Genomic DNA, 59,357 nt, shown 5'->3' on the forward strand with positions numbered 1-59,357 from the left:
TACTTCTCAGGCATGCCGGGTAATCTGTGACGTTTCGCTCTCTCAAAAGTTGGGCCATTTTATCATCATGCGCGAATGAGCAACTCCGGTTCTGAACCAGAAAAGCTCTAGCACGGAGCTAGAAGGGGAAAAGCCTTGGTGTGAAAGGGGTAATATACCCCTTTCACACCAAGGCTTTTCCCCTTCTAGCTCTAGGGGTATATTACCCCTTTCACACCAAGGCTTTTCCCCTTCTAGCTCCGTGCTAGAGCTTTTCTGGTTCAGAACCGGTTCTTCGGTTTAGCGCCGGCTCTTTTCACACCGCTCAGAGCCCGACTGGTGCTGCCGCTGCTGCGTCATGACGTCACAGTTTACGTCGCTGAGTTTCTCCCCAACGGAGCTCACCCCACAACAACAACGGGCCGGGGACTGCGTCGGGTCGATGATCGTGTTGCTTTTAATCATACGAAGCCAGATTAAATTAAATAACGACTTCTCCAACCTTATACTTTTCTCCAGAGTGCCGTGGTTCATTGTTTATTAATGTGTTTCAGCGGCATTTACCGACCGCTGCAGTGCTGGCTGCTCTTCAACGGGAGTGTATTCTCCCGTTAGCTCCGGGTTAGCTCACACGGCTCTAAAGTATTCACTGTCTGACTGTCACACAAGCAGCTGATACATATCCCCAGTTCCCCTTAAGTGAATGTGTGTCAGTCTGAATTGACGCTGTTTGGTGTCAGTCTGAATTGACGCTGTTTGGCATCACAACGCTGTTATGAAAGTTTCTCTGGTATAACATGGGTGATGTTAGCATAGCAACCGAAGCTAAACTGACTACTTGCTAAGCCGTTTTCTACAGGCACTTTTTACCGGCGTATTTTTCATCATGATTCTACTTGTGATAGTCGGACATGACAACCTGTGCAGCCCATGTATTGATTCCATCCGATAGCTGCTATAATAACAAACAAAACGTCTGCCTGCTCTCCACAATGATCAATGACATCGAACGGATGGTCAAAGTAAGGTACAAATAAACAGAATCACACGAAGCCTGGTTAGTGTTGCCCAGGGGCGTCGCCTGGACCTGAAAACATTCGGGGCTTAGCCCACAGTGGCGGCGGCACTACAGTGGCATTTTTTACTGCAACACTCCCCACACGCACACACACAGTACACCCGCGACTGTTACAATGAAGGCTCGATAATCAGCTCACGGCATATAGGCAGGGGTAAAGTGGTATTTTTCACCTCATCTAGGGGGGTCCGGGGGGATGCTCCCCCTGGAAGATTTTTTTTTAAATATTGAAGTTAAAAGCATCAATCTGGTACACTTTGAGAGCAAAATGAAGAGATCTATGGATACCTCTCTCAACACCAAGCAGAACTGTAAACAGATTTACTTTTTCTTTATGGATATTTTACTAATCACTCCCCTTTTAAACTCTATTCTTGTTTTACTGCCATATAGTATTTCATAACTGTTTTTCCTTTATTCTCTTATTTTCTTTATAACTATAATGATCATATGAAGGTGTGCCGCGGAAATAATCTTTTGAATAATTTGTGACCAAACCGTTTGAGACCCACTGAGATAACTTAGACTAAAGTTAAGTATCTAAACACTCAGAGAGTCCTTTAGCTCACCTGAGTCTCTCAGTCTGAGAGGAGAGGACTCTCCTCCAGCTTGTTGTGGAACAAACAGCTCCTTATGTCCGTTAGTGCAGCTAGCTAACCAGATGCTAACAACACGTCCCTGCTGGCACCGGTCCCTCCCTCCCCCTCTCTCCCTCTCTCTCTCTCTATATCACAAATGCGCTATTGCCACACACACACAGAGCCGTGCTTGAATGACACAAGCACACGTTTATTTCCATGCAACTCTCTGATTGGTCTGGTGTCATGCCTGTTGCATTCACTGAACACGGGAAATTACAGTGCTGCCGTCCTCTCTTGTGTCATGATGAGGTTCACATAAAGCACGGTGAAAGTATTATATTATTGAGGGAGAATTGTCCAATTCAGTTTCCATATTTTTCTACTACTGTTTAAAACCAGAAAGGAGTTGGTCAGCATTAAAGGAAAAGTTAATACGAGCACTTACAATCAGTGGTGTAGTGGGGATTTTTTTACTGGGTGGACGCTATTTTAATTAGTTCATCCCAAACAAAGGAAAATATGTTTTTCTTTATTTTCAGAAATTGCATTGTATTGATTGCATTTGACTGGATTTGAAGAGTTATTATTCGATATATATTTTTTAAGTCTTGGATCTTAGAAATATTCCCCAGTCCAGTTTCTAACGTTTTCTGCACTGCAACATAACTTTAGCTGCCTGGGAACATGAAGGATTATTCGTCTTGGTATGAGGACATTATTCTGTTGCACTTTAGTTACTTGATTACAACATGTACTGTATCTGGTTTTGAATTTGTTTTAGATTAACCACCAATATAAGCAATAATAAAATTCAGAATCATTGATGCCGTCTGTATGTTGTGTTACTTTCAGACTTTGTTGTTCAAGAAATAATAATTATCCACAATAACAACCAATTCTCAGCTCTTATACACACACACACACACACACTTCCAGGTAATATGTTGTCAAAAAATAATGCAGTTATTAACCTTTTATTTGGTTATTTGCATTTGTTGTTGAACAAACTAAAATGTAAGGAAACAGATTTTATGAATCGATATGAAGCAGGTTAAAAGAGCTCTTTATGGTGCTCAAGTAGAAACATTGATATGCAGGTTTAACAGTGGGAGTATGTCTCGAAAATTGAGTTAAAGCTGATTTAATAATTATTATGTTGTATCGAATGAAACAAACATCAAATTGGTCATTTAAACCAAATAAATATCTGCTTGTTTTGGTGTAATTGTGCCCCCTGGTGGCCAAAATTGAGTTATGCTTAAGCTTTAAAAAAACGTTTTAAAATGAATTTACTTTTTGAATGATGAGAACAAATAGAAGCTTTAGTAGCAATCAGATTTTCAAAAATGTACTTTCTCCACAAAAAAATTCAGATCACAAAAATGTTGACCTTTAATCGTCATAATGTGTTGATAGGTATTTTTCTTTAAACAAATTGCAATTCTAAAAATAACTGTATTTTCCAGATAAAAGATATATGCGCTTGCTTTTCTTACGCCTACAACTATCCCCATTGTTATCATGAATGCTGAAGCCACACTGAATAAGCTGTTAAACCTACAGATACACAACTACTTTTAGGCTTATATTGTGTGAGTGAGTGAATTATGTCTGTCGCAGTGACCCTACAGCAGGGGGGGTCCAAACGTTTTTCCCCGAGGGCCACATACATAAAAATATACGAAGAGCTGGGCCACTCACTAGAGGTATATTGCCTCATAAGTTCAGTTGTAAGTTAGCAAACTCAATCAAATGATGGTAAATTATTCTTAATACTTGAAAAATGCTGTAAGAAAAAACAGCCTCTATCACAGCTCTCCAGAGGGTTTCCTTTATTGTGTTAGCAGCTCATTCCTTAAAACAGAAGCTTCAAATTGATTATAAGAGGAAATATGAAGGGTAGATTTCAAGGTTCTTATGGGAATTTGTTATTGGGCTTTTTTCTTATAAACATATTTGTTAGAATATGTTTTAAACTTGAATTGACTGAAAGTGGGCTTACATGAACACTACTGTGTAATATATGTTTACAGACATATTTAAGAAGTATAATACAAGACAAGCTCAAGTTTCATTTGTGGGCCGCATTCCATATGTTTTCAACTTTAATTGACTGAATTTATTTGAAAATTGGGCTTATTAACACATGAATACTGTGTAATATATTTTAACATTATATATTTGAGAAGTACAAATATAAGACAAGCAGAAGTTTATTATACTGAAGTCATTATACTTTTAGAATTTGCTGAGGGCCGATTCAAAATGTAGTTTGGACACCTGCCCTACAGTGCCCTCAGTGATCCTCAGTGACCTTCTAGAAGTTTTTTAATTATAAGATCATTAAGCCCTTTCAGTTCAATGTTTTAATGGCTCAATTACTTTTTAACTTCAGTCTTTATGATCTCACAAACTAAATAGTAATTTTCAGCAGGTAACCCTTTTCTTCAGACAAGCTCTAAAAAAAACCTCGCCCAAATGTTAGTCTTATCAACATCATATAAAACATCCTCATAAATGTTATCATCATGACTGCATTACGGTAACAGGTATCTGGGTTCATGCAGAACAAGATTAACCACAGGAATCCCACTTTAAAGGTTCTGCCAGCAATCCATATGTCAATAGGTGTGTCTACAGTATAAGGAATTTAACATAAAACAATAGAGTGGCAGAGTGAAACTAAATTGAAGCTTCAGACTTTTTGCTCTAGACGGACACTTTCGAAGAAGCACCACACTTTTTACAACTTTTGAAGTTCAGAATTACAGGTAAAATGGATGAATTCAAACATCCACTGTTCTTTGAAGCGAAATATTTGACAGACAAAGAGAAGCACAAAGTCAGAAGCCACTTTCAGAAAAGACGGGATTCTGGTGGAGGTGATTGTGGGATGATCGAAAAGGCTGGAGGAAACACGTATAAAATCTGTTTCATGGAAATAGAAGGTGAGTAATCCTATTTAGTTCGACTAGTAATGTGTCGTATAAACTTTGTAGTTGTAGTTTAAATGTAAGATGTTGTTGAGACCTTGGTATTTGTGTTTCTACAGACCTGGAAAGGGTGTTGCAGAGGAAGATTCATAATATCTCCCTTCCTTCTGGCGATTTATGTCTAAATGTGAGTCAAAGTTATTGCCCAGAGACCCCGGATCAGCCATCTACAAGTCAACCGAAGGTATGCAAACATTTGCTCCACCCTTTTTGGAAAAATATACGTCAGTCAAATGAGCTTGCCAAACCTGTTTGAGGGGCATTTCTTCTAAGTCCAATTATATCAATGAATATGTTATGTACAGCTGTTGTGAAAGCACCTTCAAGTAAAAACACATGTTTTACAGATACATTACTATGAGTTAATTAATTTGTTTAATGTTCTTTTTTGCTTCAGACACCCACTGAAGTCAACACAAAAGGCCATGAGAAGATATTCAAACTAGATATTTTCCTCATGTTTTTCCTGAGAGACAATCCTAAAGCATACAAATTATTACAGAAACAACTCTCATGTATCGGCTGCCAAGTAGAGTTAGATTTTGAGGAGGAGGAGGCAGTGGTAAGGGGGGATATTGAAAAGGGGCCTGGAGGAGCTTTTGGGGGTGCAGAGCAGTGGCAGGGCTCGAGCTTAAGGACCTCCCGTCGTCCCGGGGCCGAAATAAATCGGGTCGGGGAGGATACAAATTAATTTTGGGACGAATTTGGGACGAGAGTTAAAATAAAAATACCCTGCTAACTCTACTACGAACGGCGATGAAAATGAAACTGACTGCACGTTTTGTGTAGCACACAGTTATTAAACCTCCTTGTCAACATAAACACACACAAAGCATTTAGCAACCCGCGAAATACACACACACACAGTACGTATAGCTACAGCTGTCAGCCAGCCGTACAGCTGTGATGTAACTACAATTTTTTTACCCCGGAGCGGTGCGGAGAAACGAAACTTAACTTATGAAGCAGCTTTTGACGGCGCGCTATGCATGGGGCACCCGAGAGGGGGTTTCCAGACATGTCATTGCAGCTGAGATGAGAACTCTCCATCGCATGTAGTCCTTAGCAATATGCTGCGCCTCTCCCCATGTAGGGATGGGTACCGAGCCCCGGTATTAAACGGGCCCCGGGCCGGAATTATTAAAGACAGTGGTAGAGACATTTAAAACATATATGTCATATGTATTATTGCTACATGAACATTATGTTGCAGTTTTAGTTTCGCCAACTCCGTTTCTAATATGCAATAAGACTACAAAATGCGTCTATGATGTATTTTCGATCTTATTTTCGATCTTTCCAATCCAGACGAGAGAGCTCTCCTGTGTGCGAGGGGGCGGGGCAGTTTGTAAAGGTCTCCTGACTGTGTTACAGACTGTCATCCTGGTTAGTGGTTACTCTGGGTTCTGTCTTCAGGACAGTGTTGGATTTTGTTGTTAATCGGATGGGACTTGATTGGATTCAATATTAGAGCAACTTTCTCGCTTGTGTGTTTTTTTTAAATATATTTGGCCTTTGTTTATGTGTTTGACTGATTGACTCAAATAAAAAGGTTGATGAATTATCATCTAATGATTTGTATGATGTTTTATTTATGTTAAAGGTCACTTTGAATGATTTTAACTAATGATAATGTAGAAAAACAAATATTTTAAATTCGGGACGGTCCACATTAATTTCGGGACGGCTTAGATTGTATTTCGGGACGGTTCCGGGAGGATGGTGAAAAAAGTTAGTCGAGAGCCCTGGCAGTGGGAGTTACAGGTCGATCGAGTCTTGATCAATTTCACTGAGAGCTACCTCTGCTATCATGTGGTTGAGCTGAAAAAAGCCAAAATCCTACTGCAGGACCTCTCCTTTGTGACAGATGATATTAAAGTGTACAGAGAGGGCGGTTATCCAGTGGTTGTGGGAGAAACTGAGGCTGTGCATGAGAAAATAGCAATCCTCGAAAAGAGCCTGACAACCCGGAAGGAGTTACCAATTGTGGAGAAGCTGTTCAAGCTGGTAGAAGAAGAGTTTAGTCGAGAAATGTTTGCAAAATACCCAGAAGTTAAGATCAACATAGGCCGAGCCATGGTGACCTTAGAGGGGCCTGACAAAGAGGTAAAGTCAGGAGCCAACACACTTGAGGACCTGAAGGAAAAAGTAAAGGAAAAGCGAGTTAAACTATCCACAGCCCTGATGACCTTTATAGGATCCAGCGGTGCCGTATCCAAGTACCAGACCCGCTTCCAGCAGAGACTCAGAAATCCTGTTTCCCTGGAGGTTGGGTCTGAGCTGGTCATGTCCAGTTTGTCCTCCGATGCCCTCGATGAGGCCGAAGCCACGCTGCAGAGAGACTTTGATTTGGCCAATGTCAAGCTGCAGGGGGCTCTAGCTGCACCTCCAGATCTAGATGGATTAAAGGAAATCCTCTTCAAAGCCAAGAACGAAGCTAACTCTAGAGAGTTCAGAGTGGACGTCAGCTTCATCCCAGGAACCGGTGGAACCCCAAACATCAAAGTACGACTGGTGGGCTACAGAGAAAATGTCAATAAGCTCAAAGAGGTTATGCATGACTTCCAGATCAACCAAATCTGGACACAAGAAGTTCTAAACCTACCGAATCCTGACCTGCTTGACTGTTTTGATTTTGATTTGATTTTAGGAATGATTGGTATGAAGCAGAACAAAGTGACTTTGAAAGCCTCACCTTTCCCATGCCCTTGTGTGCTTGTGTCTGGTCCCTGTCGTCTGGTCAAAGAGGTCAAGCAGGGATCTAATCTCAGCTCTAGCTAGTCTGACCTCCGACACTTTGGTTCTGGACGGACCGGGGGCTCTGCAGTACTTCCAAGCAGAAGGTAAAGTGGGCAAGGAGTTGGTAGAGAGCTCATTTCAGGTTATCATTAAGGAACAGCAAGGTGTGCATTCGACAAATGTGCAAAGTAAACCACGAAGCATCAGCAGCCCTGTAACCAGCGGCTTGGCACCCCAACCCCTCCCCAAATTGCGCTGCAATACTGTTGGAATCAATGTGGCCATAAAGACGAGCCTGGAGATCAAGCTTGGCAGTCTGATAGATGCTCAGGTTTGAACATTTCCGCTTAACTTTAATTAGAATAATGAAAGCAGCAATACAACCACTCACATTGATATTAATCCACATTGTTTCCACAGGTGAATGTGTTGGTGGTCCCCATGATCAACAAGAACCTCACTTCTACTAAGATAGGTAACAGTCTGTTTCAAAAAGCCGGGAATGCAATCAAGTCCAAGTTTGACACGGTCGCAGCGAATGGTACCGTTGCCCCTGGTGATGTCCTGCAGGTGGACGCGCCTCCATCTCTGGGCTGCTCCAAGCTCTTCTTCATCGAGTGCTTGCCATGGGATGGAGTCAGAGGGCAGAGTGTGAAGGTAAAGTTAAATACTTGGTGGATTTAATATTGTTGTAGGTGCGGGCAAAGGCTGAGTTCAAACTCACGTGTTGCATTCAAATGCCATGAATTAGAGCAAAGAATCTGGCTAATTAATGGAAAATAAAACCTGTACTTCATAAATGTTGCTATTTAGAACCGACCATTTAAATATACAAGCACAGAAAGTGTTGTGCAATGCAGGGGTAACTTTTGACACAAACAAAGTTTCTGATTTTTGTTTTGCAGGCGCTTGGTAATGGCCTGAAGAGATGCTTGGACCTTTGCGTACAGCGGGGCTATAGCTCAGTTGCCTTTCCAGTCATTGGACCCTCAGATGTTTTAAAATACCCAATGAAAGAGGCCATTCAAGTGCTTATGGAGAACATTTGCCAGCTTGGTTTATCTGCGTCCTCTGGGTCTCTCACCACCATCCAGATCGTCATTAAACCAGGCTACCCTGACTCTGAGGAGGTGACTATGATCATTTGTTTTTAAGATGCATGATTTCTGAAATAAAGTGTTTCATGCTGCTGTTTTTATTTACAGTGCTACCAAGACGTCTACAGGCACCCTGGCTTAAATGTGAACCAGGGAGGAGAAGGTAATCTGTTTAACTAAGTATTTAGCAAGTACATTGTTCACCATTTCCATCCACATTCTCAATGGCCAAGATTAAAAATCAGACACACATTAAATATATATTGGGCGTTGTTTGTTTTAGCAATCTTTAGGTCCCTCACCAGTGACCTTGATGACATCACGATGACAGTGGGCAGCGGGGTTAAACTACAACTGGTGTTTGGTAACATCACTGATGAGACGACGGATGCTGTGGTGAACACGACCGACTTTGTTGATTTCCAGTACGGTGAGTGAGAACTAAGGATGCTTTAAAAAAGGCAGAAAAGTTACATCCCTTCACTGATTTTAAAATGTATGGTTATCCTACAGATGTGTGCAAAGACATCTTAACTGTAGCTGGAGCGGATGTAGAGGCAGAACTTAAAGCAGGTAAATAAAAAAAGGACCTGCTAGACATTTTTAAGCAACACACACCTACAACTTCTTTACTCAGCTTTCCTGTTCATTGTTGTTTGTAGCAAAAAGCATTCGCGGAGACGTTTTTGTGTCCAAATCGGGAAAGTTCTCCTGTAAAGCCCTTTTCCATGTCTGTGGACAAAAGGATGCAGTCGTCATCGAACAACTGGTGATTCGCATCGTTGAACATTGTGAATCTCTTGGGTTCGAGTCCGTGGCCATACCTGCTATCTGTGCTGGTGAGTATTCTGTAACACTTTTTTAGATATAAGGATATAAATGTGTCAGGTTTACTCATTAAATTAATGTGCAGGAGCTGGTGGGTTGGACCCTGGTGTTGTGGCAGGAGCCATGCTCCGAGGGGTCAAGGATGCCACGTCGTCCTTTGGTCTCAACTCTCTCACTGACATCCGCCTCGTCCTGCTAAAGATCAACGTCTTCCTGGCCTTTAAAGAAAAAGCAATGCAAATGTTTTCCACTGCTGTGATCAACAAAGGTGATTTACCAGCATAGAAATCTGCCTCTTTGTTCTTCGGGTATTGTCACTAAATGTTATCGTCTCACCTACCTTGCCTTGCAGTTTCTGTACCTCAGTTGCCTCATGTACAACAATTACAACCTCCATCTGTGGAGGCAGATCTAAGCATCGTCTGTAACAGCTCTACAAGCCAGCAGTCCGTCTTCAGGTTCCTCGGTCTCTCCAGAAAGGATGTTGACGGTGCCATGACAAAGCTGAAGGATCTGTATCAGGCTCAGTGTTCTTCTCAAACCTTCAGAAAGGAGGAACTGAAAGACCTCACCCAGGACGACGTGAAGGATCTGAAGCAGCTGGTGGAAACCGAAGGTCTGTATGTTGAGTTGAGCCAAGGCACCTTGAAAGTTAACAACAAGGTAATGCAGATGATCAACGCCTCTCTATACGGCAACCTCAGGAGAGAGTTGAGAGTCAGGGAGGAGGAGGATCTGTACGCCCGTGTGGCTTGGTGCATCTTGGGACATATAGGCAACTGGGAGAGGCTGCTCAAAACAGCCAATCACAGTCTGGAGAATAACGATGTAGGGGGAAGGATAGTGGACGCTCAGGGCAACAAGTGGACCGTGGATCTGCCGAGGATGGAGGCTACGAGATGTTTAGGTGGTCAAACAACAAAACTAAAACGACTTGAGCATCTGCCAGGTGAGAAGATGGTTCTAAGTTGTTACATAAAGATCCCTGCTTGATACATTCTGGTTCAGGTCAAAAGTAATGAAAAGTGGAAAAATTCCCCGGTCAAAAATGTTCTGTCAAAAGATTTTGTATATATTTTTCATTGTGAAGTTGAAGAGTTAGGGATTTATATCCTGTACCATGACATTTTCAATTAATTAGAATAAAATGTCAATACATTAACAATGAGAAGCCTATGATATCATAAACAAAGTAAAAAGAGGCTAGTAAAACTGTGTAAATATATCTCAATTAAAAACTAAAGTATGGTTTTTGCCTACATCAAGGGAAAGCAAAGAAAATTTACCTTTTCTCCAATTTGTCCTCAAACATCTCTCAGACTTCACCCTCCCTCTGTACTGGGACAACATGGCTGCCGGTGAAGCTTTGAAGACGGTTGAACTCCTTCCTTCCTATGCAGAGTACCGCACAGTGAAGGAGGCCTTCAAACGAACAGTCGGCAAGACCGTGCTGAAGGTAGGAAATTGCACCGTCCAGAAAACTATGAATTGAACCTGTACATTTTATTTATCTATAGTATATTGTACACACAGTGCATTTGCAAACATATTTACATCCTTTCAAACAAAATTTTACAGCTTATTATGTCTTTGTATTTGATTTTTCTTGATAGATTGAGCGCCTGCAGAATGTCCATCTGCGGCGCGCCTATGAAGCTCAGAAGAAGCAAATCTCTGACAAGTACAAACAGCAGGGTGGAGAATGTGAAAAGCTCCTGTACCACGGTACGACCCAGGACAACTGCCAATCCATCGTAAAAACTGGGTTCAACAGGCGCTTTTCTGGGCAGAACGGTAAACATATTTGTATTTAATCTGATCTAATCACTGCTCTTGCATCTGTTTTTAGAAAGCATAATTTCCTACTCTATGTAGCGTAGGAGCTGTTATTGAGTTTGGACTACAGCTGTTAGTTATTACGGTTGTAGCCAAAATTGAGGAAATAGTCTAGATTTAATTGTATGAACTCTAGGCACCAAAAGGACTTTCAGGTAGGAAAAATAGAAAAAATACTTACTGTCATTCAGCGACTGACATTCGAAGACTTTCCTCACCATACAAATTGAAATATCTGCCATTTTTTCAAAGGGTTATAAAGATTTATTGTAACTTCCCTCTGTAACACTTCTTATCTTGGGCTATGCTATCTGACTAGAAAGATTATTGGTTCCACTAGAGTGGATAGACAAGTAAGTAAATAGACCAGAGACCAGGTGGTTTGAATAGAACAGCCGGCAATTTACTGACGAAATAGACAAATAGACAAAACATTAAACAAAGACAATGAATATTTTCTGCAGTATAATCAGAGGTAAGTATTTCACCTTTCCCTTGTTTTCTGATTTCTGTGACTTAGTAAATGGTATCCATACAGGATGAATAAAATAAAATAGCCTATTTTAGTTTAGACCGGTCTACTAAGTATTATTTATAGGTTGTTCCTATTTTAATCTCTTCAATATCCTGAGTTAACTCTTTTTCTTTTCCCTTTTCACAGGTAAAATATATCTAATTCAATGAAAAAACACAATTGTACCATCAATGAAATCATATGACAAATGAAAACCTAGAGTACAATATATAGTGTCTCTTTCAATCCAGGTACAACTTAAGTCAGTTCTGATCAAATAAAAGAAACTCCAATACTCCTACCACTCTGGCAGCGAGTTCGCCTATGGCGCATTTCCACCATGGCGCGGAGCGCGGTTTAAGCGTGCCGTTTCGTGCCGGGCCCGTTTTCGGTTGCGTTTCCACTATGCCTAGTTCCGGCCCAGGGCTACTTTTTCACCTTTTTTCTGGCCCGACAAAATCGTGGTTCTATCGGGGCCAACAAACAGGGCTGAGTCGGGCTGAGTTTGCTAAACTAGAGAGAGAATCGCTGGCAAGGGGGCTACAACTACAACAAGATGAACATATTTGACCGTGATTTAAATTGTAATACACGTTTCAAAATGATGCCGAAGTAACAACATACTGATACCGGTAAAAACCATGAATTAATGCTTTGACAAGTCTGCAGACAGACGGCAGGCGAAAAACCTTTTAAAATGCGCGTTGTCTAAATGGAGATCGGCTAAGCTAACGCAATATATGCTCCGACCGTCCACACTCACAACAACGGCCTATACAGACATAAATAAACCAGCGACTGTATTCGCCATGACACAGACAGTCTGTGGTTTGTACTTGTTTAACTTTTGTCTAGTTTCTGAACAGATATGAGGAGCTGTGAGCTTGAGTGCTAACAGCTAATGTTGTTTTTCTGGGGTGCTCATTGAAGATGACGTCACGGCTCTGCCTATATTGCTTTACTATAGATACTACCCCAGTTCCTAAACTGTAATGGAAGCGCAGCATAAAGTGAGCCAGTCCTAACAAGGCATAACGAGGCCTAGCCATACCGAGCGAGGCCGTGTAGTGGAAATGCGCCACTATTGTCTCTTGAGAAACCAGCAAGTCCTCCTCTCACTGGCGCGAAGATCAAAGCAGTCCGTGGGTGTTTCTTAATGTTGAGGAATGCTGCTCCAGAGCCACTATTTCAAGCATACTACGTCATCGAGTGCCGCCGAAGGACTGTTCCAATGTCCAGCATACTTGGAATTCTACCGAGCCCAGCGTACTTCGTAGCGAGAAATTTCGAGGCTGCACACGTGTAGACTCCGCAGTCTTAAAATACCCACAATGCTTTGCGCACGGACCAATTTCACAAAATCTGTGGCGGAAAATGTAAGGCTGGCCGGCCTCTCATATGACGCACACCTGCTAGCCTGTTCCACTCTTCGTTTTCCGAATGCCAGGAAAGATTCTTGCCTAGCTTCTGAAGGAAGTGACTCGGAAGACATGTGCTACTAAGCAAGCGTACTCGACATTGAGAAACACCCCGTGGGTCTGGCTCGCCATCTTGTATCAGAGCGCGTGTGTGTTGTCCTCTCACAAGTGCAGCACAACTCCATCGATCAACTTCATTATCCAGTCCAAAAAACCTGACCTGTACTACAGGTCATGAAAGAATATAAATATAATATAAACTAACAATATAAATTATATAATTACATTTTCAAAACTACTGTAAACGTAGCTCTTTTGTCAATACAGCTTACAATGAGGCTCAAAATAGCAGCTTTACTCTCCTCGACATGTTTCATTTATCCTGTTCACAAAAAAATAACACATATTTCCCCTTGTAAAACACACATTAAAGCCACGTAGTTTCAGCCAAACAAAATAACAAATACATGACATTGCAACTTGCAAGCCATGTTCATAGCTTCCCTTACAGCTCAACAACATGAAGCTAACAATGAAGCTAACATTAAATCACTCTTACAAAACTTTTCTATTAAAAGGTTTGACTCACCAAAACACCGTTGGTTAATGTTCGATACCGTCTACTGGGTTTCCCGACCGTGTGGATGGTATTTTTATCTTTTTTTAAATCAACTTTGAATCACTTTTAATATTACTCATCTGCTTCTCGCTCCGTTTTCCTCTCCTTTCTCCTGCTACGGTGCGCTGCGCGTGCCCCGTGAGCAGAGATCCCTTAAGGAACAGTAGTAGCCTACCTTGTAATTTGTCGTACTACTTTTATTTATTATATTTTTAAAGGGATGATATCATTGACCAATTTTAAACGTGTATCTTTTAATTTAATAACTTTTTAATGACTTCATGCTTACTATGTTTTAATGTGGGTTTACACCTACTTCCTTTTATTCTCAGCAACTAACTACGGGGAAGGAACATACTTCGCTGTAAATGCCAACTACTCTGCTCAACCCACCTACTCCAAGCCAGCTGCTGACGGTTCCCAGCTCATGTTCGTGGCCCGCGTCCTGACCGGCATCTACACTCAGGGCCAACGAAACATGAGGGTCCCTCCTCCCGTCAGCGACCAGGAGGACCACGACCGCTACGACAGCGTGGTCGACAGAATGGACAACCCCCAAATGTACGTCGTGTTTCATGATAACCAAGCGTACCCCGACTACCTCATCACTTTCAAGTGGACGTGAGGAGATATGATTTATCATCCCATGTGGGAATATACAGGTAGAAGAAATTAAAGAAAGTTATAATTTGGGGTATGTTCACGTAAAGTTATATGGTGTAAGAGTTTTTTTTGTAGTCATATAAATTAATCAATATTAATTTGCACATGTGAATGTTCACAATGTTCGTACAAAGCCTTAAAAGTTTGGACTATGTCAGATACCTGATTTTTAAACATAATCTGGTCTTTATTCTATCACTATGTAAACCAATCATATTTTAATATTTTAAATGAAACAATTCAGTTTCCATATTTTTCTACTGCTGTCTCAAACCAGAATGGAGCTTGCTGCGCATGAAAGGAAAAGTTAATAAGAGGCGAGCACTTACAATATATAGTATAAAGTGTCAAAGCATTCTTTATTTTCAGCAATTGCAATGTATAGATTGCATTTAACTGGATTTGAAGATTTATGATTTGATAGTCTGGAAATGTATTGTTTAGGTCTTAGATCTTAGAAATATTCCCGAGTCCAGTTTCTAACGTTTTCTGCACTGCAACATAACTTTAGCTGCCTGGGAACATGAAGGAGTCTCCCTCTTGGTATGAGGACGTTATTCTGTTGCACTTTAGTTATTCGACTTCAAGATGAACTGGATCTGCTTTTTTGTATTTGTTTTAGATGTACTGCCAATATAAGCATTAATAAAATTCAGAATCAGAAATGCTGTCTGTATGTTGTCTTAATTTTAGACATTAGAAAGACATAGAAATAATAATTATCCACAATGACAACCAATTATCAGCTCTTATATACACACACACACACACACACACACTTCCAGGTAATATGTTGTCACAAAATGATGGAGTTATTAACCTTTTATTTGGTTATTTGTTCTTGAACAAGATAAAATGTAAGGAAACAGATTTTATGAATCGATATGAAGAAGGTTAAAAGAGCTCTTTATGGTGCTCAAGTAGAAACATTGATATGCAGGTATAACAGTGGGAGTATGTCTCAAATTGAGTTAAAGCTGATTTAATAATTATTATGTTGTATCGAATTAAACAAACATCAAATTGGTCATTTAAACCTAATAACTATCTGCTTGTTTTGGTGTAATTGTGCCACCTGGTGGCCAAAATGGAGTTATGCCTAAGCTTTAGAAAAACGTTTTAAAATGAATTTACTTTTTGAATGATGAGAGCAAATAGAAGCTTTAGTAGCAATCATAGATCTTTCAAAAATGTACTTTCTCCACAAAAAAAAGTCAGTTGAAAAGAGTTGCCCTTTAATTGTCAGAAATAGGTATTTTTCTTAAAACAAATTGCACTTCTAAAAATAACTGTATTTTCTAGATAAAAGATATATGCGCTTGCTTTTCTTACGCCTACAACTATCCCCATTGTTATCATGAATGCTGAAGCTACACTGAATAAGCTGTTAAACCTACAGATACACAACTACTCTTAGGCTTATATTGTGTGAGTGAGTGAATGATGTCTGTCGCAGTGACCCTACAGCAGGGGGCTCCAAACTTTTTTCCCCGAGGGCCACAGAGAAAAATATACGAAGAGCTGGGCCGCTCACTAGAGGTATATTGCCTCATAAGTTCAGTTACAAGTTGGCAAAATCAATCAAATGATGGTAAATTATTCTTGATACAGCCTCTATCACAGCTCTCCAGAGGGTTTCATTTATTGTGTTAGCAGCTCATTTCTTAAAACAGAAGCTTCAGATTGATTATAATAAGAGGAAATATGAAGGGTAGATTTCAAGGTTCTTATGGGAATTTGTTATTGGGCTTTTTTCTTATAAACTTATTTGTTAGAACATGTTTTAAACTTGAATTGACTGAAAGTGGGCTTATTAACACATGAACACTACTGTGTAACATATGTTTACATATATATTTAAGAAGTACAATACAATACAAGCTCAAGTTTCATTTGTGGGCCGTATTCCATATGTTTTCAACTTTAATTGACTGAATTCATTTGAAAATTGGGCTTATTAACGCATGAATACTGTGTAATATATTTTAACATTATATATTTGAGAAATACAATATAAGACAAGCAGAAGTTTATTATACTTAAGTCATTATACTTTTAGAATTGGCTGAGGGCCGATTCAAAATGTAGTTTGGACACCCCTGCCCTACAGTGACCCTCAGTGACCCTACTACGGTGACCCTATGGTGATCCTCAGGGCTTCACGCTGATAGACGCCTGGCCGAGGACCTGCCTGAGGGCGGGACAGTCCAGAGAGGCGATCAGTCTGCTGCTGCCGGCCCGCTGCGGGGTGAAATACTCCGTCCAGGAGAGGGAAGTATGTCCCTGGATCAGACTGAAACCAGCAGGATTAGGGTTAAATGTCAGAAGGGTAGGGCTGCATTTAATATCAAACCCAGAAAAAACACTCGTTTTAATCAAGATATTCTATGCTTCAATTAATTTACACATTTTATCCTATCTATAGCTGTGTTTTTAGCATTCCTGAGTAATCGTGTTTAAATTCAGTGGATTTCTTTCAAAATGGACATTTTTAAATATCTCTGATTATGAGGAGAATTTTCTCAGCAGAGATCTTTTTTTTTATATTTTATTGAGCATTAAAAGTACAAATATAATAATAAAAAATAATAATGAGAAAGGTACAGAAACATAATGCTCACTTTCAGTTTTCTATTTTCAACATCCCACCCCCCATCCCCACCCCGCCCTCAGGTAAGAAACAAAATGAAGCACAAAAAAAATAAAAATAATAATAATTCTAAATAAATAATAATAATAACAAGGGAAAACTGTAAGCAAAACAATTCTTACAATAAGAATAATATGAATAAAATTCCCATTTCTAAAGAAATCCACCAATATAACCAGATGAATAAAAGCTGTCGCATAATACGGTGCTTTAATGTCAACAATCTTAAGGCTCAAGGTTTGTATGGTTACTTGTTTCTGCTGTTCTGAACTCACCTGTAATATTTGGACTTGGGCAGCATGATCCCGGGTCCCTCCATGCGGATGTAGACGCCCTCCAGGCTGAAGGAGAAGGGGTTTGTGAACTCCACGGTCGCCGTCATCTCCTCACTCACCCTGCCGCCCTCCGACACCTGGAGACACAACATAAGAAAACATGACATAAAAGAAAGTTACGGTTCAAGGCTTTTATTCTCATTCGTGCATGGCTACAGTGTAGTAATGTCGATGAAAATCTTAGGTCACAGGCTCTTCCAACAGTGCAACACAATAAAACAGATAAAATAGTGCAAAAGAGTCTATATACAAGTGATAAATCATTTGTAAGTTGTAAACAGGTGAATGTTATGGATGTTCTAGTTCAGGTGTTTAACAGTCTTATGGCCTAAAGTCAATTTGTTGAATTTATTAGCCACTTGGAGTATACAATAATTTGTAAAAATGACTTTCTGGACTCAGGATTTGTATCAAAAAGCTAAAGCCAAGTAATAAGATTATTTAGTTATACGTATAGTCAGAAAGAAAGTAAGCATAGTTTCAGACCGTGACGGTGAGTTTGGGGTTGTGCAGGGTGACGACTTTCATGGCGGTGATGATCTGCCCGGTCTCCTGGACCTTCCCAGTGGCGATGAAGTTGATGTTTGCCTGTTCCACCAGATGCTTCATGTAGGCCTTCGACTCGACTGTCACCGACTCCTTCACACCTGGAGAACAACAAACACAACACTGCTATCTCTGCATTCACAACTTTTTCTATTAGAGACACAATATTTAGATTACAAACAATTTCTTGTTGTTGTTTTTATGTCTTTTAATGTTATCTGTATTCTGTGTGAGATACATTTTCTGTGAAATGTCTATGTGAAGCACTTTGGACTGCAGTTGTCGTATGAAAGGTGCTATACAAATAAAGATTATTATTATTATTAATATTTATATTCCAAAACTCAAGCAAATGATCAATGGTAACAAACAAATCTAAAAAATTATGCTGTTTAAATATTCTTTGTATTGCAGTTGTTGCCATCCGATAAGTAAAGGGAAGTACTTCTTAGTGCGAGTCTTTTTTTGTTGGTGAGAAATAAATGAAACCCTTATCTCACTTTTGTTTGGGCCAATGGTCACGGTGGGATTCCTGAACAGGAACTCGGAGCTGGTGACTCCGGTGTAGAAAACCACGCTGCCGCTGATGTAGATGTCCACGGTGCGGCGCTCGTCGCTGCGGTTCACGAACTCCAGGCTCATCTCGAAGTCGTCGCCCACGCTGACCTCCAGGGTGGGCAGGATCAGGTCCACGTCGGCCGCGGGAAGCTCGGACTTATCGCGTTTACAGCCGTACTCCTCAGCCTTCTCCAGGACGGTCCGCTCCTCGGTACTGCCTGGAGAGGAGGATTGAAAGTGTGTTCTTACAAAAAGGTTCTCCTCACTAATGTAGCTTTTTTTAAATGAGATTTCAGGACTCTTTTTGCGTGAAAGGAAGCTACATTTGGTCCCAAAGTTACACATTTTTTGTACATTTCTATATGGTTTTCTTCACAAACGTAGTATTTTTGGAGATATTGGGAGTTCTTTTGCGTGAGAGGAAACAACTTTTGGTCCCAAAGTAACAAAAAGCAAAATTTGACACAAACTACAACCGATTTCCACACGCTTAATCCTTCCCAAATCTGGCAGCCACATAGGGGTACATGGCTGTTCCTCTGGTGCCGTAACAAGGCCCACTGTGCAAACACACAGCCACCATCATCCCAAATTAACCTGGGACCCGTCATTTTTGCCCAGTGTGAAAAACAAATGGGCTTAACACTGACTCAGAGACTGCTTGAGAGAATAACATCACGGTTAACATGAAGCCTCACACTGTGCTTCAGTTTTCATTATGAGGATTCATGTTGGCGCCTCTTTCAGGGTTTTAGTTGTCGTGGAAGATTAATTTTAGACTCAAATCATTTTAGATGTAACATTTGTTTGTAAAAACGTTTCCTAATCAGGAGCTGAGGCTTTTAAAACCCTGCACTTTGTGTCGTATGAAGTCTCTGACCTTCAGGGAACTTGTACTGATCGGTGATTTCGCGGCGGGTCATGTCTCCTTGAGATTTGGTCACCACCATGCGGCCTATGTGGGTCCGGTTCACTCTGACAGGCTCCATGGTGCCATCTTTATTCCGGGAATAAAACACCACATCGCTGTTGACCTGTCGGCAAAAAATACAGAGATGTTTAAAAAAAACACTGGGTTGGATTCACGCAATTTTAGTAAAAATAAAATGCTTTTATTTACAGAATGACACTGAAATAAAGACCTTTTAAAGGCTCACCTCAGCAAACACAAAGGCAGCATCAAATGGGAAGCATATCTGCCCATGTTTGATGGCCTGGACTGAGGCAGGGCCACATCTGTACATGCCTTTACAGATAAGAGAGGATTATCAATTGACCTGTTCTTATAAAGCAAGATTTTAATTCATGTTATTATTATTACTTACCATCACTGGTCTCCTGTGGTGTAGCATCCACCACCTGCCAGCCTCCAAAGCCAGCTGGGAGGTCGGGTCTGGACATGAAGCACTCGTTCCAGCAGTGATAGTTCCTGATAAAAACAACATTTAAATATAATTACAGTCATCTTTTGTTAATGTAAACTTGTGTGCGACTAAAAGACGTTTTACAATAGAAAAAGTCTTGAAAAGTCTAAAATGTTCTTCTTAGGAAGCCTGAATGTTTGCAGCTAACTTCATCATTTAATATCTTGAGGCTTTGGTCTGAAAACGGCCCAATATGAGTCGTGAAGAGTTCATAATGAAAAAGGGTTCATCATCTGAGGAGCATTTAAGTGCTTAATTGATTTCATAGCAAACTGCTGATTACACTCTTATATTCAGGTGGAAACTTTAAAAAATAAAAAGGTCAGGAAGTCACCCAAGTTATTAGCATTCATCCTCTGTGGACCATGAAGATTCATAACAAATGTCATTGTAATCTCATCACTCGTTGAAGCTACTAGTTTTTAAATCTCAGTGTAAAGCTGAGTTACATAGAGGATGATACCAGATAGAGTCTTTGGTGCGATTGCGGTCGATTCTGCCGTTCTCGTCCAGGATGATGTCCATCTTCAGGTTTCCATCGTTGTCGTGAGCGGAGTAGAAGTTGGTGACGACCCTCGATGGGATGCCCAGACAGCGCAGGACTGGAAACAAACATTAAAAGGACAATAAAAAACTGAAATTAAGATTAAAACAGAAGCAAAGACAAGAGTTGAAAGGTGAGAACGTTTGTAATATGCTTCCTTTCCTGTCAATTGAAAACAACTTGTATCAAGGTTTCATTTTTGGACATGGTTGTCTTTTCCTACTTTCTAATGACTTTTTATCTTTCCTTTTAGGACCTTCTCAAATGATGTCAAGAATTTTCTGAAGGGGTTTGGTCAAAAAAGAAAAATGTGCTAATGTTTTTCTATATTTGGGCTTTACAATTAACACACTTAATTGTGTTACAAACGTTTTGCCCAACATTTAAATATAATTACAGTCATCTACTGTTAATGTAAACTTGTGTGGGACTAAAAGAAGCCAGTGCAATTCAGTGTAACAAACTATATTAACCCAAACATGGCTGTAACAACTTAAAAGACCAAATTGTGCATTTAATCGGCCATCAAATACTTCCATCATAATGTTGATTTTCCATCTTCAGGTTGATTACTGTGACTAACCCTAACCCTAACCCTACCTACAACACTGGAACAGTTAAATATCATCTAAAATGTGGGTTTTTAACTATTATTAAAAACAGGGCCACCACTATTCAAAGGTGCTATCAATAAAATAACTAGTATATCTTTGTAATATTTTCTACTTCTCACAGGTGTTGAAGACGGCGGCGTAGACCCAGCACTGAGCGTAGCAGACGGGCACCTTGCCGCTGGCGTAGGTGAGCAGGATGTCGGTGCTGCCGGTCCAGGAAGTGGGCGCCACGCCGTAGGTGTAGTCGCCGCTCCAGTTCCCCACGAGCACACCTTCGTCATCACGAGAGTTCAGCTGAGTGCGACAAAGAGCAGATTTAAGACATGTATGGAAAGAGCATCCGACAAGCACTATATATCTGAAGCTTTGCACTTTAAAAAAGGCCTGATTCTGTATCATTTACTTTTTTCAACAAGAAGAACAAACTCTATTCAATAAATAAAAGATGTGTAAAATTCCTAGATATATGAATTTAGGGAGTTGAAGTAAAATAATTATTTAAACAGTAGAAACCCTTGTGTTGGTCCAATTACACTTTATTTTGAAAAGTGATGGCTACTGTATGTGAAAAGGCTTTCTGCAAAAGTCTCCCAGAATTTTATTTCACTATATCATTGATATTTAATATTTTACTGCTGTTACGTGCCGTAGTGGGTGCTGGTGTGTGTGTGTGTGTGTGTGTGTGTGTGTGTGTGTGTGTCTCTCTCTCCCTCTCCCCCTGATTGTCTCCCTCCAGCTGCTCCCAATCCCCAATCAGGGCCTCCATAAAGGACCTGAGGAAGGCTGCAGTCGCTCTCTCCTTCTCCTCTGGCTGCATGTGTGATATGTGCAGCATTGTGTGGTTTCTTTGTATAAGACCTGTTAGGTTAACTTGTATTTTGCTCATTGTTAGATGTTTCATTTAGTCACTTTCTTTTAGAAGGAAGTTGTTCTCAGTTACTTAAGTTTACTTTTGTATTAATTAAAACATCACTTTGTGGCTTCAGCAATCGGTTTCCTCTTTTCTTTCTCTCTCCCGGTTATTTGATATTTTTGTTACGTCCCTTTGTACCCCTAGTCCAGGAGGGAACGTAACAACTGCACAATAATATTCTGTTTGTATTGTTGCACCATTTAACTGCATATCTTATGTTTCTGTAAACCATTTTCATGAGTTTGAATGGATGTCTATGAATATTTCCTCACCATAGCAGAGGCCTTCCTGGTCACCCTGATGGGGTCTCCTCTGTTAGTGATGGGCATGTCGGACCGGTCCATGATGTACAGACAGGCGTCCAGGACTCCAAAGTTAAACTATAAGGAAAACAAAACCTTAATAAGTCAAAAGATATTTAAGATAATCAATCCTGAGGCTCTTGTTATTTTGGTTTTTCTTCTACCTGTCCATAGTTCCAGTTTCTCTCAGCGACGTCATCATAGGCGCCGTGGTAGATGATCCCCATCTCATTCATCACACACTCATCCCTCTCCTTCTCATCATCCAGAAACACGGCATCAGCTGAGGACAAACACAACAAGTCACGTGGATATTTATGGATAAAACCACCAGACTAAGGGACAGTTTCATCCCACAGGCCATAAGACTGTTAAACACCTGAACTTTTGAAAGAACATCCATCTGTTTGCAACTTATATATATCAATATTCCAATTATTTGTATATAGACTATTCTGCACTATTTCTACTTGAATCTTGAAAACCTGATAAAAGCTAAATTAAAGTGGTTCAAAAAATAAGTTGTGGACGCCTTAACCCAACCTGAGGCCCAGGGATTGAAGAGGATGTAGAGGTTGCGGCTTTTGTCCTTTCGGGTCCTGCGGATACCGAAGGGCGTCACCACGGCGACGTACATGTGGTACTTCCCCACGGTGCAGGTGGCAGCAGCCGTGACGCCCATAGTGACCGTGTCGTCGGCGGTGTTGGTGATGCGGCCCTCCCAGGGGCTCGCACGCTCATTCTGGGGAAAGACGGGGGTGTAGGTGCCCTTGCTGAACTGAGGGCTGGAGCCTGGAGGAAAAGAGGGACGTTTGACATTAAAACAGAATCAAGACTTGGTACCTGCAGGATATTGCTCCACCTAAAATCTGCTCAAAGATTGTTGGTCAACCCTGTCAGAGACTTTATGACTCAGCCTATCATAACAACCTAATAAGGCTGTCCAACAACATCATCTCTGACCCAAACCATGTTCTGAACAGCGAATATGAACTGCTAGCATCTAATCGGAGATACAGGGTCCCGCGATTCAATAAAGTCAGACTGAAGCATCCTTTGTGCTCCAGTCAATCCTCACAGTAAATACAGAGCTGAATCCCAGATCAGATGCACGCTGAAGGCTCTTTGAAAATGTTTTCTCTCAGTGATTGTGATAAATGTTTGTTTGTCATGTGTTGTGTCTTGATATTTGTCCATGTTGATGTTACACATGGAGCTGCTGTGATGCAAGTCAAATTTCAGACTTGATCTGACCATTAAAGTATTATCGTATCATATGATGGAAAATATGAGTTTGAAGACGCGCTCACCGATCACAAACTCCACAGCGAACTTGTCTGAGGCAGGTTTGTAGGGACGGTTGAAAGTGATCTTGACCTCGAACTCTTGTCCTCGACGCACCACCAGATAGTCCGAGTTGTACAAGTTGGTGTGGTGCTGCTGCTTGTTGTTCTCTTCCGGCCGTCGCATCATGTCTACGCCCAAGATGTCAAGATAGTCTGAAGGAAAAGAGAGGAATAAAGATCAGTAGAGCAGTATTTTTCAACCAGTCATGACATGACACTGAAATGTAAGCCTCAGGCTCAGAACAACATTTTTGGTGGTTTTCTGACCTAAGTGTTCACACATAAGGCTACCGTTCTTGTTTTAAAATATTCAAGTAAACAAATACAAAACTATTGAATTTGTGTGTTTGTATTAAAACATCCAGGTAACCTAGATGTTTTAATTATTTAAGAACTGAAATGAATTAGCCCCGATGAACATGAGGAGACAGCTAAACTGTGAACAATGGAAGATAGAGCCTCAGCCATCAAATGATACTGGATATTTGCTAAAAAAAAAAGAGTGGTGGAGACCAGTGCTCTCTAAGTGTGTCAGCAGTTTATCAGAAAACTCAGTGATGGCTTATTATTTCAGTTATCCTTACAGCCGCTCATTTGTTGTTCTGGCTGTCATCTTGTGCGACAGCTGCATGAAGTGATAAGAGTGTATCTTGCTTGGACGTCATTCATGTGTCAGTCATGTATAAAAACTACTGGAAACTGTATCAGTGTCGGGAAAGTCTCCTCAAACTAAGAAGTGACATCTGTCTCCTTCAATTCAATTTTTGATTAAGAAATAAATAAATTCTGTATGAACTAGATCTTATTGTTAAGAGTACAATAATTACTATATAATAATTACAATCCCATAGCTATACATACCTGTATATACGTAAAACACCGTTAATTTGAAGTTATACTGTCACTTTTTCTTTTACATACTTTTATTCTTAAATTTCTTCTACTATTATTATATTATGTATAATTGTTATTATGCTTGTGTGCAGTCATATCTGTCCTATCCTGTGTTTACCCTTATTGCTGTTGCTGCTAAGACACCCACATTTCCATACAGGGATTTATAAAGGTTTTTCTATTACTTGAACTTAATAAAACTTAAGTTTAATAGCCTCGTTTTTGCAGAATCCTCTCTCACCGGTCAGAGGGGGGAATCCTCTTGGACCCGGCAGACCAAACGGTTCAAACTCAGGGATGTCGGTGAAGTCAGAGTTGGAGGTGGAGATGGGAACTGCAGAGCGACCGCTGCTCGTCATCTTGGGTCGGGGTCCGGTGGGAGGAGGGGGGGCGGGAGAGGAGGTCGCGATGGCGCCTGGATCAGACATGGTGGCGATAACTCGAGGAGGAGGATCTGAAAAGACTGATAACACAACATTTGTACTAATTATTACACTTTTATTGTTGTTGGAACAACTTTTTGACTGAAAACTCTGGTGAATTCTTATCGTCGAGCTCTGTTCATTCCTGCATGAAGACAAGCTGTGTAAAACCCATCTGCTACACATCTGTGGAAAAACTGGCAACATGCCTATATGTGGGTGTGTGTGTGTGTGTGTGTGTGTGTGTGTGTGTGTGTGTGTGTGTGTGTGTGTGTGATTATCCCTTTGTTCAAAAATGACATCATTTATAGAGATTGGAAAAAAGCAGTCCATACAATAATTAAAGTATGTGAATAATGATCAGTGTGAATACTTTTATGTCCCATGTGGTTTCAATGTGTGTGTGTGCTGGGTGGGGGAGAGTTTAAGGCCACTCCCCTTCCTGGAAGATGCTGGTAAACAAAGACACTTTTAGTGCTTTATTTTTACTTCACAAATATTGTATTTGTATATTTTCTTGAGGTCAGAAAGAGAAGCATTTATCATGTATATTAAAATACAGAACGGTCATGAAGGGAAATCACAGTGAAACTGACTGTGGGTTTCTTCTGTGTGAAATCATGTCATTGTGAAAGTTCCTGAATAAACACACAATATAAATACCCGCTGACACTAGAACCGCATATTGCATGCAGTCCAATATAGTCCAACCAATTGCAGGGTTAATAATTTTAAAATAAAATTGTTAAGCATTGAGTTGAGTTTGGATTTTGGTACTACAGTAGAAGGAAGTTGTAGCAGTACTATTAGTAGGGAGAGAACTTGTGATAACCAGAAATGTATAATTACATAACCAATACTTTTATTATAATGTCCTGGAATAAAATAGTGTTTTTATATTTAAAAATAATATGTTTAAGATAAAAAGTTGAATATATTTGGGTTTTTTACTTTTAATTGGACAAAACCAGGCTTTGAAAATGGTCTTACATTTTATAGACCAAACAATTGATCGATTAGTTGATAAAAAAAGCAGATTAATGACCAATAATTGGTAAAGTGATAATTTAATAATGACTAAAAACACACTGGTCATGGACCTTTAGTAGTACTGCAATACAAGGAGTAATGCTAGTAAAAAGAAGATGTTATTAAAGTCTCGTAAAGTTGTTAAAAATCCTCATAAAAAGTCTGTGAAGGTGAGAATAATAAACACAAACTGAACATCAGGTTCAAAACACATAACACTGATGTAAACAAAGACCCTCCGTGTACTCCGAGTGACTCATTTAATCCTAAAAACATAAAACAGAACCAAAGTGACATAAACCCACATGGGGTCTACATACCACACCGAGCAGTTACTGCCATGACGATTATGTAACCATGTGGGAAGGCTGATTAAACATCAGATACACAAAAGGTGTTTTCATGAGGTGCGAGCTGGGTGTACAGTACGTCAGGTTTATGGGACGAACACCTGCTCACTGTTGCATAACGGGGGCGTGTGCTGGACCAGGAGAGGCGCTTTTGGGACGACTGGACGGCATGAGTCACCGCCAAAGACAGAGAGAGCTCTGTTTCCCCCTCAGAGACGTGCCTACCTTCTGCAGACTGGCACAGGACGAGTGGGCAGACAGACAGGCGGCAGCTCATTGGTGGAAAGGAAATCACAACTAATTACCTGTACTAGTTAAGCACCATTTTACTATTTAAAAACACCCAGTTACTAACAAAAAAAGAAATAGCAGCCAGTAGTTGGGGCTCTTTGGCATTAACACATAAACACCTGGAACATGTCAGAGGGTTCATTTAACTCACTGTTCGAGGCACAAAGAGGTAACACTTATGAATATTTTCACATGAAATAAAATGCCACAATATTTATGCTAATTGTGTAGCGAAATGTAATTGGTCATCTCACCACTACCACTCTTTATCTTGGGATAATTTCAGGGGTTTCCCAGGATCAGAACCAGCCGACTAAACAACCTAACTTCATAAAGAGTAATTAAAACGGTCTCTACCTCAGGACAGCTGCATACATTAAATATTACTTGTGAATTGATGTGAAGTCTTCTGCAGTGTATGACCATGCTTCTGCAGCAAAAATACCTTTTATTTCATGCTGGAAGAACATTTTGAGATGGATACTTTTGTACTTTGACTGGAAGAGGAATTTGAATGCAACATTTTTACTTTTATTTGAGTTTTTCTTACATATTTGCATTTCCACTTTCTTATTTGCTGATTTCAAAGTCATATACACATCCTAGATATCCGACAAGATCCATGTTGAATAAAGTCATACTTGTTCTTCATGGGCATTGCTGGAAGAACTCAATCAAATACGCAGAATCTACGTTAAGTGCTACATTTGGAAATATGGGTGTTTTGGTAATATGGTATCAGTTCTGCATGAAGAAACGTTTCAAATGATGAAATCTTGAACGGAAGTTTAAGTGGCATGAAATGGAAATACTGTAGTCCACAGTATTTCTTAACTGTTCTTAACTTGAGGGTTGGAGTCAATGCATATAGTTTCTTCACACTACTGCATATCGCTGACACTTGTTACTTTTCTGCGTACACAGATTTTTAACACAACTTTGGCAAATGCTGACACAGGAACTCTGCACGTTAACCAGCAGGACTGAGACCTTTAATGCTCGGGGAGGTTTTTTACTTGCCATAAAACTCTCTGCAAAGACCATACTTTACCCGGCAAAAAGTTATATGGCCAGAGTGTTGCATGCATTTTATACATGCTAGAGACAAAACAACATGCACCTCAAAAGTCTAGAAAACCTTGAAACAAATAGTGCTACTTCACACTAACTACTGTATACACTCCAGGTAATAACACTGTTATAGTTACTCCAACTTATTTGAATGTAAACCAGGCATTAAATCAAACTTTAGTGAGTAGAAAAGTGCATTGATTATAATATTAAATCGTAGTGATGCACAAAGGGCATTGTTCGAGCATGTTTGAACGATTGCACAACAACTCACATCTGGAAGGTATAAACAAAAACAGATACCATGCTGTTGAGGAATGTTGGGGTTAATGAAACAGTGGCATTACAGCAACTTTTGTAAATTAAAAAGTAAGTTAAAATGGAGAGTGGACGCACCTCAGATGAAGTTGGAGAGACAAGCTGCTGTTGGATGGAGTGGATCCGCTGCTGCTGCTCCGTCTTGGGAAACTTCTGCTTCTGCTTAAATACCCTACAGGGGAGAGGAATGTGTGTGTGTGTGTGTGTGTGTGTGTGTGTGTGTGTGTGTGTGTGTGTGTGTGTGTGTGTGTGTGACTGGACAGCCTATTTTACGAGCAGGATGTGGAATCTACCATCGCTGCACAACCCACAGCTGGATGGAGCTCACGGATAAGGTCTATGCTGCCTTTTTTTTTTTTTTTTTAAATGTTGTCCCCCTTGTTTTCTACTTAAAAAAGGTGTGGTCTTGTGCTGAAGAATCTACTCTTTTTATGGTTTGTGGTGGCATATTTAAGAGTGATGCTTTTATTTCAGGTGTTGGCTTGTGCTCTCTTTACTCCAACTGCTCCACCATTAGTTCCTCTGTTTTTAGCCTCAGCTCTAAATAAAGAGGGCATAGGTTTAGGATGTAAATAAACACAGACTGTTGTGGCCTCTTTATTGAAGTCTTAGTTCAGTTGGTAATTCCTGATTACACTAATTTCACTTACAGTATAAGTTCCTGTTTACTTGACTTATGTCTGACTTGTGATAAAAGACTGACATAGTGCACCGGTCAGATTTAGGATGACTGAAGTGGCCTAAAGCTGGTCTGTGGCAACCAAAATTGGCCCGGGTTATCGACATCACTTAAAAAGTTACCCAGTTATATTTTGGAGCTATTTGTTAGCCGAGTATTAACACCATTAAGACCTTTGTTGGCAAATAGCAAATACCCTCCAAACAAAAGCCTTATTTTAAGAAAACTTGTACACATTCCCCATTCTCTGCGAAAATTTCCCATCAAACTCAACGCAAAAAAATGACTTAATTGTTTTAAAATGATACCTGTTTTATGCATAATAACCTTTTGTATTGCTTATTATCTGGACTGGTGCAAGAGTTGTATTTTTTTGTTGGAACAATGTTGATTCTGCCCTCTTGAAGATACTAGATTTGAATCTCATTTCAAATTGAGTCTTTTACCTGGTTAATAAAGGTTATTGACTGTATATATAATGTGCATACATCTGTACATTTCCCCCATCATTATGACTTTTATTGCTACTTTTCTTTTCCATAATGGCACCTCTACTTTGAAGCGCAGTAAAGAGGAAGAACTCAGTCTCCACTTTGTATGTGCACAAGAGGTTCTTTTTCATTCATTCATTTAATGATATGCTGCCACCATGAGGAAGAATTTCCAAAAGAACGACCCAAAACATTAACATTAGCTTAATTTCCATCTAAAAGCAGAAAGAGGCAAGGTTTTTTTTCTACCACATCTAACTGGCAGACTCATTTTAGAAGGAACACTACTGTATAATTTTGTGTTTCCAAAACATATTATTCCGAGTTATTTCATGGGAAAACTGATGAGCCAATGAAAATGTACATTAAAAAGAGCAACCTTGAGATTAAGTGTTTATTTATAGTATGTTATTTAGATGCAAGCGCCATTTGGAGGGAAGTGGTTTTGCTGTGAGTTCAATAAAACGTAATTCATGTGACATTTACAGAAAGCAGCAGTGTTGTGAAAAGGCCTCCATCATGGTTGTATTCAGCGAACACTTAACAGACCTCAAAACAAACTCCACTCAAGTTAATAGCGCCAAATCAATATGGTTGACTCAGGCCTTTCCATGAACACGGTTTGTTTTCATTAACCCTGACTGGTGCTGAAGGAAAGGGTGAATCATAGCGAGTGTGATATAATATGTGTTTTTAAAAAGGACTGGGACTGGAGAACATGTTGTACCATGTGTGATGCCAGCGAGCGCAACACTGCCAAGTTTCAGTGACAGCAGGCAGGCATGATGAGAGGCTCTGCACACAATGAGACGACTGTTCGGAAATAAATGCATCATGCTAAGAAATGCATCAATCACTTGGTTATTTGTTGCACCAGTGTGGATTTAGGTGTTAGTCCCTTATGCTTAGAGAGGATACAAAGATTTGTGTTGCACTTTTCCAGAGTCGCAAATGTCAGATTTGATCACGTTAGAAGCTGCACCATGTGGACCAACAGAATTTTGTTTTATTTTGTTTAAAGGGCCCATGTCATGGCCATTTCCACTGATCATAATTCTATTGTTGAGGTCTACTAGAATAGATTTATATTGTGCAATTTTCCAAACTCACATTGGTTTCTCATACAGCATCTCTGTAAACTACGTGTATTCACTGAATTTCACTCTCTGCCTTTAACGGCTCGTTGTAGCTCCAATAGCTCCAGCCCCCACCCTCCCTGTGAGCACAGTGTGCTCTGATTGGTCGGGACGTTGTGAATCGCGCTGAGCTCCGTGGAGGTGTTGTTTCCTTGTTTAGGATACATAGCGAAACACAGCCAAACTCATCCTGAGCACACACAAACTCACAGCCGAAGTAAAAACAATAAGTGTGGCTTGATATTGAGTAAGAAAAAGGTTGATAAACGCTGTGAGAATGGGTCTGCAGAGAAAATGTCGCCGCGATCCCAACTGTCTGTTATCAGCCTGCAGCCAGGGAGGAGAAATCAGCAGAGCTGCCTGCACATAGAGTGTGTGTGTGTGAGGAAGTCCGTGGATTGGTCAATTTGGACTTATCAGCGGGGGCTTAACGTAACGGCTCCACGGATTGGTCCATTTCGTTCCGGGTACGGCATGACATCATGCCGTACCCGGAACGAAATGGAAAAATCAAATGGACAATGACGTATCTCCAACGAGGCGTTTTGGGGAGGTATTTTCTGTGTTAGAGTTTTACTCGCTACAGGGTGTACTTTGAGGGTTTTGACTCTGCACACCGTTTACATGCATAAAAACCTTCATAACACACAAGGGGACGGGTAATAACCGGAAAAGCATGACATGGGCCCTTTAATACTCAAATTAGATTTATTCTATAGAAGTGTTCTCCAAGTAAACATTTCCCAATTAATTTTCTTTGGTGAGTTTCAGACGTTATTCTTGATGACATAACATACTTGAATTACGAAAATATATTTGCCTTCATAATGGTTTATTAAACATTATAATGTAGTTTTTTAGCAGATGTGAACTTATTTTAAAGTATTTAATTTTTTCATTTGTAAAAAGCATTACTGTTTTCAAGATTAAGACTGAACTTTTAACGTTAATAGTCAATACAGGCGAAGTGATTATTGCAACAGAATTATAACTCGCCATGTGATGCTGTTCCTTTCAGTTTGACATTTTGACAAAGAAAGATTTAGCCGATAATAGTAGATGCACTTTGTATGAATCTTTTGTCTGCCAACTTTGTACTTTCATGTACTTTTTATAGAGGCAGGAACTCTTTAACCACAAGGCAGCTCAGTGTCATTGAGCTTGTGGGTAGAGGAAACAGAAGTGACACACGTTCACCACAGGCAGCGTCGGCATACAAGCTCTGCAGGTTTCGACAAAAAGTCTGCATACGTGTGACACCATGCATATAAACGCTGTGTATGTTCTTATAAGTGTTGCAGCTCTGTGCAGCATGCATTTGTGTGTGTGTTGCAAACATGTTCACGTTACTGGGTCAAAGACACTCACCTTGCCATCGTTTCACTTCCTGTCGTCCTGAATGACAGCATGTTAGAAAACCAAACGGTGGTCACGTGACACGACTTCCACTTTCTGTGTTCAGTTTGTGCGGCACGAATCGTCATTTTGAAATTCACTACAGAGGGTTTTCTTTCACAATCTAGGTGACCAAGCTCTTCCTGTAAAAGTCACACAGGAACTAAAAAGAGGAAGGGGAAGAGAGCGGTCGGAGAGGTGATGGACACGACAGATGAGAGCTTTAGTCCAGTCATCGTCACCAACGGTGGTGAGTTTGTCAGAGCTCTTAGATTCTTTGCTTACCTTTTATTATACCTAGTTTTATTGATTTCGTGTGAGTTGTATGAAGGCACCTTAATGTGTGATGTAATTAAAACAATAATGCACTTTCTTATGGTAAATACAGAAGAAAGACAGTTCAAATGTGGCTTGAAATGCAGTTTTAGAAGTGGAGCATAGCAGATGACTCATTTTTGCTACTTCTGTGTCATTCAGCTTACCCGGTACGATGCAGTGAGGAAGTCCTTCTGCCTTTCTTCACAGATGAGAGTCTGCAGGACGCCATGGACTCTCAAACCCCCCCTGCCTCCCACAGCGCCCCCCCGGCTCTCCAAGAGCTCAGACTGGTCCTACTGGGCAGGAAAGGAGCTGGGAAAAGCGCGGCGGGCAACACCATCCTAGGAATTGCGGGAGGTTTCGAGAGCGGGAAGCCTACGGAGGAGTGTGTGAAAAGGCGAGCTGATGTGGCGGGGAGGAAAGTCACAGTGGTGGACACCCCAGGGTGGGAGTGGTATTACCCGCTGAACAGCACCCCAAACTGGGTGAAGAGAGAGACTTTACGGAGTGTCTCGCTTTGCCCGTCTGGACCCCACGCTGTGCTGCTGGTGGTGCGATCCTGCGCCTCGGTCACAGAGGACTACATCAGGGAGATAGAGGAGCATCTAGAGCCGCTGGGGAAAGGAGTCTGGGAGCACACCATGCTGCTCTTCACCAGGGGAGATGAATTGGGTTTGGTTTCCATGGAGCAGCGGATTTTGACAAGCGGCCCGGCGCTGCAGAAGCTCCTCCAGAAGTGCGGGAACAGGTACCATGTGGTGGATAACCGGAGCAAAGGAGATGGGACTCAGGTGAAAGAGCTGATAAGGAAGCTGGAGGAGATGGTGGCGAGGAAGAAGGGTGGAAGCAGTCATTTAGAGATGGATAATACGGTCCTGGTGGGTCTGGAAGCTGACGGGAAGAGCAGAGCGAGGGAGAGGAGGAAGAAACAGAGGCAGATGGAGGCGCAGATGCAGAGAGGGAACATCAAAGCAGCTCTAATGAGTAAGTTCTTCAGTCGGTCCTCTCAAAAACATAGAATCCTATTACAATCATATTTATGTTCAATATGTATAAGTGCAATAAGAAAAATGTCATTAAGTGTTAAATCCACAAAGACTCTAGTGTGTTTGAACTCAGTTTAGTTTTTTCCTGGCAAGAAAACAACTTTTAGTAGGAGCAGCAGTCAGCTTTTTACATTTAAAAAAACGTTTGTAAACCCACTGTACCTTACATGTCTACTAGTGCCAGTCCATGACGTGACTTCATTCTCTGCAAAAGATGACATTACAATACTATATTATTACACAGCTAGTTGTTTGGTGGTATATTAAGGGTATGGGAAGGTAATTCACTTCAGAAACAATATATATAAATATTTCATCTGTGGAAGCCGTGGCGCTGTAAAAAGCAAGTCCAATCATCTGAGCCGGCCCAGGTCAGATAACTGGATGGCCTACCTGCCTGTAAGCCTTCCATCTCGTGCACAAACTTATCTCGTGCCCTCATTGGTCATGTGCGTGTCCGTGTGTGTTGGAGGAGGGGCTCTGTAAGGAAGTCTGAAGGAAGGGGCAGATTTTTTTCGGTTGTGTACTTTCAAATTGTAGCGCACTCAAGCTGGTTTCTCCATTCTTACCTACCCTACCTTTAACACTCCGATATGAATGGAGAAACTTAAGGTAGTGGCTGATGTCTGTTTCAGTAGCTTTTTTAAAGTGTTTTTGTCTTGCAAGTACAATAAATTAAGTGATGCAGCATTTAACATCAACTTTATTTCACAGTGATAGTAACATTTGTGTACCTTCCTCCCTTGCAGGTGATGGTGTTCAGGGTTCAGAGCTGGACGCCCACCACTCGTTCTCCAAGGCTCCTCGACGTTTACCCGAGGTCAGGCTGGTCCTCCTGGGCGAGCGTGAAACAGGAAAGAGCTCCGCTGGAAACACCATCCTGGGAAACACGTCCTTCTTCCAAGGCGGGGCTGTAACAGAGGAGTGCGTCCGTCAGCAAGCGGAGGTGGCCAAGCGGCTGGTGACGGTGGTGGACACTCCTGGTTGGGAGGGAGGCGTAGCGGGGGCCACACCTGAACGAGTGAAGAGGGAGATTGTCAGTAGTGTGGCCTTTTGTCCTCCAGGGCCTCACGCTCTCCTGCTGACTCTAAGAGTAGATACACTGGTGAAGGCGGCACATGTGAAGGAACATCTAGAGCTTTTAGGCGAGGGTGTATGGAGACACACAATACTGCTGTTCACACACGGGGATCAGCTTCGGGAGGGGGTGGATATCGAGCAGCACATCCAATCTGGAGGCAGGGACCTCCAGTGGCTCCTGGAGAAGTGCCGGGGCAGGTACCACGTTATCAGCAGCGTAAATGGAGGAGGGAAAGGAAATGGAGACTCCAGTAAAGTGACGGAGCTTCTGCAGAAGGTGGAAAAGATGGCCGCGATGAACCGATGTGAGGCTTTCTCCGGCCTGGTGCAAGACGTCAGGGATCTGAGCCGGCAGAGAAACGAGAAGTTCAACCAGCGCCTGAAGGATATAGGAGATAAAATGCTTCGTCAGGAGGAAGAGTTGAAAAATATCAGAGAGCGGGAGATGAAAAGCATCAGGTGGTTTTTTGACTGGAAGAAAAAGGTGAAATCGCCCGGAAAGGCCGGCGTTCAGAGGGAAGAGGAGGAGGAAGAGGACAGGAGGATGGGCGAAAGGAGGAATGATATCAGGGAGCTAGAGGAGAGGATGCGATGGCTGACGGAGGAGAAAGAGAAAGAAATTCAAGATCTGAGCGAAGAAAATGAGAGACTCCGGGTAGCACTAAACCAGAGCCAAGGGGAAAGGGACAAGGCCGTGCTCAAAGTGGAGCTAAAGGAAAGCGAGATTGAGGAGCTGACAGAAAGAATTGATGAGCAGCAGCAGAAGATGCTCGACCTTGAACGTGCCACTGTAGAAAAGGAACATGAGAGAAAACAGTGGGAAGACGGCATCAAAGGGAAGAAACAAGAATGGATGAATGAGGTCAAGAAGTTGAGAGAAAACGTAGAGCTTCAGAAGAAAGAGACAGCAGAGTGGAGGGAAAAAGTGAGTTCTTTAAAAGTGGAAATGGACGATACTAAAAGACACCATGAGGATATTCTCCAGAGGAAAGAGAGGGAGATGGCAGAGATGGAAGAAAGACTTCAACAACAGATGGAAATAAGAGACAAAGAGCAGGAAGTACTGAGAAAGAAAGCTTCAGAGGAAAAGCAGATAACTCTCAATCATTTAAAACAATGTGAGAAAGAATCAGAACTGAAAGTTGAAGAAATGAAATCACAACACGAGAAAGAGATGGAGAGAAAAGCACATGAGAAAGAGACTGAGATGGGAGAAATAAAACAGCAGCATCAGGAAGAGATGGCCAGAACAATTTGTGAAATAGAAAAAATGTCGGAGGCAATGAAAGTTCAACATCAAGAAGAAATTGATCGGAAGTTGATGGACAATGTCGAACATATAGAGAGGGTCAAACAACAGCATGACAAGGAAATAAAGGAAATGCAGGAAGAACAGCGTAGTAAGATTGCCGAGCTGAAAGAGCAGTTCGCATCAGAAACAGAGGAACAAATAGAGGCCAAACAGAGAGAGATAGCAGAGATGGAGCAAGGGTATTTTGTCGAAATTGAAGGACACATGTTGGAAAACGAAAAAGAGAAGGACATGATTCATCTTAATTACAAGAAAGACATGACGACGATGATGCAAGAGAAAGACAAAGAGGTAGAAGTGCTCAAACGGCAGCATGAGGGGGAAATGGCAAGACAAATGAATGAAATGGAAAAACTAATGGAGACGACAAGTGCTGAACACAAGGAGGAAATAGAACGAAAAGTGAGAGAGAAGAAAGAAGAAGTGGAAAGGGTCAAACTAAAATACAGTGAGATGGAGCGAGAAAGACAGAGAGAGATAAGAGAGCTGGAGCAACAGTTTGCGGCCAAAGGAGAACAAATGGTGCTCGAAAATGAAAACGAGAAGAAAGCGATGAATGAAAATCATGAGAAAAACATTTGGCAAAGAATGCGAGAGAAAGACGGACTAGTGGACGAGTTGAAACGTCAGCACGTGAATGAAATCCAAGAGAAAATGCAACAAAGTGACCAGGAGAAGAATGAGATGGAGCAAAGACTGGAGGGAAAACTAAAGGAGATGGGGGATATCAAACTCAGTGTCAAAGAAATGACGGACAAGCTGCAACAAAAGGAGGAGAACGAGAAAGATTATTTAAGTCACAAGCAAGAAATGGAGGAAAAACTGGAAGAAGGAAAAAGGGAAACGGAAGTGATCAAAGAACATTTAAAAGACCTGGAGCAACAATGGCAGCAGAAACAAGAGGAACGAGACAAGGATCATTTAAATCACAAGAAACAGATCCAGCAAAAACTCCAAGAAAAAGAGAAGACGATAGGAAAGTTGATTCAGCATGTGAAGGATATTGAAGAAATCCTGCAGAGGAAAGACGAACAGAGAGGAGAGATTATTCTGAGTCAGAAGAAAGAGGCAGAGCAGCGACTGCGAGACAGAGAGCGAGAGATGGAGGAGATGAAACTCCAGCTTCTTAATGACATGGAGAAACAACTCAAGGAAAAGGAAACTGAAATTGAAAGTGTTAAACTGCAGGTCGAGTCTACGGAGACGAGATGGAAGGGAGAGGACGAGAAAACAGAGAACGAATTGAACCGACTGACAGAAATCATCAACAAGAAAACGGCTGAAATAACACAAGCACAATGTTTTCTCTCAGAGAGGGGCGAAGAAGTGGAAGAGGCGAAAATGACATGTGCCAAGTACTTAAAAGAAATTGAACGCCAAGCCTCGAGTATCCTGGAGATACAGCAGTGCCATGCCGAGCAGGAGCAGAACAAAGATGCCGAAATGATGGGAAAACTTCAGGAGAAAGATGAAGAACTGACGCAGAGAGACGGAGCAAACGAGAGAGAGATCCTCAAACTCAAGTCTCTAATCGAGCAGACAAAGTCAGAGCTGAAGGAGCTCACCCGCAAGATGGAGAAGGAGACGACGAGCATGATTCAGGGGTATGAAAAGGAGATTGCGAGAAGCAACGATGGCGTGGACACTATGGCGACGGAGAGAGATCGCGCTATACGTCGCTCAGAGGAAGTCGCGGAGAAATATGAGGACAGTCGGAGGAGAGTTGAGGAGCTGCAGGAGGAAAACCAGAAGCTGAGGAAAGACACGGACAACCTCAAAATAAAATACGAGAAGCTGAAGGAGTGCGAGGAAGAAGTTAGAAAACATCTCAAAGGATATGAAGAGCAGGTGAAGAGCACAGAAGAAGACATTCTTAAAAAGAGAGATGTGGAAGTGGAGGGGTTGAAGGAGGCAAACGACAAACTGCAAGTAGAGAACGAAAAAAGGAGAGAGGAGACAGAAAGGCAAACGAATGAAATGAGAGACTGTGTCGAGAAAGAAAGAGCGATGAAAATGAAGGATGAGGAATTCTTGAAAAGAGGAAACGAAGTAGAGGAAAGGGAACAGGCTCTGAGGAGAAGCGAAGAAGAGTTGAGTCAAAGAGGATATGACCTCGATGCGAAAGAGAAAGAGCTTGTTGAAAAAGTGAAAGGGTTGGAAAGTAAGGAAGAAGAAGTGAGTACAGAGGAAGCAAGTGTAGAGGGGAAAGATAGATACGAGCATGAGGTGAACATGAGGTCGCAAAACATCGAGACAAAGGAAAGGAAGCTGGACATCTTGCTCAGAGCTCTGGAGGGGAAACAGAAAGAGCTGAACTGTCACGGTCATACTCTTCAGGAGAAGGTGAAGGAGCTGAAAGACAAGGAGTGTTACTTAAGACACGAAGAACAGGAATTGATCAACTGGAAGTCGGAGTTGCAGGTGCAAAACCAGAGCGTCAACTCCACCACGCAGCAGCTGGATGAGATGCGGAGGGACCTGGCTCTGCTGAAGGAAGAACTTCACAGCAAAGAGAGAAATCTGAAGACGTCACTCAGGAAACTGGGCAAATGGGAACAGAATCTCAAAGAACGAGAGGAAGGGTTGCGCAGAGAAGAGAGTGGAGAATATGCTGACATGGATTGTTTCGATGGGACAGACGCCGTTGAGAGCTCAGAAGACGACATGCATTTAATGTACAGAGAGGTCAGCGACAGAAGGGAAAAGGGAACAGGAAGGGAGAAGGAAAGGGAGGGTCAGAGGATAGCAGAGAGTAGTAATGGTCACCTTGAAATACTGGAAGAGATAGAGACAGCTCAGGGAAAGGAAGGGATGGGAGATAAAGGAGAAGAGACAAAGGAGAGTAAAGGCAGAGGGGATCTGGAAAGGGCTAAGGTTGCTCAAGATGTACAGTTTTTATCTCCAAGTCAGGGTCACAGAGGCTCAAAAGGCAAAGATCTGAGGGTGGTGGTGTTAGGAGAGTCCTGGTCGTCTCGTTCCCCAGCTGGCGTCACCATCCTGTGCGGAGACGAATCCAAACTTGATGACTTTGAGACATTCAGGTCCTGGAGAGGTCAGATAGCTGGACGCCAATGTGCCGTCGCAGAGCCGCTCGGTCTGAAATGGCGAGACGGACCGGATCCAACGAACACGACGCAAAGGAAAAGCATCCTGGACAGCGTCTCCTGGGGTCAAACCAAACCTCAAATCGTCCTCCTGCTCATCCCGGCCTTCCTCACTTGCACACAGAAGTACAGGAAAGCAGTGGAAGAGCACATGGGTTTGCTCGGGGAAGACATTTGGAAGCGCACAATGGTGTTGTTCACGTGGGGGGAAATGTTAGGCGAGAGCGCAGAGCAGCTGATACTGAGGAACGGGGAGCTGATGAAGCTCGTGGAGAAATGTGAGGGCAGGTATCATGTGCTGAGCAGCAAGAAACGCAACTCTATGATAGAGGGGTTGCTGGAGAAGATGGAGGATGTGGTGGCTTTGAACAATGGAGAACTGTGATGCACATATTTCTTGTTTCATATTTCATATCCTATAATTCATTCATAGCATTCTATTTCCATGTAAATGACTGCTTTATTTTATTGCTATTTAACTATATTTTGTCCTTAAAGATTTCTTGTTTTATATTTTATGTCTGCACCATGAGATCAAGTCAAATTCCTCGTATGTGTGAACCTACCTGGCAATAAACCTGTTTCTGATTCAGATTCAGATTCAGATTCTGAGACTGTATGAAAATACCATTTAGTGTTTCATGTTATGTGAATTATTTTGAATAAAGTGGTGGAAGAAGAACTGAGGTTGTTTCTTTACTGTAAACCAATGTGTTTTAGAATATCATAACAAAATATACTGCATTTTAAGTAAAGTTCATAAGGTTTTTGAGTGGATGTGTGATCATTTGGGCAAAAATCTGTTACCGAAATGTGTGGTCTTGTTTTTTAACTTTCTTAAATCTTTCCTTTTTTTATGTAATATTTGATAATTTCCCAATTTTTCCCAACAAAAAAGTCTAAAGAGTAATCACTGGCTACATGCGACACATTTTCCCTACTAGACTTTTTTTTTTGTAAGGCCATAAAACTTTTTAACCCTTATGTTGTTCGGGTCTCCCGTGACCCGTTTCAAGTTAAAATGATATAACAACTACGATCTAAGTTTTTTTTATCGGAACAAGGCTTCATGATATCTTCCACCTCAACAGCTATATAAACACTACAAAACTGATTTTGACCATTTTAGCCAAGTCTGAAGGTCTCTAAAAAAAAAGTGTAGAATTTGGTGTTCGTGTTCAGCAGCATTGTTTTGGGTGACACCCCAGCCCCACCCCCTTCATCCACTGTCACAATAATTTAAAACCTTTTGGGGGGAAATTGTATTCTAATAGTCTATTATAGTCAGATTACATTACATTACATGTTACTTGTTAGACGCTTTTATCCAAAGCGACTTACATACTCAATACTGTGGACAATCCCCATGTCAATTTGGGGTGAAGTGTCTTGCCCAGGGACACAATGACATGCTGTTTGCAGTGGGGTTTGAACCTGTGACCCCCTGAACCGAACACCTACGGACAACCCACTACGCCACACGCCCCCCAGATAACGTAATGATCCACTGTCTTCACTATAGGAAATATAATGAGTGAATTGAATCACATGTTTTACTTAAATATGTGTTGTAATGTTTGTTGGGGCCATAAAATAAAATTACAACAGGATTGTACGGTAATGAATGCATAATAAGTTAGTTATGATGTTGTTAAAACAATATTGGATGATAGTCATTATTTTGGAGTGTTTTGGACTGAGATAAATCATGGGTCAAAACACCATGAACGGTAACAGCTTTTGAACACAACAAGGGTTGAACTACGCCTTGTATTTTAAAAGCATGTGTTTTTATGTAAAATCTTAATGACGAGTAACCCGGTACAATATCTGACAAATTACTAAATGCAATAGTTCCCTCTGGTATGAAGTGGAGTATAAAAGGGGCATACAATACAGTAATCAAATGTATACTTAAGTACAATACTTGAGAATGACCATCCTCCTTTCTGAATGATTAATATAAATATTCATTACTTTAAAAAAAATCATACACAATCCTGCATTAGCTGTAATCTCTCAAACCGAAGCTGACCTCTACTCTGTGAAGACTTCCTTATTCCCTCCACCAGATGGGGACCTTGTGTCAGTGTAGAGAAGCTCTCTGAGCACCAAAGTAATCAGCAGTGGAAAGTCTCTGATGACAAGGAGTTGATGTTGAAAGTATAGTGAAGGTAGTCAAATATCTTTTTTTTTTAAACCATGTTTTACAATTTTCTGCGTAAATGGCTACTTTTAAAGTGAAATAGTACACAAAGAGTAGCAGGCCTGTGCTCCATCTTGACTGAAGGCATTTCAGGAGAAGCAAAACCGTCTCGCAATTATAACCCCGGGGAGCCTCCCGCCCGCTGAGAGGACTCCTGCTTTGACAAGTAAATTATGACTCTTGATGAGAGGAGTACGGCTTTCTCAGAATGCAATTTTGACAGCCAGGAAAATGCGGGTAGATACATACAACAACTTCCATCATCGCCAGATGCAACAGCCAAAAACACTCGTGTGCAATCATCAGGCTAATAATTATGGAGTGTGAGTGCTGGCCTGTATCTAACATGGCAGCAATGTTTTTTTAATCTGTCCATTCAATGGGAGCTGCCTTTAGACGCGTGATGAGAAGGTGTTGTGTCAAGATGGATCCCCTGCTTCTTTGATCATCTCTGCAGGGAGCGACTGTTTTCAAAGCGTCTGGGGAGAAATTACGGGGGGGAAAAACTTGCCAAATTGCAGTTGATGCAGACATAATTTTCATATATTTTAGCATAATGTTTTAAACATATCAGGTATCCAACACAAAATCGAGCCATAATATGTCATAAGCAACGCCTTTTTTATTTCCAAATTCTTAGATTTGCCATCACATAGCTCATTTATAGTATCACAACACTTGATTTATTGATTATAAGCTTGGATTGATTACAGAGTGCATGATGGGTTTTCGGCAAAATGTAACGACAGGGTTGTAAATGGTTTAGTTTAAAATGTTTTAGGTTGTTTGAAGTTTTAACCCCCTCAAAGCTGGAAGACAACAAACTTTCGAATACATCTTTGGAGAAGCATGTTGCACAGCCAAACATTGATAGGTATTCAGTCCTGATGACTAATATTTAGCAAAAAAACCTATATTACATTTTTTTTTAGGAGACAATACTAAATATCTTGAATACTGAATTAAGGTGAAATGTGTTTACAGTAATAGTTAATCATTTGGGAAAATGTTCATATCTGTGACTCTTATCCCTCATACAGTATCTGTACGGCAGCTTAGCAAAGACACTTCGGCATATAACCCTCCGTAAACCACAAATTGTTGTTTTTACCATTTGTTTTTTGGTATCGATTAAACAACCAAAACATAAATGTTGATTATTAAACTTAAGATGTGCTAGTTAACAACATGTGTTACTTTGGACGGAACCAGGCTAGCAGTTTCCCCCTATGTACAGCGTTGTGCTAAGCTAACTGGATATTGCTTTAAAAAAGGGCATCAATCATTCAGGAGGAATTATTTTATGTATGTAGCCTTAAAATACATGGTGTACTAATGTTTCAATAATTTGGTTGTTTGGAGACGTTAAAAAGATATGTGGAGCCTTAAAGGTCCCATGTCATGCTTTTCCGGTTATTACCCGTCCCCTTGTGTGTTATGTAGCTTTGTATGCATGTAAACGGTCTGCAGAGTCACAAACCCTCAAAGTACACCCTGTAGCGAGTACAACTCTAACACAGAAAAGACCTGTCTATGCTGCCCCAGAACGCCTCGTTGGAGATTTCTCTTTTTCCATTGTTTACTTCTTGGGTATAGTGACGTAATTCGGGTATAGTGACGTAACGTAACGGCTCCGCAGATTGGTCCAAATGGACTAATCCGCGGAGCCGTTACGTCCGCGGAGCCGTTACGTTTGGACCAATCCGCAGACTTCCTCACACACACACACACACACACTCGGCAGGATGTTGCGAGGCTCGCTGCTGCGAGGAGCGGGACAGTGTGAGCTGGCTCACTGCTGTGGGGTCGGCGAGACAGCGAGACACCGCGGAACTCAGCCTGAGCACACACACAAACTCCCAGCCAGGCTGCGGGTGTGTGTGTGTTTCGGGCTGGGTTTCGCTGTGTCTCGCAGACGGCCACTGGGTTCACAGGGAGGGGGGGGGAGCTCCAACAAGCCGTTTAGGACAGAGAGTGAATACACATACTATACAGAGATGCTGTATGAGAAACCAATGTGAGAAAATTGCACAATGTAAATGTATTCTAGTAGACCTCAACAATGGAATTATGATCAGTAGAAATGGCCATGACATGGGACCTTTAAGATATAAAACTCGGCATTGTCGTGGCGCTTTTATAAAAACACTTTTCTTTACCTTGAAATAACTAATAATGGAAAAGTGTATTAATGCCGAGGTTGGACAGTTTAAGGCTTGAGGATTTAACAAGTATAACCATGTAAAATGTATATTTTAATTGAACTTTGATCCCGACAGCCATCACAGTATTTATGTCTTTCATTCAAGGCCATTGATGAACACAAATCACCACTATTACTGTGAGTTCAGAATCCTTGCTTCCAGCAGACAGTGGCTGTTGAAACCACTCTTGGGCACTCATTTTGGTTTTAGCAGGCATTAGTTCAGATTAAGCCAACATGTTTACCTTAATTTATCTTTATTTGGAGCCTTTTAAGGTCCTGAACGAGGCTTTTTGGGAAATATGGATGAGGCCACATTTACATGCTCCACAATAGACAGGAACAGCGCAGTCAATCATGTCTACAAATGATGGAAACAAAATTACTAGGCTGTGTTAAAACAGAAGTTAATGGCTGGGCTGATTTCTATTACGGTCTGTGCACTCTCATTTGAATAATGGTGCTTCTAACAATGTTTTTTCTTCCCAGTACTTGACCTAGGAGGGAAATAAATGTGATTCCGCTTTAACACCTCCATTAATATTCAAGTGGTTTTAATACTCAAGGTTTATTTTCTGACTCGTCGTAATTAGCATGGCAGTCTGGTGCTAGTTTGCCTTAAATCGTGCTCCGATTGTGTGTGTGTGTATGTTGGTGCAAACAAGGGTCTCATTATTAAAAACAAAATGCCTGTTGTGAGGTGAGTATAGAAGTCGGTATTTTCATTGCGTTTCAGGATGAAACTGTATTTTCTTGCATGTGGATTGTCCTTTTGAGTATACTTAAATCAAAATATCCTGCTTTGGATAATTGTTGATTTTTTTCTCACTGTGTTAATGTAATATGTCTTTTAGTTCTATTTCCTGGCCATTAAAGGAACCTCAATGTGGCTGTACAGTAGGAGCCATATGTTAAAATGTATAATTTGATATATTATGTGTGTATATAGATATATTTAAACATTGTAATCCTTTGTTATTAGTATTATTATATCATTTATTTAAACCAGCCGTCGTAAAATTGACGTCATAGATGACCGCAGCTGCTTGTAATTAGAGGTGAGAAGGAGAAAAGAATGACGGAGCAATATCGTTTTTTTGACCTGTGAAAATATGTGTTTGTATTGATATATTTTGTTTAAGTAAAGAGTCAACCAAACTTTCCTGAGACGTATTTTTGTTGGAGTCAAGCTTATTGCTACTTGTGGATATCGATGTTTGGATTAGACGGAACTACAGTGGCCTTTTAGTAAGTCACTTCCTAGTGCTTTATAGATCAGTTATGAGAGAACAAATTCATAAGATTATATTGAACCAATTTGGGTCTAGAAGTGGTCATTTGAGGTAACTTCCTGTTGATTTTTGACATTACATGTAAAAAAGAACAAATCTGCAGACGTCCTGCTCGTGAAATTGCAGGCCAAAGGGTAGCGCTGCGTGTGGTGGACAGCTAGGTATAAGAATGATCGTGGCTGTAAAGGTCATGCTGGTTGCTCGGGGGCGAGGATTTGTATTGAACCTGATGGACCACATCTGCCCCCCACCTCTTGAGGGTACATTTAGATAACGCTGGCCTTTCAGAGTTGGATAGCCAGACTAGTTACGTAAACCACCCATGCGGGACACGCAGACCCTTTGGAATCCGTACCAAAAGAACAAAATGTTCCGGCTGGGGTAAAGACGAGGCCAGATGTCTGAGAGAGCAGGCGCCTCAACTTTGGCTGATCTCAGAGTTACTTTGACTGTTCATGTGTGAAATTAGGAAATCATAGTTGGTAAATGACAGAGCGTTAAAAGAAATTGACAAAAAATACTTGATAATGGCATCTTTTTGCATCACTGATTTTTTTTTACTTCCTCTCCTTCCTCTGCATTTTTTGGAAGACAGAAAAGGGGAAAGAGTGAGTAGGAGGAGACGATGTTTCAGATGATGAATCCCCCTCTGGACTGCATCGTTTCCGGCTGAGTGCGTCCAGTGGGCCAGAGCCAGGTCCTGGAATCTAGCTAATGAGACACACCCCCGAGGGCTCCGCGGCGCCTCATTGGCTGAGAGCCGGGCGGAGGCCGAGCCCATTGGCTGATGGGAGCCCTGTGCCAGCAGCTGTCAGAGCGTGTTGCAAATCAAAACTCGCATTGCTCTTATCCGCCATGGCACACAGTAAAGAAGCTAAATGAGCAGAGTGAAATGTATACTCAAGATAACATTTGCAAATGTATACAAAAATTACGAGTTCAGTCGGCCATTTTTTTTCCTTCAATGTCTTTTACACATATTTGGTTCAATGTGCAGATGACACATTTTTTTTTTTTAACATATTTTTATATTTCAGGGTTATTTCCAAACACTTGGAGCATCACTTTTTTGTAGAACACAATCATTTTAACTTATTCTGTGTTTAAAGCGATTTCATACAGCACATTAACTCTGTATCAACAGCAGGTTTACTGTATTTTATTTTTTATGTGTTAAGCTTCTCTCCTATGGCTGAATAAGTTATGACGCTTCCACGGTGAATAATATTTCTAGGATGTTATTCATTCTTCTTTCAAGGGCCCATTTAGCCAAAACGCACCAAGACATCCTGCAGATATGATGGCCTCCTTTCACTCGCTAGAAAAAAAATATTTATACATATATATTTTATTTATTTATTTAGTTAGATATCGGAGGAGGTCCGTTGACAATGAAAGCGACATGTGTATCTTTGAGCATGAATAAAATATTGTATTTTTTTTTATTACGAGCAAAAGGCGGACCCTCTCATCTGGAATGTCCTACAAATATTTCTAGATGACGGGATAAACTGACCTAAACAATCTTGGGCGAAGACATTTCTAAGCCTTTTAAATTTAAGGTGTGTTCAAAATAGATTGCCAAAGAAAATCTAAAGGTGTCATCTCCCCTACACTGTTGTTGTGTCCTTGTTTGTGTTTTTCTAGGCCTTGACCGATGATATAAATGTATTCAAGATAAGTAAATTATATACTTGGTTCTGAGGTGCAAGGAAGGTTCAAGACATTACCGAAGTACTACAGTTCAGAGAAGGATGTGAAAAAAAGTCAGAGCTGCTGCTTTGACATTTTTCTCCTCAGTGCCCTCCTCGGAGCTTCAGATGAAGGTCAGGGTGCACGAGGATGATTAACATTTTTGCTCGTAAGGGAGCGTCCTCTGATCAGCTCATGGTGGCAGATGCCTGAAGGCTGGAGAAGAGCGGAGGAAAGAGCAGCGGGAGGAGGAAGAGGGTCCCTTGTCTTTGTGTCTTTGTGCCCAAGGGCACAGTGATGTAAAAGGCCTTACATCACTCCTACACATGAGCAACACACTCATACTGTATGAGTCACACTCAAGTCATAGCTACAAATATTATTTGTAGTCATTTCTGAGGGTCTTAAATTTCATGTTGTGTGTTTCAGTGGTTATTTTTCATCTTTTTGCAGTTGTTTGGTGTCTCTTCCTGGCTTTTTGTCTTCGTTTGGTGTCTCTTCCCGTGTATATTTGTGGTTTTTTGTACTCTCTTTGGTAATTCTGTATTGCTTTGTGTTAATTATGTGTATCCATTGGTTCTTTTTGGTGTCTTTGTGGTTGTTTTGATTCTTTTTATGGTCATTCTCTATCTCTTTGTGGTGATTTTGTCTCTTTGTGGTCATATTGTGTGTCTCTTAATTGTTGTTTTTGTATCCTTGTGTAGCCATTTCTTGTCTATTTTGATGACCATTCAAATTCAAATTCAAACATTCGATGATTACAAAGTTCAATCATCCATTCCCGTTGGAACGGATAGAAGATTGACGCAGCAGACTGCAGATGTAAGGTTAGCTGTGAGAGACACACAGAAAGCTACTGTGTATTTTAATCCTCACAGTCACATCAACATGTCTTCGTGTGTCCGACTGCATTGAGCCGAACACACTTGCATCTATGACTGCTCCTGTCAGCTCTTCTCTCCCTTCTTCTTCCACGTTCCCTCCTCTGTTTCATAGTTTGTCCTTTTGCATCACTACGCTCTTCTCCACTTCGCTTTGCACCTTTGAAATCGTCCGGAGTCGGCCTTGCCCTCATTTGGACGGTCATTGAGTCAGTATGTATCATCATACTCGCCTAATTAATCAAAGTTAGATCACGTATAACGGCTTCCCTTAGGAACAGCATGTACTCTATGCTGCATTTGTTCATTATTTACAGCCAATGGATGTAAACACTGCACAGATGCAGGCAGGCATGAATGCACACCCTTGGGAAACGTTTATTTTTCTGTATTGGCATCATGATGTTTTCTCTATGTATGTTTATGTCCATGTTCTTTATGCTGCCATCCTGTGTATCGACACTGAATTATACAAACACAAACACAAGGAGCCTTCAGCAGATCCTTGAATGGCCTGTTCACATTATGTGATCAGGCAGACAAAGACAGACTAGCAGGGAATTACATGTCCTGTACAAACGTATTACTCAGACACAACCAAACACACTCTCTCTCATCAACTGCTGCAGAACGTTTATTTATTTTTTTACATAATCTGAACTCCTAGCTTTCTTAATCTCTTTTCTAGAACAAAATGTTCAAGTTTATGCAGGCTAGACTTAACCTCAAACATCAAGATACACACATACGCACACACACCATCAGAATTCATTATACTGGATTCAATTGAACGGTCCGGTCCGTCCTGCACCTTTGGGTGTAAAAAGCGAATTCATAAAGCGGTCTGGCACCTTGCATCACCTTAAAAGGTCTCCTTTCACCTTTCCTCCGGGATTATATGGAAGAAGCGGTTGTTCCAGTTCAGGTTTATCTCGATTACCCTCATGAAAGTTTGATGGGCCGACAGAGAGTGTGAGTCACAGCTCCGGATGGAGGTGAGGAGCAGATTAAAGATGAATTGTGTGAGTATAATGAAGTCGACGTCTGAAGGACTACTTTTCTTTGGAAATGAAGGCTTAAGCAAGAAAATAAGGAGAGAAAAAGGTAGGAAGGAAGGAAGGAAGGAAGGAAGGAAGGAACGCCAACACTAACCACATACGACACAAATGAGTTGTTTTTCTCTCCTGTCGTTGAAGGCGTTGTTCATTCTTTGCAAGACAGTCTCTAGACAGTGTCCTTTCCTGTTCAGAGTGAATCAGCTGAACTGGTGAAGGTGTTTTTCAGAGCATGACCTGTACAAACTAATTGCAGGATGCACGATCACAAGTTAATAGACACAGATATGGTCAGTGGCCTGTCCTCACAAGACTAACCACAGCGCTAACCTCCCAACCTCCGCTATGTAGCAACACCATCAAACTGTGAGCGCTGAAACGCGACTGATTTGTTGTTTGTCCTCATTTTATGCTTCATCAACGGATGCCCTCGGGTCAGATCATTTCTTTATGTAGTCACAACACAGTACGGAGGCATTTTGGCCTCTTTTTCTCATATTGCCACTACAGTCAAAGACTATCAGACCCCGATAGACGCGGCCAGAATAAAGTGAAACGTCTTCTATGGCCTTAGCAGACACAAGAGCTCAGCCAGCAACTGATAATGACGTCAGTTCTTTTTATTACTCAAAGACTGGAGGCTTTTCTCCAAGAAGAAAAGGTCCAATGTTCAACTACACATAGTTCATGACCTAAATTACAAAGTAGGGTTGAGGCTGTTCTGCCGTAAAACAGAAACAACCTAGCCCTAGGACTAGGGTAGACTTAACCTTAGTCAGGGGCTAAGTTGTTTCTATTACTATTATCCTCTCATTACTTGGTAGAAAACCCACAATGCTTAACTGTGTTTTACAAATCAATGTAAACCTTGGATTGGCTTGATGGGTTTTGGTGCTTTGGCCTGAAGTCCGTTTCCTTTTGGTGACTTTCATGAATTTGTGTTACTATGTGTTTTTTAAAATGTTACATTTAGTTTAATTTGATCGGAAGCAGCTTTAGTTCAAATAAACATCTCATTTAAACAACGTTTTTTTAATCGCATTTGTGCCCCAAACCGTACAAGGCCACTCTCAGGAGGGCAAGAAAAGTCAAATTCACTAGTAAGGTGACCTCATGATGAAAGGACCAATCCTGTAATGGTGATATCGCTGCTTCAATCTTTGCAGCAGCGATTCTTTTATCAAATCCATTTACCATGTTGCTGCTGAAAGAATTTCAAAACAAATCCCTGAACCCCCAAGTTTAAATCTGAAGGTACATGGCCTGTCCAGTCATTTCTGCTTCTGTACACCGGTTAATGGGAGGTTGTTTAAAACACCCATTCCACCTCTAAATCACATGAATGCGGCATTTAAAAGCAACGTTCATGCAACTCGTGAGGTCAGTTTAATTCTGGTCATTTGAATTTTATACCGACAACTAATGTGCGCAAAGTAGACAAAAATCTCTCCATTAGATGTATTAAGTGACCGTGGAAACCCAGTTAAAGTTGGAATGAAAACACATTAGATATGGTTTAATTGATGAGAAATGTGCTTACATGCAACTACAAATGTTATGTCTTGAGTGTTTTACGAAGCTGTCTGTACTTTTCCTTTGAAGGATAAAGTGCTACATGACAGTAAACAATGTTGGTCTTCTACAACAACAGTGAGATAAATGCTAAACAGAAAGAGACGGCCGTGCAACAACAGACGGTTGAGTAATTATTGTGTATGTGCGTTAAAGCCTGCATGTTGTAGCCTGTGGTACGCATGCAGAAGTAAGCCCTTGTGGTTACTGTAGCATTGCTGTGACTCACTTTATGCCTGAAGCTAGTAATGCATATGTGCATCTTAGGCTGTCAAATTAGGTATACAAATGTTGTATCTGTGTGTATGAGTCACATGTAACATATAAGGCTGTTTTAATCATATGTATGCCTTTGTTGTGGCATATTCTATCCAATATACTTCATTTGCTTGTATTAATTTTTGTCTGGAGTGAGACTTGTCTTGGTTTGACCTGTTGCTTATAAAGATGCATGGCTGCCTATTTCATAAGATGCATAATAGTTTCAATATGTATGTGTGTATACTGCTGCAAAACCCCAGAGCCTGTGAGCGAAGTAAATCGCTCAACCACTGCAAGTAAGTAGCCCCACATCATAAAAAATGCATGCAGTGGCATATGGTGTGCCAAGCTGCGTTATAGGCGATGTCGCTACAGCCCATACACTCATAAATCCATATCCATTACTGCCATTTCTATTTTTTTTAAAGGCCGAGGTCAACAGTTCACATCCCATCACACGGGAGAAACCCTTCAACATCTGCTTATGTTGCCATGGCAACTGGCTGCTGCTGCCTGCCAGATGTAGAAAGAGGATAGAAGAGAGAGAGAGATAGAGAGAGGAGAGAGTTTTTTTATTATTGCTGCAGGTGCATTTTAATGCGGTTTGACGCACACTGAGTGCCGACCGCTTTTCGGGAGCAATGCAGGTCTTGGTCAATCCTCTCACACACCTAGACTATTACAAGTGTTTTTCCAACACATCGGAACACATCTAGTTCACCTGAAGGGGAAGATGTGTCCAGAGGAGGCCTCTGCGCAGCACTGTGCATCAGAGTAACACAGCAATGCACAGCAGGAGCAGTATGTGTATGCTCAAGGGTTTTATCATATACATTTTCAAAACTGCATGCTTGAATTCTTCTTCTATAAAAATTATCATATTCTTTATGATTGTACTGAAACACAGTCTAAAAGAGAACCACTCCATTTAAAATACTTTCTTAACTATTCTTGATAAGAGAGAATTTCAGACACTTAAAATACAAATACAAATGCTCGACATTATTATAACTGAATTTAATGTTGAGTGCTCAACGCTAAATGTTATTTTTATAACATTCTTGGGATTTTACTTTCCATTTAACTAATAGTCCTTAAATATTATAGAGTACACACTACCCTAGAATTTTGGTTGAAAAAATATTCTACTCTGATAAACACTTCAGAATATAATTGAATTTCCTACAATTTCGAATAATTATATTCTTTCATACTGGAACTGAACATTATCTTGGAAATTAACACCCAGTATAGTAATTCATGTCTATTCCCTCATTTGTTTTAAGATACAAGAAATAGACATTAGTGCCTTCATTTTGAAATTGCATGAATTTGTCACACGGAATATTGAATAGTGTAACAAATAATTGATTAAAGCTGGGGTTTATTTGGACATCTATTAACTTCTATATGTGTATTTAGATGATGCAGCACAGGACCATTTATTTAGGTATTAATAATAAAGAGGAAGCATTAATGCAAAATAAGAAACGTATAGCATTCCTTTAGGGATTCGTGTAGTAGCATGAAGCTGATCTGTGCATGCAGAAGGAGGAAGTAGTAAACTAGAGGGCCTTTAGCATGACGCAGTAAGTGTGGTTGTTGCATCAATTTTATATGTACAGTACCATCCATTTTATTCAACGTCCATGACCTCGATTCAAACCTGGCGCTCTAATGACATATGAGGAATATGAAAAAGGGGAAAAATACAAATAGAAAATATATTTACACAGTCATGAATTTAATGCAACCTAATTATGTTTGTGCTGTGCATCAACACGTGTTAACCTCCGTACTGTCACACACACACACACACACACACACACACACACACACACACACACACACACACACACACACACACACACACACACACACACACACACACACACACACACACACACACACACACACACACACACACACACACACACACACACACACACACACACACACACACACACACACACACACACACACACACACACACACACACACACACACACACACACACACACACACACACACACACACACACACCACACACACCACACAACACACACACACACACACCACACACACACACACACACACACACACACACACACACACACACACACACACACACACACACACACACACACTCACTGGAAAGGCAATTTATAAAAGACTAACCAGTGGACATGAAATTAAAATAGGACTGTAGGGGCGATAAAATGACAACTTGGCTAAATGCCTGATGTGGCTCGCAGACAAATACCTCTGGCTTTTTTCCTAAACACTGCACATAACAGCATGGTGTGGAGTTTCAATATTATTGTACTTTTTTTAACCTCTATTAAATCACTTCTCCTCTCAACTTGTTTAAAATGAAATATTAGCATTTCTCCACTGCCAAACAAATTGAGCTATTACACAAATGAATACTTAAATTAGCAGACTTTTTTTTCTTCCCCTCTGTTCCAATTTATAATTAATTTCACTAAATCTGTTTCCAAATTAACAAGAGGGTTAATGCAGGGCTATTAGAACAATATTTCTCCCAGTGTCACATTTAATTTAATGTTTAATTGTGCACACCGGAGATTTGGAGTAATAACAATAATAATCATGGAGATAGAAAAGGCACCAATTAGAGTGCTGGGTTGTGGTTCTGATTACGAGATGAATAATTCATGAAATCAGAGAAGAAGAAGAAGCAGATGAAGGATCAGCTTGCCCACTGAGGAGGGATTGGTTTAAAGACAGGAGTCACTGCTGCCTTTCCTTGGAGGACAGTCAGACTGCTGCTGCTCGCTGGACAACTGCACAAACCAGGTACCTTTCTGCGCTTATATATACTCATTTAAACTAATACTTTTAAAGTTGTGCGTATTTTTATTCAATTAAATAAAATAAGTAGCAATTTTTGTTTTCAGGAAATTACAATTTACATTTGTATATATTGAAAAGACATCTTGAGATTACATTTATAAAATACTATTTTTGTGATGTAAAGGATATTGTAGGAAAAAATTACATTATAAAAATGCTTATATATTATTGCATGCTGCAGTTTGTTAATATGTTTATCAATTACTCAAATTTAACCTTTGTTGAGGCGATTAAGTCTAGTGGGATTTTAATGATGATTGCTCTTAATTTCTCGTTTTATTTAAGACAAAAAATGAAAATTAAAGGATTTTTTTTAAAGAAACTACTTTCATCATTTGTCTTCTTTCAGCATCCCTCACACAGAGAATCTTAGAAATGATTAAACAGAGTGGAAACGACCGACTCTAGGACCCAGAGGCCTGAGTGCGGCTGGTCCCTGTGCGCGGTTCATTCACAGTTCACAGGCATCTCGACCTAAATGCGATGTGACGGGAGAACCTTTCCTGAAACAAACGGGAATATAGTATCAGGGAAGGCTGACCGAGCTGTGAACCGGGGCCTTAACACTGAGCAAATTAACATCAGCGAAAAATTGCTCCGCGCTTTCAGATCGCTTATGTGGCAGCAAATGCATCAAAAGCTGTCGGGTCATTTTAGCCCGCAGATGTCTCATAAAACAGGTCGATGTAAAGGAAGAAGGGGGAGGGGGGTCCTAGGGCATCGGCCTGGACTCTGAACACCGAGCTGGACCGGATCCTGAGGTGCTACAGTTTAGTTTCCTTAAGGCAAACATCCTTAGGTCTGAGCTTTCAATCCCCCTACCATCCATCATGAGATCTCTTTCGGATGTTTGAGCTGAACAGTCTGCCACTCTGCCCAGCCAGCCGAGAGGAGAGGCTGCTATCCGTGAACCAGTTTGATTTCAGGGCCACTAAAGGGTCTCCTCCCTGCTCTGGAGCACAATGTTTTTGTTGTTGCATTCAGGTTGTGTAAGAGAAACTCTTCAGTGACACAGCTGTCCTATCAAAGCTTGTTTCTGATTTACTGACAGTCAGAATGTCGAGCACCAGTCTGGACCGATTTAAATCACACACAACCTGACCTTTAAAATCAAGACAAGACTTGATGATGGTTGAGGCTGAATTAAGACTAAGAACAGTCTTTTTTTTAAGATTAAACAGTCAATAAATCAATGGGGGAGTTTCTAAGCATGACCATCATCAGAGCTGTGATTCGATATGCAAACATGTTCTGTACTCAGTCTTCCTCAAGTATCCTAAGAATCAACACACAACATTTGCATATCATAGCCAAACAGAAGCCAAAATCTCTCCTCTTCCAGTTTCTCGCTTTTTAGGCCACACAATCCCAACTGTACGGTTATGACTTGGATCCCAAATCTGTAGAGCTCTAGAATACGAATTTATTTAAAAAAATTGTGTCACGGTTCTGTATTTAGACCAGCAAAATCAGTCACATACATACGGCAGATCTGAAAACCCAAATTGAGCACTTGAGGGAATGCTTTTGGTGTTTTAAGATAACAGAAATCACGCAAAAATATGAAAAGACACACATGCCGAGGTGGGAAAAGACAGATAGAAATGGAAGATAGTCAGTCACCCCCCCTCTCCCCCCCTCGGCTTCACAGCCCATTAGGTCAGAGCAGATCAGGGAGCGCGGCTCTTAGGCTGGCGTGTTATATTGCTGAGGACACGGCCGAGGGAAGGACCGCAGAGGTTTTTAAAAGCCTGTGTCGGCTGTGTGGGTGAGGTGAGGTGTCATTTCCTCTCAGGCAGAATGCAACATCGCAGTGATATAAAAGCATGCAGCTCCTCTGCAAGCTGCTGCAGGTAGAGGATGAGGAGGGTGAGGAAGGCCCCAACATCTGTGGGGATCATCCAAATGTGTGCAAATATAGCTGTTATCGATGGGAACGCAGTTTAAAAGCACCAACACATTTTAAAATACAAGTTCTAAATGAATGTCTATGAAGATAAGTGTTTTCCCCGTGACCAACAATAAAGAGAGCAGTGACACATTGTCAATGGATAAATAATGAATGTGTTTGCATTATTAATGCTATTCAAACCAAAGAGGGATTTTCTCTACTTGTTTTATCTGTATTTTTTTTTTTTTAAAAGCATACAAATGTATAATTATCCAATAATTCACAAAATAAAATTTGAGGAATTTCTTAAGAATTTAATTTTCTGTAAATAAATTCACAAAATATGCAAAAATGTAAAATAATTTTTTTTAAAGTTATTGATAGATTAGACTATTGTATAAAGGTTTATTATACTGCAGAGTAAATAGTGCTTTTGCTACACAGTGTTTTCCCCTTGCTGCAGTGAGGTAGAAGTGTACAGCCGGGTGTGTCAGTGCACAGTGTCGTCACTGTGTTGCTCCACACATCCAACTTTGAACCAATGAAAACACTTCATTACAGCCCAACTTTTTGAACGCTGTGCTTTATAAACATCATATGTCTTTTTTCTGCATCTTAAGAAAGGAAGATATAGGGGTCCTTTAACACCCTGTCTATTCCCTTTGCTGTTAAACCAACAGCCTCTCAGGGTGCTTTCTAATCGGTTCTCTTCTCTGCACATTAGCATTATCCGAGGTGAGAGGACACCTGGGAACCAGAGGAGCCAGACTCTGGTCCGGGGTGTGATTTCAACCTTAATTTCTCATGCCCAGGCTTCTTTTCACACTTCGATCAGGATTGTGAAGGCGACCCCAGGTCAAACATGTGGAGATGCCCTCACCCGACTGGGGGAGGCGGCACTGAGCATGCTCCTGACCTGGCTTTATGGGTCACATCTCTCTCCCTGAGGGCGAACGAACACATAATCAAAGCGCATGAAGGCCTGAACGTCAACACTCGATGAAGACAGACAGATGTGAAAGCGCACATGTATCGCTTCCACACGTTTTCAAATTAGCTCGAATAAGATCATATGAGGGAGTGCATGTAACACATTCACCCACACATCTTTTGATAAAGAGTACATGTGACAGATATCCGAGCCATATGGCCTGATGTTAATGTATATACAGTACATGTGTGACAACAGAACTGCGCCTAAGTGTGAGAAAAACACATCTGCCTTTGTGACAGATACAAAAGCTCTCACACACATTAGCTTTATGAGCGTAATACACACAGTAGGTGAATGCGTGCAGACTTGACTGCAAATGCAGGGAGAGCCCAAACATGCCAGACGGGATCAAACTCCGCTGCTCTGTGCCCAACCGATGCCAAAACCCCGGGTAAGAGGAGCTGGACAGGAAGGGTGGCAGACCTTAGTGTCGGCACTGCGGGGGATGCCAGGAGAGGTGAGGATCACACACACCAAGCCCACACACACATTTACAGACTTTCAGTGGAAAGGCGAACAAACCAATGAGACTGGTTCTTGGTACTGCGTCTGAGTCACCAGCATACACCAAGTGTCCTAGCAGCAGCAGGGAGCTGTTTTGCAGAAAAACATCTTACAAATCCACTTTACTCTGCCTGCCCAAATCCCAGCAGCAGGCTGAGAACGTTTGTGAATAGCAGGTGAACTGAAAGGATCAGTCAGTAGCTAAAGAGACAGATATTTCCCTCAGGAGTTGGTATAGACCAAGACAGAGCTAAAAGGTACAACACTGAGAATTGTTATAATGACAAATAGCAAGCTTTATTCAAAATATAGCATATGAAGAAATTCAATATCCCGATTTATTTCCATGTATCAAGGACTTCATTATTACCCCTCAAATTCAAAAATTCATAAGGGTACTTCATTAAGTTTTCCTTTTAATGGAAGAACTTTGTATGAACTGTTGGTTCTTGTTGTTGTGAACTGCACAGCGTGAACACTGGGGATTTGTGTTGAAAGGAGAACTCTGCTCCAACCCCGTAAACTTATGAACCCTTATAATAATAAACCTTCGTTAAACAGAAGAAGTCCATGGAAAGTGTTCGGAAAAGGACAGGTAATTTCAGAAAATAAAAGACAGGTGATTGGATGAACCACCTGTCAATCAAACTCTTAACGAAGAGAGTCAAGAGAAGAGAGAAAACACATCAAAATAATTATTCTATATAATTCTGATTCACATGTGCGTTATGACATGTCAAGTCTTTGGGGTTAAGTTTAGGTCTATTTCACTTTCAGTTGAGCTATATAAAGCCCTCAGCGTACCGAGCATCAATAATAAAGCGATCAACATGCCATACAGCACATCCTTTTAGCCTTCTCGCTCCAAATGGAGTTCAATGTTTCTGCATGCAGCTGCCATACTGCTGAATTATAAAAGATGGTAATTAGGCGAGTGTAGCTTCTGTACATCTCTGGAGGGCAAAGCAACGGTCAGAACATTGTTCTTTTCTTAAGAAAGAAGATCATCATATCAGCTGTTTAGTCATCTGTTTGACAGACAGACCCCCCTACACCAAACCCAACCCCCCGCTGCTTATTGTGTTAATTTTGGCCTAATTCCAGCTCCCCGGCATCATAAAGGGTGAAAAATACAAGCACTTTAATTCAATGGATTTAATACCTCAGGCAAAAAACATAATTGACCCTGTATGCGAACTTGTGTGCGTGTGTGTGTTTTACTTCCTGTCCTATCATGTTTGTCTAGGCAGAGTGGGTTAAAGTGGCTGACTGTCCCGAAGCTGTTGTGGTATCGCTGTCCCAATGGCATTTGCATATTTACATCGTGTTATCTCTACCAACAACAGATTTTATGAACATAATCAGGGTGCGTGTCAGAAGAACAATGGGGGGGGGGGGTTTTATGGAGTGTTGCCCTGCTGATGAACCGGGACGAGGCAATGCTCTGTGACCTGGATATAAGAGAGACCGCCATATTAGATAGGGTCGCGGTGTCAATGGCAAAACACATGCGTGTAAGTAGGGAAGCAATCACACACAAACGCATATACGACATAAAACTGCACGCACAACAGGAAGAAGTAGCGTGAGTCGCGGTGGTTGCGTTTCAGTTCACGTTCTACATTCACGTGCAGGTTAATAGTTCAAGGCAACGATCACTGCTGCTGTTCAAGTGCAATCTCCTGACAGAAAGATTAGATACATGTAAATGTGACCTTGTTAATGGTGTCAACGAGCGGTTGATCTTCACGGCTTTACACACAACCAGAGTGTGAGTTCACACAGCTGCTGAACCAGTAACTCCAGAAGGGAAAAGTCCAGAAGGGTCAAAAGAAGGAATAGAAGTTATTTTCTAATGAATGTCAAAGTTATGAAACTAACTGTGGTCTTATTACTACGTCACCTTGCAAAAACCTCTTCTGTAACGTTTGAATATAGGCAAAAATGCCCAGAAAACACAAAAGTAAATCTATTGTGTGTATCACATTAAATGACCTGATGACTTTTACAGAGTTTTAAGTATGGCATCTGTTTATCCTCTTCCAGCTTTGTTTTATCAGATCTTTTGTTTATCGACAGGACCAATCCAAAAGACCATTTGACCTTCCCAAAAAATGCTTCGGAGCATCTGGTCTAAGTTCTGGGTGTTTCTCAATGTCGAGTACGCTTGCTTGGTAGCACATGTCTTCCGAGCGTCTTGCTTCAGAAGCGAGGCAAGAATACTTCCTGGCATTCGGAAAACGAAGAGTGGAACAGGCGAGCAAGTGTGCGTCATATGAGAGGCCCAGCCTTACATTTTCCGCCACAGATTTGGGGAAATTGGTCCGTGCGCAAAGCATTGTGGGGATTTTAAGACCGCGGAGTCTACACATGTGCAGCCTCGAAATTTCTCCAAACGAAGTACGCCAGGCTCGGTAGATTTCCAAGTATGCTGGACATTGGAACAGTATTCGGCGGCACTCGATGACGTAGTATGCTTGAAATAGTGGCTCTGAAGCAGCTTTACTTGAGATTGAGAAACACCCTCTGTTTATTGACAAAATATCCAATGAACAAAAGGTGTAAAAACCCTTTGTTTAAAACTTGGAGACTAAATGTTCGCTGTAGACTTCATGAAATGGGGAAACCTGCACTCTAACAGTTTAAGAAACTTACATTAACTACATCCCCCTCAGGTTTTAGAAGAGCCGTGCTGCCTTGGAGAGGACTCACCACCATGAATAAAAGAAACAGGACAGGTCTGCCATAAGATAGTTTGAGCTTTACCATCTCCTCCTCATGCATAGCCAAACCATACACACTTTAGTTAACAGTTCCCTTTCCCTTCGTTACATTGACCTTAAAGGCGACATCTCATTTTCTCACTATCTCAGGCGTTCTATCTCTCCCTCCCCCTGGTCGTTTAGGCTGAACTGTGAGGATTGTGGGAAGGTGTGATGGCACCATGTCTGTCAGGACCTCAGGGATGAAAGAGCATTGGCCGGCATCCAGAAAGAAGTGGTAAAAATAAGAAGGATTTCCTTTCCTTCCTACTCTTGCAAAGGAGTAACACCTTCAATAACATAAAGATGAGCTGTGGATCAGCTGTTGGGTCTTCCAGAGGTTTAGAAATGTGTGCTTTCTACCACATAAGAAACCAAGCATGTGACCTAATCTGGTCACAGAGGCGTTCATCGTGGTGCGTGAGCCAACTCTTACCTCCTCTCACTTAGATAACTCACACATGGCACAGAAATGTCCTTTAGATGGGCATCTCAGTTTGCGTCAGACTTTCTCTGCTCACAATCCATTTGTCTCACTGTCATTTGATCTGATGGTACCCATCGGTGGCAGAACCCTGCTTCTTCTTCTCCTTTAACTCTCCTACTTCATCCTCTAAACCCCCCGCCCACCCATCACCTCAATCCTTGCCCTAA

General features: G+C 41.1%; 3 protein-coding genes across 4 annotated transcripts; 2 read left to right on the forward strand and 1 right to left on the reverse strand.

The window, feature by feature from the left end:
* Positions 1-4,375: 4,375 nt before the first annotated feature.
* LOC117498011 (protein mono-ADP-ribosyltransferase PARP14-like) lies at positions 4,376-15,003 on the forward strand. Its single transcript, XM_034150056.1, has 16 exons — positions 4,376-4,586; positions 4,691-4,815; positions 5,029-5,254; positions 6,499-7,181; positions 7,378-7,701; positions 7,791-8,027; positions 8,276-8,500; positions 8,576-8,630; positions 8,751-8,897; positions 8,981-9,040; positions 9,130-9,306; positions 9,381-9,563; positions 9,648-10,244; positions 10,615-10,751; positions 10,909-11,089; positions 14,015-15,003. The coding sequence occupies exons 1-16, from the start codon at positions 4,415-4,417 to the stop codon at positions 14,305-14,307; spliced, it is 3,822 nt and encodes a 1,273-aa protein (XP_034005947.1). The 5' UTR covers positions 4,376-4,414; the 3' UTR covers positions 14,308-15,003.
* Positions 15,004-15,152: 149 nt separating this feature from the next.
* Positions 15,153-28,180, reverse strand: f13a1b (coagulation factor XIII, A1 polypeptide b). The gene is made up of 15 exons (XM_034150063.1): positions 28,031-28,180; positions 24,713-24,934; positions 23,542-23,730; positions 22,775-23,023; positions 22,396-22,514; positions 22,202-22,309; positions 21,136-21,310; positions 20,322-20,460; positions 19,760-19,863; positions 19,592-19,680; positions 19,315-19,468; positions 18,377-18,652; positions 17,817-17,977; positions 17,271-17,407; positions 15,153-16,638 (listed from the first exon to the last, which is right to left on the reverse strand). Exons 2-15 carry the CDS (start codon positions 24,897-24,899, stop codon positions 16,497-16,499), a joined length of 2,229 nt encoding a protein of 742 aa, XP_034005954.1. The 5' UTR covers positions 24,900-24,934; positions 28,031-28,180; the 3' UTR covers positions 15,153-16,496.
* A 3,065-nt stretch (positions 28,181-31,245) lies between these two features.
* si:dkey-185m8.2 (trichohyalin) lies at positions 31,246-39,195 on the forward strand. Of its 2 annotated transcripts, none has more exons than XM_034150061.1 (3): positions 31,246-31,903; positions 32,131-32,955; positions 33,767-39,195. In XM_034150061.1, the coding sequence occupies exons 1-3, from the start codon at positions 31,855-31,857 to the stop codon at positions 38,896-38,898; spliced, it is 6,006 nt and encodes a 2,001-aa protein (XP_034005952.1). In that variant the 5' UTR covers positions 31,246-31,854; the 3' UTR covers positions 38,899-39,195. The 2 variants fall into 2 exon arrangements, with proteins under 2 accessions (XP_034005952.1, XP_034005953.1); XM_034150062.1 differs by having other exon boundaries at positions 32,179-32,955.
* The last annotated feature ends 20,162 nt before the right edge of the window (positions 39,196-59,357 follow it).

This window comes from Trematomus bernacchii, unplaced genomic scaffold (assembly GCF_902827165.1).
Source record: "Trematomus bernacchii unplaced genomic scaffold, fTreBer1.1, whole genome shotgun sequence".
In the NCBI taxonomy this organism is placed as follows: Eukaryota; Metazoa; Chordata; class Actinopteri; order Perciformes; family Nototheniidae; genus Trematomus; species Trematomus bernacchii.

Excerpts from the sequence above, each read along its gene's own strand:
- LOC117498011 (XM_034150056.1), top strand. The coding sequence starts at position 4,415 with ATGGATGAATTCAAACATCCACTGTTCTTTGAAGCGAAATATTTGACA. Across the intron at positions 4,816-5,028 it reads CATCTACAAGTCAACCGAAG|ACACCCACTGAAGTCAACAC; the intron begins GTATGCAAACAT and ends TTTTTGCTTCAG. Across the intron at positions 9,041-9,129 it reads AGAGGCAGAACTTAAAGCAG|CAAAAAGCATTCGCGGAGAC; the intron begins GTAAATAAAAAA and ends TGTTGTTTGTAG.
- f13a1b (XM_034150063.1), bottom strand. The coding sequence starts at position 24,899 with ATGTCTGATCCAGGCGCCATCGCGACCTCCTCTCCCGCCCCCCCTCCT. Across the intron at positions 22,310-22,395 it reads GAAACTGGAACTATGGACAG|TTTAACTTTGGAGTCCTGGA; the intron begins GTAGAAGAAAAA and ends TTTTCCTTATAG. Across the intron at positions 17,978-18,376 it reads GACCATTGGCCCAAACAAAA|GTGTGAAGGAGTCGGTGACA; the intron begins GTGAGATAAGGG and ends GTTGTTCTCCAG.
- si:dkey-185m8.2 (XM_034150061.1), top strand. The coding sequence starts at position 31,855 with ATGGACACGACAGATGAGAGCTTTAGTCCAGTCATCGTCACCAACGGT. Across the intron at positions 31,904-32,130 it reads AGTCATCGTCACCAACGGTG|CTTACCCGGTACGATGCAGT; the intron begins GTGAGTTTGTCA and ends TGTGTCATTCAG. Across the intron at positions 32,956-33,766 it reads CATCAAAGCAGCTCTAATGA|GTGATGGTGTTCAGGGTTCA; the intron begins GTAAGTTCTTCA and ends CCTCCCTTGCAG.